We start from the raw sequence: 60,948 nt of genomic DNA, 5'->3' as shown, positions 1-60,948 counted from the left end.
GTCACCCCAGGGGTGAACACACGCGTGGTGATGGCAGAGAGTGTGTTTGAATTGAGAAGCAGACAGTGGGGAGGATGAAGGCCCAGACTGGGGGTACAAAAGAGGTACGTACCTGCCCCCCTCCCCACCGTTGTGCCCCAGCTAAATGCCTCTTCTACCTACCCCTAGTTCCAGCTCTGAATCAGATATTTACTTAAATTACTATTGCCTACGGTATTGTGCTCAGAACTAATTGGTGCCCCCCTGGTAATTCTGCCATTTAAATAGATGGAGGCCTGTCTCTTCCACAGGAAGTTAGATTCCAAGGGGTTATTGGATTTGGATGTCTGCAGTTAATATGGATCTTTTAGAGTTTTCATCCTACACTTTTAAACATTTACATCTACAAATCATTAGGAATAGTGATGAGCGAATCTGTCCCGTTTTGTTTCGCTTCGCCATAAAATTTGCGAAACGGCAAGAAAATTTGCGACACGGCGAAGAATTTGCGAAACGCATTTGTCGCACAATTTTTTTTGTCGCTCGCGTCTATTTTTTGTCGCCTGTGGTTTTTTTTCAGTGCAACCACACCCAATTTTGAAGCGACAGCGCCTTTTTTGACGCAACCGCATCTGAATTTGATGCACGACAAAAAAAGTTTCCACGCAACAAATTTTTCCGTGGCAAATTTCGAGCAACAATTCACCAATGGCGAAAAGCAGACGTTTGCTGCAAATCCATGCTTGGCGAAAAAATTCGCTCATCACTGATTAGGAATAGCCAGTACCCCATCTGGAGATCTAGAAACAAGAATATTATATTATTATATTATATGCCCATATCACTATAAACACAAATATTCAGTTTAATACATGTTCATCTAGCTCGCCCACACAGCTAACTAGAAATGTACTTTCCCTTGGATTTGTTGAAGTATATATATATATATTTAAAAAAAATTACAACACCATGGGGGGCAGTAAACACCACAAAATGTAAAAACAAAATATTGCACGTTACAAAAAAATTTGTACATCTTTAAAACATCTACTTTTTCAGGATTACTTACAAAAATACCTTTAAAATGAAATAATCTGTACAACTGCTTTGAAGCCACATGACATAATAGGAAATTATTTACAAAAGTTTTAGGCGTTGGCTAATTTCAAGCATTCTGTGGCCTCTCCACAGAACCACAAGGGATTGGGGCTCCTTTGATACAAGTTCCATAGAATCATTGCTTGAGTGGATCGGAGTTTGGTAACATTAAATGGTTAAACAAAACCAGAGAGTGCAGCTCATGTCCTGTAGGTTCTTCTCCCAAGATGAACTGTCCATTGTATCACCATTGACAACAGTGGGAAGCATCCGGATGATCTCGCTGCAAACATCATTACATAGCAGAATATAAACAATATATATATTTTGCTTGGTAATCTCAAACACCAGTAGGCTGGCGCTTCAACGAAATCACTTAATAAGTGAGGGATACGAAAATAAATAAATTCAGTTAGTTTTATCCAGTCTTCCACTCCTTTATTCTACTCCAAATCTCTGGAGTATATCCACTTAGTACTGAGCAAAGTCTTGGCTAAGAGCTGGGGGTGTCTTTCCATCAAGGATAACGTCTGTCCTTGCTTTAGATTTCTGTCAGGGTGATCTTGTAGCCTTGTTCCGCCAAGCTTTCCACATTTAGAATGAATGTGTCCTCATTGGAGTAGTGTTCAATGATGTTGTCATCCATATTGACCAAGATCCTAAACAGGGTAGAAAAAGAAACATGTCTGAATTAAGTAAACTTACGTTTTCATATAGATGGGTCAAAAACATTGCAAATATGAAATTCATTCATTTATTTCATTCAGAAGTTATTTTAGTCCTTGGAAAATGGAGTTTACAGATGTCTTATTGTCCAGTTTCCTGACTAAACTCCAGCTGCCTCTAATCCAGGGGCCCAACCTTTTTAACGGAGAGCCACACTCACATGTAAAAACTGTGGTGAGCCGCACAAGCATGAAAAAAAGTTCTTTGGGGGCACCAAATAAGAGCTGTGTTTGGCTATTTGGTAGCCCCATGGGGACTGCTAGCTGGCAGGAGGCTCTGCTTGGAGTAAAACGGTGTCTCTGTGCTCCCAAAACTTGTCTCCAAGCCAGATATGAAAAACTGGGCACCTACTTTGAGGCCACTGGGAGCAACATCAAAGGGGGTAGTGAGCAACTTGTTGGGTAACGCTGGGTTAGAAATGGCTTTCTTTGAAACTTTTGAAAATAATTACAAATTTATGTCACTGTTCTTTGCTTTAATTGAAGCCCTTCCTCTCCGCTGCCAGGAATTCGACATTCCTTCTTCCCTGGCTGTGGATATATTGTGGTGCTGATAGGTCTTACACACTGTTTACATCGGTGCTGCAGCCTATCAGGGCTCTTAACCAATTCCAAGCTGGCGTAACGGCTGCAAACAACTAGGTATTTTCCCTGGAGTTGAGGGGGGCAATGGCACCAGGGGACTGAAATACACTTATGAACAAAATGACACAACATAAAAATATATGAGCAAGATTTCTCTCATTATACATACTGTATACATACACACACACACATTAGATCTGAGCAGTACACTCTCCTTGTCCTTGTAAAACGAAGGGGAAAGTAAAATGCTGTTGGTGTATCTGAGTGGGTTTGGAGATGAGTCCAAGAGGGTACCATAGGCAATAAAACTAGTTGGGAAGCAGGAGAGCAAATTCCTGGTACTGGCAGGGGGATTTCCAGGCTGGAGGGGCAGTAGGGTGGGCAAGTGAGAAGGTGTCTGGGATTTATGCAGGTGGGTTAAGGCTCTGGAGTTGTTGGAGACTAGTTTGCATGTCTCAGAAGTGGGGCAGATAAAATGTAAAATGCTCTGGATACAATGTAGAAGTCATCTTGGACTACTGTGACCATAACATATAGTCAGAGGTTTGAGTGACCGTCCTGCTGTTGTTCACTTGCAGTTCCCAGAATTGCAATGCCATTGAAAGGCCCAGAGTAGAATCCAAGTGAAATGTTACATTTTCTTATAAAACAGTAGCTGTGCCCTCACAGGAACCCTGGCATTCTCTGAGAATCGTGAGCGCCACCTACTGTATTCCAAGCAGTACACACTCTGCCGAGCATTCACTAAATATTCGGGCACGCCAAACATGCTCACCAACATATCAGCCAACAGCCTGTATATTCCAGAATAAAATGAGATACCTTTATACTTGATGGGTGCACAAACCCCCTTTATTAAATGTGTTTAACAAGATTCAGTTATAATTTACCTGAATGCAGCAGCCCTCCCCCTAGGGGTCTGCAAAAGACCCTTTTATGTTATGATCATTTCAATTTGACCCACCATACAGGCAGACAAATCTGGCAAAGATCTGTTCTTCCCTTACAAGGCCAACTTATCACCAACACCTCAGTCACTATATTGCAACATCAGGACTGGGACAAATGTGAATAAATGTGATTCCCAGATCTTGGACAGGCTAAATCAGTGCAATAATATCTGATGCAATATCTCCTTACCCTTTTTTGCTCTTCTTATAAATCTTCACAATCTTTTCCACGGGGATCCCATATTTTTCAGATATCTAAAATAAAGAAGGACATGGTAAGAAACAAGCAGTGGAAGATTGTTTGAAAAATATTGCCCCATAATTTTCATGGGCATGGCTGTAACCAGGGTCAGACTAGGCCAGCAGGACACTGGGAAAAAAACCCAGTGGGCCCTGCCAACCCAGACCCAATACCTATAAGTACTGTTGCTCCACTGCTGTCTTCTCTCCCGATTGCAGCCAAGATGCTTGGGAGGGAGGGGCTGACGGCAGGGACTGAGTGGGCCCCTGCACCCCCTAAGGAGCCACAGCTGCAGCCTTCACACCCCGCAGGGGCCCCCAGAACCCATCCGACCCCCTCCCCTGGGCGCCTTCCACTAGGTTTTTTTCCCGGTGCCCTGGCAGCCCAGTCCAAACCTGGTAGGAAGAGTCCTTCTAAGCTTAGAATGTTACATTCAAAGAGTAATCTGAAGTTTCTATGGTCAGTTCTAAGCAGAGAAACACAACACCTTCCTTTTCACTGACTTTAAATTACACAGTTGGTCAAAATGACCAGCAGGTGGCACTGTTGTGTCAAATTCATTATATTGGCTATTTAAATACAGATTAACTACATTTAATTGCTAATATTTTAAAGACTGGGATAAAAATGAATGGAAATTGTAAATGCATTTAGAACAGTGCTCTGAGCTATTTAACATTAATTTATTTCAAGGGTTTATAGGATCATTGGATGTTCGTTTTTTTGTAGCTATGGACACATTAACATATAGATCTGTAACTGCTACTCATTCTCCAACAAGCAAGAGAACCCAGATTATAGCACAGGAAACAGTGTATTTGCTGCACTCTGCTGCCCCCTACCTGTGACATAGCACATTATGAATAAGGTAAGGGGGTCGCCGTACTGTGGCTTATAAAACACTGATATATTGGATTTATAGGATCAGTAAAACCATAAAGTGAAAATTTAGTTTGTTTTTTTTAAATTAAAATTTTGTCTGTTTATTTAGCACCTACAAACTATTTCTTGGCAACATATGTGCTAAGAGGCATTTTCAGAGATGCCAACTAACCCCATATCATTAGGGGGATAATGATCCAGTCCAGGCGGCTATTAAAACTAAATTCCTAAATGGTAATAAGAAATCGGGTCTCGGGAAACACCCACAGTGGAGTATTACCACCCTAATGGCTATTCCTACTTGTAGGGCTACACAGCGGCACTTTCCACCATTTTACTCACTGATAAATATGCCTTTAAAAACCCCATAGAAATGAATAGACGGTGATACAATGTTACTTTAATAAATCTATCCCTTAGTGGTCTTCTCGGTATGAGAAGCATGTAATGTTGGAAAATGTGAATGGAATTTCGGCTCTTCCAGAGCGATATTGCGAAAAAAGTTCTTTGGGGGGATGCCAAATAAGGGCTGTGATTGGCTATTTGGTAGCCCCATGTGGATTGCTGGCCCGCAGGAGGCTCTGCTTGGAGTAAAGGCGGCCATACACGGGCCGATTGTAGACCAGGGATCCCCAACCTTTTATACCCATGAGCCACATTCATTGGAAAAAGTGTTGGGGAGCAACACAAGCAATAAAAAGGTTCCTGGAGGTGCCAATAAGAGCTATAATTGGCTACTTAATAGCCCCTATTTGGACTGGCAGCCTACAGAAGGCTCTGTTTGGCATTATACTGGGTTTTATGCAACTAAAACTTAACAGAAATTAAGAAATAAGCCCCTGCTTTAAGGCCACTGGGGGCAACATCCAAGGGATTTGGGAGCAACATGTTACTCACGAGCTACTGGTTGGGGATCACTGCCTTAGACCCATTCAGCAGCTTATCGGCCCACCAAATGACCGAATTAGCCTGAATTAGCCCAATATTGCCCCGCCAGTATCGGGAGAAGATCTTAGCGTGTATGGCCACCTTATAACTGTGTCTCTGTGCTTTCAAAACTTGTCTCCAAGCCAGAAGTGTAAAATTGGAACCTATTTTAAGGCCACTGGGAGCAACATCAAAAGGGTGGTGAGAAGGATGTGGCTCCCGTGCCACTGGTTGGGGATCCCTGAGCTAAAGTCTTAAACAGAAAGCAAGAATTCAGTATATGAGAAACAGGGCAGGGGGGTGATATTTAGGTTTGGGAAAACTTTTAAAAGATGGATTTCCATCAGACAGCTTGCAATTTTACTATTATATACAGTAGCTGGTCTCCCTAAACTTTCATTATTTACTGCCTATGATGAGAAAACCTTTGCACGTACAATAGAAAGATAGAGTCTTCACTTGCTGGCTGATTGGGCCATTGGGCCATAGGCATCCACGTACAATAATAATACATTGCTTTCATATAAGAATCTAGAAAGTTCTGTAAGTAAAGTGTAAGTTGAACAAGTAATGAAACTGCTGCAGTGTTATCTACTGGCTTTCAGGCAGCCCCGTGGCATTCTGTCTATGAAGCGGAGGCATCATGCTGCTCACTTGTCTATCACAATGGCTGGCGCTGCTGGGTGTAGATTAGCAAATACTTACAGCCTCGAGGAGCCCTTTAACAGTTGGGTACTTCAGCATCAAGGCGTCGAATACTTCATCAGTTTCTTTCCTTACGTATAGAAGCACTGGGAAATGAGCAAACATTTTTAAAAAAAAAAATAATGCTTAAGGCTACAAAAAACCTACAGTTAAAACTACAGTTAAAGCTATAGTTAGAGCTATTGAAAGAGAAGAAAAAAGTTTCATTATCAGGGTGCCAGGAGGCGTTTAATCTTTATAATAAAGTTCATCCTTGGCAAAATCATTGTGGCTATTATCCCAAAAAAGCAAGTAAAACACCCTAGCTGGCCAACTGCCGATTGTGCAGCCAGAACCAGCTGAAAATAATGGCCCCTTACCTTTCCTGCTTCCTTCTTTCATTTGCTTGGGTGCAGGAGGGCCATAGTCTTCATCCACAGGGCGAAGCAACCGTTTCACCAAGACGCCACTTCAGTACAAAAAATAAACACTCTCAATACTCAGGGCACAATGGAACAGGCTCTGGAACAGGCTTATTATTATTATTATTATTAATTATTAACATTTATTTATAAAGCGCCAACATATTCCGCAGCGCTGTACAATAGGTGGGTTACATACATTGGTCATACAGAGTAACATATAAAGCAATCAATAACCGATACAAGAGGTGAAGAGAGCCCTGCCCAACTCTTAGTTTATATTGTGCCGCCACATTACCCTAAAACCTGCCCTGCTCCCAATATACCCCTTTCTATAGGAGATATATCTATTGTATACCCATATGTGGCAGTTCGTCTCTTATATACAGTACCTACAGTATATATGCCTATTGGCCCTTAAGTCTTTATTATTCTCTTTCTAAGGTCAAGTTGCCCAGATTAGCAAGCATGCACACTGATGCTCAATGTATATAAAGAAGTGCTGATAAAGAAAATGGAATTCCACTTCTCTCACCCTATACAGCTGCCTGTGTGCAAGTACAAATAGCAAATAGGAGGAAAATCTCCATGGGCCTTTAATGGCCAATATAATTCCATCTTTTGATTTCTTGTCCTTCTCTCCTTTATATTTTAACATTAATATTTCACATCAATTTTACTATTTTCTTCAACATACCCTTCAATGTCATCATCGGTGTTGTAGAAAACCTGTGGGAACAAGAACAGAGCATTCATATCATAATAGGAGAAAGCCTTAACTGAATAATTAGAATATGGAGAAAGCCTTAATTGGATATGATATAATGGGATATTATGATTGGGTTTATTACAGTAACTGGATAGATGCTGAGAAGGATCAATAATTCCCGTAACGGTGTAACAAGATTAGTATTGGTTCCAAGGTGTTTAATGGCTTTACTAATACTAATACTAATGTGATGAACAGAAAGTGCATATTTTATCCCATGGCAGGGATCCCCCACCTGTGGTTTTCTGGCTGCTGTAAAACTGCCCCCCCCCCCCCCCATACACAGCCTGAGAAGGTACAAGCTGGGGATCCCAATTCAGCAATAAGCATCTATAGCAAATGGCTTTACACAATTAGCAGATCATTAGCTCCGCCTCTGCTTTTTTTAAGAGGAAGAAAAAAATTGAATATGAAGAACATTAAAAACTTACTTAATGGGCTTTACACTTGGAAAGTTCAGAATTTGTATGTTTGTAACAATCTGGCTGCCATTTGCACTGTGTTGTGCATGGGAGAAAAGATCTCTCCCTTTGAGAAAGGCTTTGGGGAAGACTCCTAGCCAATGGCTGCACTGCAGTGTGTCATGGTGCACTTATTACCAGTGTCTGGGATGTCCTTTACTGACTATGGTCCACAGATCTTATCACATGGGGGTCAGTTTAACTGCATTCATGTCCCACATAAGCCATAGGCTTAATGAATTTTCTGCATTTGTCTGAATAAGATCTGAACAATCTCTTCTAAGAAATAGATCTTAAGGCCATAATATTAAATTTGTACATGGGCCATAGGTTGTCAAGAGTGGCCAAATGGGCATGTGTTTATGGGCACCTTAAGGATCTTTCAAATTACTTGAGGAGCAAACTCCATATTGCCATGGAGCCCCACAATGGGATTAATTGTATATCTTTGGCTAATGCTAATTGGGAATTATGAGAGCTCAATAACTGTTGCATTGCTGTGTTAGATTGCAAAAGGAAGCAAAATGGCCTAAGAGAAAAAGACCCTCTTTTCCCCTCAAACAGTCAAACTGCCCTGTGTGCCACTGAATGTTGCTTGGTTTGTGTGTAACACCTTACATTGTCTATAATGTACATGACAGTAAATCGCTTTCAGCTATACCTGGCCGGTCCTTTGAAGGTTCCCAAAGTGGACATCAGGAATAAAGAGAACAGGCTGCACATCCAAGTCGGTCATTGTTTTGAAGAAGGTAATGTCACTTTTCTTCTGCAAGGGCACTGCTGATAACTTGCCGTCGGCTGCTACACACACAACAATAACGTAATAAACATCATGGTAGTCTAACTACAGGTAAGGTAGCTACATGGTAAAAACCATTCATGTTTTCTAACAGAGAACACCATGATGCACAGATCAGTGGATACGGAATTATACTGAGTACAAGTCAAGAATGCACATTTGTAACCATATACCCTGCTTTAGTGTAGAGACAGCATTGCTCCTATAGCATCATGGCTGGACACTGTGGGCATTTTTGGGCACAGGTTGAAAAAAGTAAGGATTGGGTGCAGGTTTTATTTATTCTGACTTGCTCGACACTAGTGCCAAAGACTCATCTGTGATACTCAGGTCTGAATGGATTAAGTATTAAATGAAACAACCCCATAAATAGAGTCATCATGTAAAGTTTATACTGAAGAATAATGGCCAGTTTGGTACATTAGTTCTTTCCATACAGTGCTGGTGCATATTCTAAAGGCCAGCCATCATAAATCTGTGGTTAGCATGGGCAGGGTGTGGTAGATCATCGGTGTGATTTTAGTATAATGGCTTCCCATTCTACTTGATGGCAGTGCCCTCTGCCCAGGCAATCCGTGGGTTAATAATTGGAAGGCCTCATGATTTTTTAAGGCAGGCCTGAGGGCAGTGCATTTACAATTCAAGTGGCGTATATACATCTGATGCTGTCGCCCTAGGCACGTGCCCTTAGGTGGCCATATAGATACACCCCCTGAATACAGCGACGATTCCAAGTGTTTTTTTCCCCACTTAAAAAAAAAAAAAAGCTGAGAATTGCCCTGTCTGACATTGCTGTGAGAAAAATTCTTGTTCCCATCTAGGAATTAATGGCCTTGACAAACACTGGAGAGCAGTGACAATCTTTATCTGATAAAAGAATATAATTGGATTGTTATCAAACCAATCTTGTATGGTGTAGTGTGAGCAGAAAATTAGAAGCAGGAGCAATAAGGCTGACTATTACAGAAAAAACACCATTTATATATATATATATATATATATATACCATCTAGGAGAGGCAAACATTGGCCTTTCTTCCATTGAAAAGCCCAGGCCAAAAGCATAGACCTGGGCAGCCAACATTAAAACAAAAAGGATATTTGAAATGAAATTCACCCCAAATATTACTCACAATTGTTGCACTGAGCCTGTGCCGCCTGGCTCTTGCCTTTCTTTCTGTTCTGTTTACGTTCCTCGTCACGGATTTTTCTTTCCGCTCCCTTGAGGGTAAAAAAAGAAAGAAGAGAAGAATAAAAGTATCCGTGGATAACGAAGCTAACGAAGCTCATACATTTTTCAATGCCAAGGAGAAGCAGCAGGCACCGGAGAAGATATTCAATTAGATGCGGCCCTTGGTTCCCGTCTCATCTCCGTAATGACCCATTCTATATTTATTAGAGGTTTATTTAAATTCAAAAATGGCCCCTCTGCAATTTTTATTTAAATACATTTTTCTTTCATCTCAGAGCCAATGCAGTGTGACTGCTCTCGGATATTGCTCGGCTGTTTTATCTATGAGTGGGACACGGAATATGGCTTTGCTAATCAGTATTGTCGGCCTCACAATATAAAGCACATATACATATTATTTACAGTAACGCAAATGTATTAAGCACTGTGCTTTTGCTTATAATGGTTTGTTTACCTGTCCACACTAAGGAGCTAGAAACACCAAAGTAAAATGGATAATAATCCACTAAATGCCTTCACACTTTATTTACAGTATATTTACAGTGGCCTTACATGGGGCGACATTTTCTGCTAACTGGTCACTCTATACAGCTTATGGGGCAGGGATCGGCACATACCTATAGGCAGGCCCGGACTTGGATTCAAAATATGCCCTAGCATTACAAGTACACAGAGACCCAAACAGCCCCCAACAACCCAATAAACAGTGACTATGGCATCTTACAGCAACCCCTCTGGCATTTGCTAGAACCCACAGATTGCCAGTCCGGCCTGGCTATATAGGCAGGTTTAAAATCAGACTGGGCAATGATCACACAGGCCTATTGATTCGTCTGCATCAGGCTAAGAGCCTCTTGTTTGGCGCACTTAACAAATGAGAAATTTCTGCATAACTTTTACTTTAGGACTGAATGTCTGCTATACTTCCATTTGCTTTCTTCATGTAATGTTTTCCTTACCAGTTACCCAGTTCCATTGAAGTACTTCAGTGCCCCAGAACTTTAATCCTTGCAAATCTCAACTGATTTATAAGCAGCTAACTGCCCAGTGTAGCAATCGGACTGCTGGGCCTATGAGCAAATACTGAGGTTTCTGGATCTTTGCTCAGAAGTTGCTGGCAGTCAGGTTTGGGTAGGGAGTGTGTTTGCCACTGGGCATTGTGCCCTGCAGAATTTTGGGGTATCTTTAGATTTAAAGTAAGATAATAGCAAAGAGAATTAAAGCGGAGGCTACTAGACCTATAAGTGGAGTATTGTAGAACATTTAAAGTTACAATTTAATACAAAGGTACAGTTTCCAGTCACAGCCAAAACTTCCTCTCTATTTTGATGATAAAATCCCATTAATGTAAGAAAAAGAATCAAATATTGTCCATAGTGCCTTGAATCAACAGGACGTAATCTAATAAATGTATAAGCAAAACTAGTAAATGAGCAATGTTTTTAGATTCCTAGGTAGTGGGGAGCCATTAAAGAAAAAAATGACAAGGGGACCAGTTGTGATTTGTAAATGGGTCGAAGGATGAAGTTTAGGGTTCTCCAGTCCCACAGTGCTTGGTATTGGGGGACAGTTCCCGAGTCACAGAGGGGAAGAAACTTCTCGATTACAAATTAGACTATACAATATATGTAAGAATGGAATGGCTAACAGGCCTAAAAGCAAAAGATCCAGTTGGATAATTCAAAGTTTTGGCCTGTGAGTGGCCTAAAACCACAGAGTAAAACCACAGAGCTGCACATAATGCAAATTTTTATATGTTGCAGAGCTCCCCTTTTTATTAAGGGCTATTGTCAAGTCATTTCCTTTGAGATGCAAATCGTTTTTTTTTTTTTTTTTTTGTTTACATGTCTTTGTTCCCTAGAAATCCTGCATAAAATCATCCCCACTCCAAGATGCGCCCATTTCAACAGCGCACCAATATGCACGCTAATTACTGGATACAGTATCGTTGTTTATGAATGATGTCAATGCTTTCTTCAAGTTTTTATCCATTTTAGGTCATCACAATTGCAGCATTGTTCATAAATGGGTTCTACAGTTTCACCTTTGTTATCATATATCCGTAACGTTGTTATTAGTGTGAGTGCACAACCTATATGTTAAACAACAATAAGAGGTCTTGAACCTGTAAAAATACAAATCAAAACACTAAAACCCTTTGATTGAAGGTTGGTTTCACCTTCTGATTTCATTCTTCATTCTTTCCTAATCCTCTGATCATCTATTGCTATTTTATGCAAAGGCACTAGGGGGCATTCAAATATAGTTGGACGGATAAGAAATATATACAGAAATAGGCACCTTCGGCATATTTGGTGAGGTTGTACAGAAAGCAGTAGAATAAATGTAAACTCTTGTTAGAAATTTAGAAATAACTACTTAAGAAAGCCTTGGAGATTCCCACTAAACCACACACAGGCAGACAGACAGACAGACACACACACAGACAGACACACAGACACAGACAGACAGACACACACAGACAGACACCGACGGACAGACACACAATACAGCAAACTGTATCCTTCTTATCAGAGTGGGAAAGACTTGGAACACGAACATTCCAGTTTTTTTTTTGCAACTTTTTGCATCAGAGAATTGCGGGCCATAAACCAAACACTGTAAAATTTTACTGGGCCAGTTTTAAATAGCAATGAAATGGAAATAAAATAAAATTCCAGTCCACTTGCATATCTTGCCCCTCCAATAAAATGCATCATTTTTTATGGTATTATATTTTGATTACATTCCAGAAAGAAACTGTCCAGAAATGCAGTGTAGCAGAGAAGGGGTAGGCTGAAGTGTGAATGCAGATTATGCAGCTGTGTAGGCCATGGATGTCAGAAACGAAGATCCATATTTAATATGGTTATATCTGCCTACAAAAATGTGGCCCCATCCACGCACGGACTGGCCAATCTGTGGATCCAGCCAAATGCCAAAGGGGCTCCTGTAAGATGCTATAAACCAGTAACCCCCAACATGTTGCTCCCCAACCTCTTGGATGTTGCTCCCAGAGGCCTTAAAGCAGGTGCTTATTTTTAAATTTCTTACTTGGAGGCATAAAGACCATGGTTACTGCCAAAAAGAACCTCCTGCAGGCTGTCAGTCCACAGTGGGTAGTGTGTGCCCGATGTTACATACTTTAGGGGTGTGGGTTAGAGTTCTGTAACAGTGAGTTAGAGCCCCATGTTACATGGGAAGGGCTGGTGACTCCATTAGTGTACAAGATGAAAGGGGTGTTTAGAATGTCTAATTCCCCTCAGTAAGGAAGATGGAAGTATATTCAGAGCCTAGTGGTTTAGGGAATTAAGCAGACTAGGGCTGGATTCCTAGGCATAACTGCTCCATGAGCATAAGATAGCAGTTATGGGGAGGAGAACGTTTTCCTTGAGAGTAAAGTCATTATCTACCTGGTTGTGAGTAATGAATATTGATGTAAGGTGCAGCATATGCTTACCACTGAAGAGAAATTATATTGGATTTTACCCCAACACCCATTTGCCCATTTTATCTCAATAAATGGTTATTACTTAATTGGGTGCTAGTGATTGTGTCATTGGGTGCAACTCAATTCCCAACCGTAATGATGCTGGAATTGTGATAACAAATGCAATAATGTGGGCAAAAAAACATGCGAAATTGCACTCGTTTTTTTGCACAATGCACTTGCTTTAATAAATAAGCTTTCTAAACGCAACAGGAGTCCATTAAATATATGTTATAAAGAAATTATATGCCAGATTTGCCAGTGGGGGCCCAACATTCATACATTACTGGGGCTCCTTTTTATTGTATGCAATTCAGCAGCTATTCCTTCTGTAGATCCTATCTGGCGAGTTACATGTGTTCTACTCCATTACCATTGTTATATTCAAATAATAAATAAATAAAAACACATTTAGCCTTTTCCCAATGCCCTCTCTCAGGCCCTGTTTATTGGGCTCGTATTGAGCAGAGGCTTACTGACGAGGCATGAGGTCTAATGGCATTTTCTGATAGAAGACACACATAGCTAACTCACCTTGTCACAAAAGACCTTGATCTGGCAGTATGCCCGGTGGATTGGCTTGTTGCTGCGGTTATTGTAACTGTATGTGTCAATCTGAATCATAAGAGGCAGCCCTTTGACCCCTTTCTGCGAGGAAAAATCAGTACTCAGGCAATTGACGGTGATGAAAATCTACAGGAGAACAATAAGATGTGGTATAAGGTCAAACGATTGCAGCAATTTAGGCGATGCAGGTCAGATGTGAGACCAAATCATTGACTGTCTACCTCCTATTAATACATTAACAGCTATCTGGTTGCTGTGGTCAATGACCTCAGCAATTGGGCAGAGGTTTTAATGCCTGACTAGTAGATGGCTTGTACAAAAAGATAAGAAATCACTCGCCTCCCAGTTGGTCTCCATCTTATGTTTTTTTATTATTAATTATTTGCTCTTCTGTTCTGTTTCCAACCAGGATGCAGCTGAAAATGCTATCTGGTCACTGACCCCACAACCAAAAATAAAGCCGATAGTCTATGAAGCTATTGTTTTTTTTTTATATTGCTTATTCTCTCTTTTTTTTCCCTCTATCTATCTATCTATCTATCTATCTATCTATCTATCTATCTATCTATCTATCTATCTATATATATATATATATATATATATATATATATATATATATCTATATATATATTATATATAATCAATCAATCAGGAAGAAATGCTGCACTCACAGAACTTAGTTCTTCAGGACTTAGTTCTATATATACATATATATATATGTCCTCCAGTGTCAGACTGGGGAGTCAGGGGCCCACCAGAAAAGCCTAAGACCACTGGGCAAACTTTCAGATTGAATTTATTCCTATCATCACCTTTTTATTCTTCCAGTAGGGCCTTCCCTTTAGATACTCATCTATCTTTCTTTTCAGTTCTCCTCTTTGCTATCACATTCAAGAGAAGAATTGCCATGGGATAGGCACCCAAAGCCAAAAGGTTGGGTCAGAATCCACCGATGCCTGAGCCCACCAGAACTTATCCTTGTACCCTGGTTGGTCAGTCCTACCCTGAGGCCCCATCCATCTGCCATACTGACTGAGCATATACCATAATAACAAAACTCATTATAAGGTAAACTACTACTTTAACCAAATACCGGGTGTGACAAAAACAAGAGAAGCATTAAAGCCTGTGCAAACATTAAACAGGATGATTAAAATTCATTTGTAGGAACGGCACCAGCTTTTGTTAGAAATAAAGGACGGTTATTAGACAGATATAATAATAGCAGAACATAAATACAGGCTGCTCCTGATATGGAAGGGAAAGTCTCCCCATTCCCATAAATATATGCCCAAGGTATGAGTCGAGCCTGACAGTCGTGTCTGGGATTTCAATCATTTAAGAAAAATGTGGCATTGTTTATTAAACAAATGCGGGTTGCAGCCTGTTAACTATTCAACTTGTTCTTCCTTCGTAAACATTCCCAGACCAGAGCAGTTAAAGCATTTTTGGGTTCCCGGCCGTTGTTGGTATAAACTAGTAGCAGCCTGGCGTTGTCAAATCCACAAGTGAGTCTGATCTGACTTACACAGCCTGCTTAGCACCGCAATGGAGCAGGGGCCCCTGGGTACTAACAGTGCTGTGAATCCTCATACAGAAATGTCTATACTGATCTATATTTATAGACACAATCCAAAAATTACCTAAAAAAAAAAAATATATATATATATATATATATTTATGCACAGCCAGCATAAGTATTCCTCTTAAAGCTAGATAAGAGCAGGGTGCAGTGCATGCAAGGTCTCCCAGCTGGGATAATTCACACATGGGCAGTAACCTATAGCAACTAGTGATTAGTTTTTTTTTTTTTTTTTTTTTTTTTTTTTAGACAGTTGCAGATAGAACAATGAAAGCAAATATTTGCTTGGTTACCATGGGTTACTGCCCGTGATCAGAAATGACCCCTAGCATCTCCCGTTTTACAGTAGGTCTATGCTAGTGACGAGAAAACAATTTAATCGGGCATGGATTTGTGGCAAAATGACACCATCTTTAAATTATTTCAGAAGACCACAGTTTTGTGATCTTTTCAGCAAAGGTAAAATAGAAGATTCATTTATCGCTAGTCTGTACTAACTAGGGATGCTTCTAATTCTAGATTTTTGGATTCAGCCAAATACTGAACCATGTGCAAAAGATTTGGACAAACCCTAATTAGCACATGCAAATTTGCAAAACCATAGAGCAAAAAAATCAGTGAAGGAACCCCCCCCCCCCCGAAAAAAAAACACTTTCTGCGGTCTAAAGTCATGTGATTTTAAAGGTTTGGATTTGGTTCAGCCCGACATTTGGATTTGGACAAATCCTGCCAAGAAAGGCTCAGATTCTGAAAAATCTAGAACTTAAACAAGGATATGGTGTATCCCTAGAACCCACAAGAACATACAGAGAATAAGGCCAATTTTTATTGTTTTCAGTGCTGATTTCTGTTTTTAGTGGGTACATACCCATTAGCCAGCAGGAGAAACTGCCTACGTCCCCTTTAGTTGATAACAGAACTTCCGACCATAAAGTGACACATCAGTGGGGCTAATTTACTAACAGTGGGCACATTTTCTATATCCCATAGCTACCAATCAGTGAAGATTACTTCTACCGCAGATAAAAACATGAAGGCAAGTTCATGTTGGTCTGCATGGGGCAAAGTTGCTTAGTGTAAATAAATAATTTCAAATGGGAAACAGCTATCCCGAGGTTCCGAAATCAAGCAACTCTGGCAATGGATTCTCTCCTCCGGACATAGTTAGTATTCAGTTATGCCAAATTGAAAGGTTTTTAATCTAATAGTATTCAGTTATGCCAAATTGTAACGTTTTTAATATAATCTTAAAAAGCAAATATTGCTTGTAGTGTACAAAAGGAGTAATGCAACGTAGAAAGAAGGCTATAAATCAGCATAAACAATTCCTTTTTGGACAGTAATCAACGCTCCCCTCCCCAAAAGCCTTACAAGCAAGAATAAGGCAGGTGCCGACTGTCACTTTATTTGCACGTGAAGTCATTTTATAGGCACTTAAGCAGTTTCTAAAGCTGTAAAACTCAGGAATAAACTAGCCCCCTTTTTTTTTTTACAATACCAAAGTCTCCAGTAAATGTTAACATGCCTTCACACAAACCTGTAACCTGCGCCCCACCCCATTAACTAGACATGAACTAGGCAAGCACTAAGGGTTTGTATGCAAACACACACATTGCCTCAGAATGAATCGATGTCTCCAGCTTAATAACAGCAAACATAATGGCACTGAGATACTGGGAAGAGCACGCCCTGCTTGCTTAATGTCCATACATATTCCACTAATATCCCTACTATCCCTACAGGAAAAGATGAAGCCACAAGTGACCCAACATGTTCCAGAGCTATACTATTTACCATAATGGGAAAAGGTTGCATCAAGTTGCCCTTCCTTAATGTGATGGAACCATTAAATCCTGTGCTATTGGAATACGTGGAAACACAGATTGACCTTCTGGAAATTCCTCAGCTACCTTTTATATTAGTATTGCCCTACCAGTGGCCCTTCATTAAAGGCCCCATTGCCCCTCCACCACTACATATAATCCTGGAAATACAGTTTGACATTCTGGAAACTCTTATACTTTTAAATGTAGATTAACAATTGAAATTACATAAAGTCAAGTAACCTGCAGCAGCCAATCAGTAGGTAGCATTTACTAGTCACCTGTTTGAAAACAAACATCTGGCTGTATGGGTTATTACATTGGGTGTAAAGTTTTGACTTTTATTATAATAACCAGTACAGGTATCAGACCCCTTTTCCAGAAACTCATTATCCGGAAAGTTCCAAATAACAGAAAGGCCATCTCCCGTAGACTCAATTTTAAACAAATAATTCACATTTTTTAAAAATGATTCTTTTTTTCTCTGTAATAATAAAACAGTACCTGTACTTGATCCCAACTAAGATATAATTACCCCTTATTGGGGGCAGAACAGCCCTATTGGGTTTATTTCATGGTTAAATGATTCCCTTTTCTCTGTAATAATAAAACAGTACCTGTACTTGATCCCAACTAAGATATAATTACCCCTTATTGGGGGCAGAACAGCCCTATTGGGTTTATTTAATGGTTAAATGATTCCCTTTTCTCTGTAATAATAAAACAGTACCTGTACTTGATCCCAACTAAGATATAATTACCCCTTATTGGGGGCAGAACAGCCCTATTGGGTTTATTTAATGGTTAAATGATTCCCTTTTCTCTGTAATAATAAAACAGTACCTGTACTTGATCCCAACTAAGATATAATTACCCCTTATTGGGGGCAGAACAGCCCTATTGGGTTTATTTCATGGTTAAATGATTCCCTTTTCTCTGTAATAATAAAACAGTACCTGTATTTGATCCCAACTAAGATATAATTACCCCTTATTGGAGCCAAAACAATCCTATTGGGTTTAATTACTGTTTAAATAATTTTTTTTTTAGGAGACTTAAGGTAGGAGATCCGAATTATGGAAAAAACCCCAGGTCCCGAACATTCTGGATAACGGGTCCTTTACCTGTACCGTGTATTCTGCCCTTTGGGGCTTTGAGGGATCAGGGGATTACCAATGAAACGTAGGCTAACATCAGGCAGACAAATGCATTTATTCCCTTAAGGGAAAGCAGCCCCAAAAAACAAAGGGGGTGGCATATTTATTATCATGGTCTCCAAGACATTTTACAATTCTTTATCCAGTTTTCCCATAAAGCTCAAACCAAAATACATTTCAACACAATATCTAGATTGAATTTATAATCAGTCATAGATGAAGTTACATTAAAAGTACAAGGATCAGATTTCTAATCAGATTTCAGATCTCTGGGAGAGCCCAACACAAAGTTGACATAATGTTAGCCTACAAGGGGTTGTGCTTCTGTGATTAGTAAACATTAAATATGTTTAGACAATAAAAAAAAACGCTGCATAGCTTGGAAACAAGGTGGAATTCTGTGCAACCAATCACAGCTCAACCGGACTCTCTTGAAATGGAAAGATATAGTTAATGGGACTAAGCAAACATGTCTCATGGAAAGACATCCTACCCACTGAGAAATATAGAAAGGAGTGCTTGCAAACTGCCTCTAGAAAGCATCTTGGCAACAGAAGAGAGTGACGGAATCTTTAATAAATGACTGCATACTTATTATATCTTTATTATTGTATTTGCAGTTTTCTGCCTTCATGTATCCTTTTTACAGTTCAATATCTGGTCAGGTTACTTTTATCTCATAAAAAGGTTACTGATAAGGGACAAATTGATTTGGTTACAGTCACCCTGCTATAATTACAGAACATTGATTCCCTGCCCATACTCTGTGCTGCTGTCACTTACCTGAGCTTAGGGGCCCACACACAATATACTGTATATACAGAATAGAAATGTCACAATATACTGTATATACAGAATAGAAATGTCACAATATACTGTATATACAGAATAGAAATGTCACAATATACTGTATATACAGAATAGAAATGTCACAATATAAGGCTGATGAGTAAGTAATACAGATTATTAGTACAGGGCAGCTCTGAAACCAGCACAATTAGCATTAGAATGTAGTATCAGCTTATATGACAGGCAAACCCTAAGCTCAGCTTCTCAACCGCTGCCCAGAGCCCACTGAGCATGTGCAGTGTCATGGACACTTTCCAAGATGCGGAGCTTCTGTGACGAGCTTGAAGGCCTAAGCAATTACTAATATAGAGGTGCTGAATCTTTAGGTTGGTGCAATAAGCTTAGTGTATAAAATATGGCATTTTTACCCTTATTTATTTTTAAGGTTTAGTTCTCCATTAAGGCTAATGGGATATGGGTCATTTTCCAGCTGGAAATGGATGATTGGCGGAAAAGGAGCTTTGGGCACCACTGTTTTTCTTCTCATAGCAGCAGCAGTCAAGACTACGTCAGTGCTATTATTTTCAGCTGAAAAATTGGTCCTATGCGATTCCGGGAGCCCAATGACCCGAATAAAATGTTAGGGAAGCAGGGCATGACTATGTTAGGAGGAAAGCCACCCCCCCTTTTCACCCCCTCCCACCATGGGTTTTTTTTGCAGTTGGTACAGGCAGGGAAAAGAAAGGAAGACCCTCCCCGGATGTGAACTCAAATCATTCCGGCGGGAGAAGGAGCAGGATCAACAGCATCCCTCCCTCCCTCCCTCCCTATGAGATAGGAGTCCAGTAGTCGCAGTTGCGGGGGTGGGGTCGACTTTGAGCCCCAGAGGAAATTAAAAAGTTGCAGTTGGAAAATGAATGGGTAACTGGGTAGGCCTGGGGTCCTCAGGGAGATGGATAATCCTAGAAGGGGACTTGGATAATAGACAGGACACAGTCTCCGGGCCTGGGCTCAGGGTCAGACCTCCTTAGAGGTATAAGTTGACTGCTGTTTTAATGTTTGGACTTACAAACAGTTTAATACAAGTTATGGTTGTTTACATATATATTTACTGATTTATATTAAATTTTACATTAAACAACTGCGGCCTTCTCTCCCAAAATTAAGTCGTCCGTTGTCTTATTTCGGTACCAGGGGGAGGGAAAAGGGGGCACAACAGGCTCGACGCTGCATTAGTCATGACTCATTTGTTTATTTTATTTTTAGCGAGTATCCTCATTAAGATGCAACTTATTACCTTGGCTTCTTCATTGACATCCCATGTGAAAGACACCGCATTGTAAGCAATTTCTTCAATATTGCCTATAGTGTTAAAGCTTTCTTTGTAGTCAGCTGTAAAAGGACAAAATAGCAATATATAAATGCACTATAACATGCAAAATAACTTGAAGTCAATGCTTCTGAAAATACTATTTTCCTTTTCACAAACAGGAATTGGTCCAGAAGCCATTTTAGGAGCATCGGCACTCTTGGAAAACAATAATGTGTTTAGGTTTCACTTGAAACTGGGTACAACTGAAAACAATGATGGGATTAACTTCACCTTGAAGCTGGGTGAAACTGAAAACAATGAAGGGATTAAGTTCCCCTTGAAGTTGGATAAAATTGAAAACCATGATGGGATTAACTTCCCCTTGGAAAGTGTGAAACTGAAAACCATGATGGGATTAACTTCCCCTTGGAAAGTGTGAAACTGAAAACAATGATGGGATTAACTTCCCCTTGAAACTGGGTGAAATTGAAAACCATGATTGGATTAACTCCACCTTGGAAAGTTTGAAACTGAAAACAATGATGGGATTAACTTTACCTTGAAGCTGGGTGAAACTGAGAACGAGGGGGTTAACTTGTCCTTGAAAATGTGTCAAGGACAGGCTGTCACTGACTATTCTATTCCTCTACTATTCTAAGCCTCCATAGGACTCAAACCTGTCGAATTAATAAATCATGAATTATGGGAGTTATTTTTGAAAAACTCGAATTTTTCGGGGAACAATAACAGAAAAAATTGAGTTTTGGCGAAAACCCATTAATAAATCTGCTGTGAGAGAGATCTTATACAAAAAAATGATGTATTTAGAAAATATTAAAATGAATGTACAAGTGTAATTCCAAAGTATTATTATTTTAGAGCAGATTAATAACAACAGTAACAGGCTGGATACATTAGGTTGAATAGAGAGACATAGGGTGCAGTTAGTAGTAGTTCTGTATATGCAATGCTCATATCCAGCGTGCAGTGAATAGAAGGACTAGAGTATAACAAAGAGTTCAGCAAGTTGGAGCCAATAAAATCCATAGTAGTTTAGTAAATATAGCTCATTAAACCAGGTGTTCTCTAGTTTCAAGCAGGTTTATGTGTCCAATGATTAATGCATGTACAAATGATCCACATTTTATGGATAATCAGGGTTTAAACCAACCTGTGCCATATAATAAAATAAAATGTGTTTTTAAGAATATGAAGTTACATAGTTACATAGTTACATAGTTACATAGGGTTGAAAAAAGACCATTGTCCATCAAGTTCAACCCATCCGAGTAAACCCAGCACACAACCTATACTAACCAATCTATACACTCACATACATAAACTATATATATACAACCAGTAATACTAACTGTAGATATTAGTATCACAATAGCCTTGGATATTCTGCTTGTTCAAAAACTCATCCAGGCCCCTCTTAAAGGCATTAACAGAGTCTGCCATTACCCCATCACTAGGAAGGGCATTCCACAGCCTCACTGCCCTCACCGTGAAAAACCACCTACGCTGCTTCAAATGGAAGCTCTGTTCCTCTAATCTATAGGGGTGACCTCTGGTGCGCTGATTGTTTTTATGGGAAAAAAGAACATCCCCCAACTGCCTATAATCCCCTCTAATGTACTTGTACAGAGTAATCATGTCCCCTCGCAAGCGCCTCTTTTCCAGAGAAAACAACCCCAACCTCGACAGTCTAACCTCATAGCTTAAATCTTCCATCCCCTTTACCAGTTTAGTTGCACGTCTCTGCACTCTCTCCAGCTCATTAATATCCTTCTTAAGGACTGGAGCCCAAAACTGCACTGCATACTCAAGGTGAGGCCTTACCAGGGACCTATAAAGCGGCAAAAATATGTTCTCATCCCTTGAGTCAATGCCCTTTTTTATACAAGACAGCACTTTATTTGCTGTAGTAGCCACAGAATGACACTGCCTGGAATTAGACAACTTGTGATCTACAAAAACCCCTAGATCCTTCTCCATTAAGGATGCCCCCAACACACTACCATTCAGTAGATAGTTTGCGTTTATATTATTCCTACCAAAGTGCATAACTTTGCACTTGTCAACATTGAACCTCATTTTCCAGTTTGCTGCCCAGTTTTCCAATTTTGTCAAATCGCTCTGCAAAGCGGCAGCATCCTGCATGGAACTTATAGTTTTGCACAATTTAGTGTCATCAGCAAAAATAGAAACAATACTGTCTATGCCCACCTCCAGGTCATTAATAAACAAGTTAAAAAGCAAAGGACCAAGGACTGACCCCTGCGGTACTCCACTAACCACACTGGCCCAATTAGAAAATGTTCCATTTACCACCACTCTTTGTACTCTATCCTTCAGCCAGTTTTCTATCCAATTACAAATATTATGTTCTAGGCCAATATTCCTCAATTTGATCATTAACCTTCTGTGCGGTACTGTATCAAACGCTTTAGCAAAATCTAAGTAGATGACATCAACTGCCATTCCAGCATCGAGGTTCCTGCTCACCTCCTCATAAAAGGCAACTAAATTAGTCTGGCAAGATCTGTTACGCATAAAACCATGCTGGCACAAACTAATAGTATTGTGAACTGCAATGTATTCAACTATCCTATCCCTTATTACCCCTTCCAGAAGCTTTCCTACTACTGATGTCAGACTAACAGGCCTATAGTTTTCAGGCTGAGAACGAGATCCCTTTTTAAATAACGGCACCACATTAGCAATCCGCCAGTCTCTCGGCACCATGCCAAACCTCAACGAATCCTGAAAAATTATGTGAAGAGGCTTGGCAATCACAGCGCTCAGCTCATTTAATACCCTGGGATGAATCCCATCCGGTCCTGGACCTTTGTTTACCTTTACATGTTCAAGTCTCTTTTGAATTTCCTCCTGAGTGACCCATGCGCCAGTAGCTAAATTACTAGCACTGGGCATATTAAAAGGGAAGCCTTCATTATCTGGCTCCTCAGATGTATAGACAGATGAAAAATAAGAGTTCAAAATTTCAGCTTTTTCCCCGTTCTCATCAACCAACGTACCTCCCCGTGATAATAAAGTTCCCACCCCTTCTTGCTTCATTTTTTTACTATTCACATAATTAAAAAATAATTTTGGATTCTTTTTACTCCTAGCTGCAATATCCCTTTCCATCTCTATTTTAGCTTGCCTGATAGCTTTTTTGCATGCTTTATTTGCTTCCTTGTACCTGATGAAAGTTTCCGCTGTCCCAGCTAACTTGAATGCTTTAAAAGTTGAAGTATATTTAATCAAACTATGAACCGTTCAGTAAATGTAAAGCTCAGGCTTATAACATTGGGAACTGGCTGCTTATAAAATACTTTACACACAGAATCCCACATGGTGTTTTATAGCTGCTCCACTTTAAACGTAAAGCTTAAATGGTGAAAGGAAAATGTATACAGGTATGGGATCCCTTTTACGGAAACCTGTTATCCAGAAAGTTCCAAATTACAGAAAGGCCATCTCCCATAGACTCCATTATAATGAAAACATTTTAATTTTTCAAAACAATTTCCGTTTTTTGTATTAATAAAGCAGTACCTGTACTTGATCCCAACTAAGATATAATTACCCCTTATTGGGGGCAGAACAGCCCTATTGGGTTTATTTAATGGTTAAATGATTCCCTTTTCTCTGTAATAATAAAACAGTATCTGTACTTGATTCCAACTAAGATATAATTACCCCTTATTGGGGGCAGAACAGCCCTATTGGGTTTATTTAATGGTTAAATGATTCCCTTTTCTCTGTAATAATAAAACAGTACCTGTACTTGATCCCAACTAAGATATAATTACCCCTTATTGGGGGCAGAACAGTCCTATTGGGTTTATTTCATGGTTAAATGATTCCCTTTTCTCTGTAATAATAAAACAGTATCTGTACTTGATCCCAACTAAGATATAATTACCCCTTATTGGGGGCAGAACAGCCCTATTGGGTTTATTTAATGGTTAAATGATTCCCTTTTCTCTGTAATAATAAAACAGTACCTGTACTTGATCCCAACTAAGATATAATTACCCCTTATTGGGGGCAGAACAGCCCTATTGGGTTTATTTAATGGTTAAATGATTCCCTTTTCTCTGTAATAATAAAACAGTACCTTTACTTGATCCCAACTAAGATATAATTACCCCTTATTGGGGGCAGAACAGCCCTATTGGGTTTATTTCATGGTTAAATGATTCCCTTTTCTCTGTAATAATAAAACAGTACCTGTACTTGATCCCAACTAAGATATAATTAATCCTTATTGGGGCAGAACAGCCCTATTGGGTTTATTTAATGGTTAAATGATTCCCTTTTCTCTGTAATAACAAAACAGTACCTTTACTTGATCCCAACTAAGATATAATTACCCCTTATTGGGGACAGAACAGTCCTATTGGGTTTATTTAATGGTTAAATGATTCCTTTTTCTCTGTAATAATAAAACAGTACCTTGTACTTGATCCCAACTAAGATATAATTAATCCTAATTGGAGGCAAAACAAGCCTATTGGGTTTATTCAATATTGAAATGATTTTTAGCAGACTTAAGGTTTGGAGATCCAAATTACAGTAAGATCCCTTATCCGGAAAACCCCTGGTCCCAAGCAATCTGGATAACAGGTCCCACACCTGTACAATATTCTCAATTTTAAAATGTAATATTATAAAGGGAATGCCATATAATTATTGCCATATCATATTTCTGGAATTTCTGGAATTCTTTCTTTCTTTTATAATTCCATTTAGGGCACGTGTCATAACTATGTGTATAGGCTGTTTGCATGTCTAGAGGCTTGTCTATCCTTACCCTCTGGCTAGATATCAACTAGAGCATTCTCATTGTTGCCCCTTGCCAAGATATACAGTATATGACTGATATGATACTATATACTATTATATTGTTTTGATAACTTTCCTTTGGCACATACAATAATACCTAGTGATTGAAATATCAGATGCAATGGAACTGTGGGGACTTTTGGAGTTAGATTACTGGGGATTTAGATAAAGTTCCATACAACACAAGGGGGTAAATCATGCTGTTATTGTCTGGATTCTTACACTCAATTGCTTCATTTGTTTGGAACAAGTAACCCTCTTAACCAGCCTTTCTGCAGTTGCGTTTACTAACCAAGGAGGAGGGGGTTATTCTTCCCCTTTACAGAGCGCTGGTAAGGCCCCATCTAGAATATGCTGTTCAGTTTTGGTCTCCAGTGCTCAAACGGGACATTATTGAGTTAGAGAGGGTCCAGAGAAGGGCAACTAAGCTGGTAAAGGGTATGGAAAGTCTCAGTTATGAAGAAAGACTGGCCAAGTTGGGTCTGTTTACACTGGAGAAGAGGCGCTTAAGAGGTGACATGATAACTATGTATAAATATATAAAGGGATCATATAATAACCTTTCTAATGCTTTATTTACCAGTAGGTCCTTCCAACGGACACGAGGGCACCCACTCCGTTTAGAAGAAGGGAGGTTCCGTTTAAACATTCGGAAAGGATTTGTTACAGTGAGAGCTGTGAGGTTCTGGAATTCCCTCCCTGAATCAGTCGTGCTGGCTGATACATTATATAACTTTAAGAAGGGGCTGGATGGATTCTTAGCAAGTGAGGGAATACAGGGTTATGGGAGATAGCTCTTAGTACTAGTTGATCCAGGGACTGGTCCGATTGCCATCTTGGAGTCAGGAAGGAATTTTTTCCCCTCTGTGGCAAATTAGAGAGGCTTCAGATGGGGTTTTTTGCCTTCCTCTGGATCAACTAGTAGTTAGGCAGGTTATATATAGGCATTATGGTTGAACTTGATGGACGTATGTCTTTTTTCAACCCAACTTACTATGTTACTATGTTACTATGTTACTATGTAGGGTAGTTTCCAAGTTATGCAAAGAATGTTAGACAGTTATTAATGTGGAGATTTCTACAGCTGGTTAGAGCCACAAATGGAATAAGCCCCAGGGTATGGGTTTTCCTGCAGCCTCAGCATGAACAGAGTCCCATACTCAAAATAACCTGATGGAAAAATTGTGTTTATGTCATTGTACTTCTAGACTGTAAGTTATATTTGATTCCCAGTATCAGCCAGCAGTTTGAAACTTACCAATGTCCAGAACCCGCTGCTTTGCTGTATGCTGTCGCGAGTGCCAGTATTTCCAATATTTTAACTGTTCGTCTCGGTTTTTATCTTCACTGAATACGACCATAATTACACTCTGGAGTTTAAAGAAGTCATAAAATAAATTATATATATATATAATACAAAAATTAAAAATGTATTTTTATATTATAATCTATATGCAGGCATAGTGAGGGTTAAAGTTTCTGCACAAAATCTTAGCATGGCCAATAGGGGAGGGCCAGGGGGTGAATAGAAAGCCAAAGGAAAGTAGATATTAAATGTGTGGACCAGCTGGTCACCTCAGATTTAATAATTTTTTATCCTTAGGTGAGGTCCCAGCCACCCTGCACAGTCAGTGGTCCCCTCCCCTCTAACCGAGTCATTCATGTCTTTACAGTAGTTCCACTATGTTCTCACCCTACATCTCTGTGCCAGCCAGTGGATCCTTCAGCTATTGCCTTCTTACTTACTCTGAAATCTCCTACTTATCTGTTTTTTTCTTTGTCCAATCTGCACCCAACTTGTGGGTCAACTTGTGCTGCACCCAATGTCTTTTTTTTTTCCAGTCTGCACCCAACAATTTAATATGGTGACCACCTTATTCCACTGCCCCCAGCCTTTGCCATAGTTCCCTAAAAATAAATCAGAGAAGTCTGCCAAAGAACCCATGTTGGCTCTTATTCTACCTATTCTAGTCTGCCATCTGCCCTTTTCAAAGGCCTCTGTGTCCCTGCCATTCAGCTGCGATACTTCTGCCACAACTCAGGCTTCCTCTTCTGCTTTGGCTCTTCCTGTTTTATATACAAAGAGGAAAAAAAACAAACAAAGTGCACTCAAGAAGTGATGTGGAAGGGATTAATTTAGGTCATTAAATGCCGTCCAAAGTTCCAGCCTATAAAATATTGGTTGAAGAAGAAGTCCCTTATTTTAAAGTACAATGAACTTCTGTTGTGGCAAAACATATTTCATTCTCTGTTGATACCGGATTATGATTTGACCTTATGTTTTAGCTTGACCCTTTCTGCCCCACCTTCTTCCTGAAATGATTAAGACCCACTGGAGATATGACTGGAGAAGACTGTCCTCAAGAAATCACAGGATTTCATAGGCTCAAGGCAACTTATGCAGCTCAGTTCTACCGTCTCTGTCTAGAAGTGATAGTTGTTCTATTAAATTTGATCAACATTTTACATGCATACTAAATATTGCTTAATCCCAATGCTGCCAAAGAAGGTCACCATTTTTTCTATACTTTAGGCATGAAGAATGAAGACACAAACAGGCTAATGAACTGACAAGCAGGCTAATGAATCAAGACACAAGCGGGCTAATGAATTGAGGCACAAGCGGGCTAATGAATTGAGACACAAGCGGGCTAATGGACTGGCCTGGGGCTACATTTGGAATCTTGTGAGGCCCCATAAATTTGCACTAATGTGATGTTTAACATATATTTTTCTTTACAGTAAGTTAACTACTAAGAAGATGTCTCTGTGCTTGCTCCCACTCATCACCCCTGTCAGTTTTCTCACCAGCAGCACCCCACCCGTCGCTCCCAAATTCCGAGCCTCCAACCATTCCTGTGTATGCCTGTACTAACCTGCCACAACACTGGCACCAAACAGTTTTATGAGAAGAATCTACAGCCACTCCTATCTAAAAAGCACATTTCCTTGAATTCCTTCCTGCTAAGATCTGACATTCCTCTATAGGCCATTACTTTGAGAAAAAAAGCCAAGGCGTCGTATTACACAGGTATATATGTTCTGCTCATATTACAAAAGAATGCATATCTTGTGCAGATGCTGATAACAGGTACAGGATATGTTGCGAATGTTCACACTTTGGGATTATCCAACCATTAACCATTCAATATTCAACAGTCAACAGCCAAAAATTTGTGGCACTCCAGGGATTTTTGGTACAGTTTCGGTACAGTTTTGGACCCTTATAAAGATTTTGATCTCCCCCAAATCTGTTTAAATTTCATGAAAATACAATAGTGACAATGTCGGACTGGCCCACCAGGATACCAGGAAAACTCCCGGTGGGCCCAGGTGTCAGTGGGCCCCCCTGCTCACCCATTGCCTTGTATGCCTATACCATGGTCATTACTCATTTCTATATGAGAAGAAACAGAAGGAATGGAGGAAAGGATAGATGATAGAATAAGAAGAAGTAATTAGGAAATTAAAGAAAGTGAGTGAACAGTGAAGGAAAGGTGGTATGGAGAGTGGGCCTAAGGTTTTCTGGTGGGTCTTTGGCACCCCAGTCCGACACTGAATAGTGATGTGAACTCTGGGCAGACCTCTACTAATTAAAGGGATGGTTCACCTTTAAGTTAACTTTAAGTATATTATAAAATGTTTTATTCTTAACATTTTTGCTATTGGTCTTCATTATTTATTTTTTTTATAGTCTTTTAATTATTTACCTTACTTTTCTGCCTGTTAACAGCTTTCAAATGGGGGTCACTGACCCTGGCAGCCAAAAAGCTAATGCTCTGTGAGGCTAACAATTTTATTGTTACTTTGTATTACTTATCTTTATATTTAATCCTCATCTATGCCCTAGGCATCCCGGTCGGCCACCTCGCCCCATTCCCCCCCTGCCCGCATGTGCTTTGGCGTGCATGCGCAGTTGTGCACGTGGGGGGTTCACAATGGGATGCGATGGATCATTGCCCCCAACGCATAATGACAAGCGGCGGAGGCAATGACTAAAGAGAGCAGACTAGGGGTAGGCAGGAGAAGCTCCTGCCTGGCGCCCCCCAATCGTTGCGCCCTAGGCAGCTGCCACTTCAGTTAGTTCCGGCCCTGCTATTCATATTCTAGTCTCTCATTCAAATCACTGCCTGGTTGCTAGCGTTATTAAAGGAACAGTAACACCAAAAAAAATGAAAGTGTATAAAAGTAACTAAAATATAATGTGCTGCTGCCCTGCACTGGTAAAAGTTGTGTGTTTACTTCAGAAAGTCTACTATAATTTATATAAATAAGCTGCTGTGTAGCCATGGGGGCAGCCATTCAAAGGAGAAAAGGCACAGGCACATAGCAGATAACAGATAAAACACTATTGTATTCTACAGAGCTTATCTATTATCTGCTATGTAACCTGTGCCTTTTCTCCTTTTTTCCAGCTTGAATGGCTGCCCCCGTGGCTACACAGCAGCTTATTATATAAATTATAGTCGTGTTACTGTAGCAAACACACCAGTTTTACCAGTGCAGGGCAACTGTGCATTATATTTTTATTACTTTAAAGCTCTTTCATTTTTTTGGTGTTACTGTTCCTTTAAGACCACAGCAACTGCTGATGAAACAGAACAGCTGTTGACCAAAAAATCAAGACCAACTGCAAATCATCTAATGATATTACTATAAAATAATACTATAAATAAATTTGAAGGCAAACTACTCTTTAATTAGAATTGGATATGAACCAACACTGATTCCATCATGCATGAAATGTTCATTGACTTCTCTACCCAGGACAAACCTTATCTGCCAGTACATTTCCAATTCAAAGGAATGGGCTGCAGCTGCACGTAGGGAAGGGTATTTTAAACATTACAATTCCCCTAGTGGAGCCAAACTGTGCTGTGAAGCCAAACCCTGAGGATGCCCAACTTATTGCACTTAAGCGGAAATTGAACTGGTGGAATGGAATTTGTAGGTCCACAGTAAATACATTGCAGCACAGGGGAATGATGAGTACCATTAAGTAATGTTAACAAGGTTTGTGCAACTATATTTCATACCCTGACTTTGCTGATGGGATGTCGGAAACACTTGTTGGCTCCAGTTTCGCTCAGAGTGATGGCATAAAATTGTCCTTTGTTTAAATAGGTCATTGGCCCCTCTCCTTGCTTCTGGCGCAGAGATTTTGTGGCTTCTAATGTATACTGAAAGGTGCTGCTGTAGGCAATTCAATAGACAATAAACACAATTTAATCATTTACTTAATGTAACTCAGGCATATCTTGTAAACTTTAATGAGGAACCAAGACAATAATATGCATTGATAATATGTGAGCTATGGCCCATGAATCGAAATGATCCAAGAACCAGATACTAATTGGGGAGATCATAGGTTTTGGACATACATTGGCCAAACATTTATGGGAAATTTATGGGAAAACTAAATTATGAGAATTGTTTTCTTGTGGAATTGAAACTAGCCCATAGTCTTGACATGATCTCCTTTAGAGGGTTATATTTCCCTAAGATCCACAATACTTTCATTTTGTGGCATTGGACTTGTGCAGTCTAGTTGGGCAGACCCATGTCAAACCTGGACCCCCTTACGCACAACCCAACCTGGACCTACTGACCCGCTACCTGCTTTAAACCTGTAACCCGAGGGACCTCGACAAATCGGAAGTGACATCACTGGTGGCCGGAAATGACACCATTTTGGAGGTTGATCAACCATGTCAGGGGGAAAAATTACTTTTGTAGGTGGGGGGAAAGCGAGCCTGCAATCAGCCAGGTATCTAGCCAGGGTACCCATGGGCCACCTACATGTTCAAGGAATCAGGGGCTTTCTGCCCAAAACCTGACGACTTGTTGGGAATTCTGTGGCTACCTGACCCGATGCCGGACTCCGGGGGCTACCCAGCAGTTTACTATAACACCCATGAAACACTAATAACTATAAATATAATGATAACATTTCTAATAAAGACAAAATGTCTCACACAGCTTTCTACACCCAATTCCAGAGCAAAGATCTAAGCCTACCTTGCAGTTTGTTCATAAAGAAATTCCTCTGTTCCTACTGAAGGGGTCCGGTATTTCTGAGAAGGCACAAAAATATTACATAAAGTCGTTATACATATCTAACGTATGCGAAAGACACAACACAGCATAGAGAAATACAGCGGGTGCAAAAAAACATCCACTGGTGGCGGCGCGCATTGAGCCCAGTACACACAACAAAACATTATTGAACATTTTTAGCAACATAGTCCACATTTGCTTTACTGCACCACTTCATATCAACCAAATGGCTAACTGCTAAGATTAGTCTACTGTAGTTAGACGATTGGTTGTTGGCCTTTTTTGTAATTATTGCTTCCCTTTGATATGTCACAGTAGTTCAGCTGACCCCTACACTAAAAACAAGGTGTCATCCACTCATCCATAGTTTAGAGAATATTTGGGGCAACAAACATGTTTTTATCATATGACCTTCTAACATTCATTCTACTGTAGCCATGTTGTTTGGTGGTAGGCAAAGACCTGATGGGCTGGCTGTTCAACAGAAACACTGGGGGCAATTTATCAACACTGGCCAAATTTGCCCATGGGCAGTAACCCATGGCAACCAATCAAATTGTTGCATTCATTTTTCTACTTAGAGCTGGCTGATAAAAACCAATCACTGCCCACGGGCAAATGCCCAGTGTTGATAAATGAGCACCACTTGTCTCCAGACTTTGCCCCTTCCTCTATTCCAGGGCTGTCCAACGAGGTCCATGGGCCAGATGTTTCCATACAAAGGGTTTTTATGGCCCCCAGTTTGCCATAGGGCTCCACAGACTTCATTGCTTGACATCGTCATTTTAATATAATCTGGCCCTGGAACACGCTGTATGGGAAGTAACCAGCCCACTAATGAAATAAGCTAACAAGCACTGCTCTATTCCATGAAATCTTATGGAAAAAGGTCAGAGCTTACAACTTTATGGATAATTAAATGTTTTTATACATTTTAATGGCATTAGAATTTGCACTGACCTCAGTGGTTTCTTTAAAACTTTCATTGTAAGTGCTGTCCGGAGTGCTGCGCTGGTCATCCTTGAGGTAGTCCGAATGAGTAGTAATACTATGTACTCCAAAGTGAGTCTGCTCAAAGATTACCCCTCGGGGTTCTTCTCCGTCGCTTCTATAAGGCACTGAAGGGGCCATAAACACTGGTGTGAACTCCTCTGCTTTCACCACGGTGACCGCCGACGCAGGAGCCGGCTGGGGGCTTTCAGACAGGCTGGTGGTGTATTTCTCTCTGTTGGAACTCTCAACAGTATCATTGTTGAGCGACAGGTTGACAGGAACCGTTTTCAGAACTTGCACACGATTTTCTCCTGTGCTCAAGTTGCTTGGTGTTTCATTGGCTGGAAGGCAATTTCTGTTCAATAGCAACGACTTGGAATTAGTCTCAAGCAAATATATACATAAATAACGTATAATATAGTGTAGAATACATACACTTTTTATTATATTATTAGTAGTAGTAGTAGTTGTACTTCATCAACATTAGATTGTAAGCTCTTCTGCACAGGGATTTCTTTACTCATGTCTGCTTTATGAAAATAAGTTAATTTAAAATCAAGAAATGATGGTGATTTATTTTCCTTTACACAAAAGCTAGAAGAACAGAACAATGCAAAGGTGGCCATGCATGTGTATATCGCTTTCTTCTGCCCTGTGAACAATCGTTCTCCTTTAATGACGTTGGTTACTATCCCTTTAAATGCCTTCTTTAGCGTATACTTTAACTGTAGACATGTCCTATTATTGGCCCTTTATCTATGAATATGTGAATGGAGCAGCTTCAAGGTGTTTTATGAGTCTCCTTATCATAAGTACAGGATGATATGAAGGCATAAATGGTAATTGCCATATCTGCAGAAAGCAAAATCTCCAAACCCTACACAGGAAATAGAAAGTGCCATGGGCTGTAAATATAGCGTCAGATAAGGAAATTCATTGGGTTTTGCGTTTATTATTTCTTATTATTATATATTAACAGCTCTGCGTCCCTGCCCTTCCTGAAGACTATAATGCTGAAATATCAGATGATACTTATGAAATACCACTTATTCCTGCTATGCCCATCCCTTTAACAAGCATGCAATGAAGTGACCAATTAGAATCGGTTATAGAGAGATTGGGCTGCGGAGGATTCCTTGTAACAGGGTCTTTACCTTTTATCCTGATCTTCATGGCCTTCGTTTATTTTATTTAACGATAACAACCTTTTCTCTCTTGGAACCTGAGAAGTGCAACAAGAATGAACATTGATAGGTAGTCACTATACATTTTACAAACACACACATTTATATATAATATATTATATTATATTATAACAAAGTTATTGTAAAAGAATCCTGTGAAATCACCAGTAAAACATTAAGGAATTCCGTTGTATTCTTTCCAATTACAGTCAAGGTGAATCTCAATGCTTATGAATTCTATAAATGCTTCTGTATAATGATCCTGCCCTTGTCCTGTCCCAGTGGAGCTTACAATGTAAAGTCACAATCCCATTCACGAAGCACTTGGGTCATTTCTAACAGGGGTCAGTTAACATGCTGGTATGTTTTCGGAGTGTGGAGGAAACCAACATGAGGAGACCACACACATTTCTTGCAGATAATGGCCTGGTCCAAACTGTTCTGTAGCATTCCTAGGGATAATCGTACCATTGAGCTTATAAAGAAGAAATGGAGCAACAAAATGAAACTAATTGTAATTTGCTGTTTTGGGCAGACTACTATAGACTATAATTGGGGAAGAACTGTAACTTCCTGGATACCAAGGCGGCCATAAGCTTTTATAGACCAGACACTAGCAGGAGAGCTCTGTGTAGCCCCTTCCCAATGGCCGGATGATTGATGTGATATAAATGAACACGCTACCGAGCAAACAACAAATTTCCTGTGGAACCTTATTAAAAACTATAACTGGATTGCTCTGGGTACTTAACATTGAGTTTCCATAAAACTATTACTTTTTAAATACAGATAATTAAAATTACAATTTTATTAAACATAAAGTACAAATAAATAAGGTTATAAAAGTGTTTGTGATCTCGAAGTGCAAGGATACAGGACACAGCACAATACTTTCATCTATAATCTGTACAACTGTGGTGCCCAGACTGGGCAGCTGTAACTGAGAGGCTCAAAATGTAGGGTAATTAGGGTGAGATATGGGGAATATGCCTATTTGCTCTCCTAGAGACCCCCACTAGCTCCGACTGCGGGTCAATTAGGGCGAGATTTGGGGAACATGCCTATTTGCTCTCCTAGAGACCCACACTAGCTCTGACTGAGGGTAATTAGGGTGAGATATGGGGAACATGCCTATTTGCTCTCCTAGAGACCCACACTAGCTCCGACTGAGGGTCAGTTAGGGTGAGATTTGGGGAATATGCCTATTTGCTCTCCTAGAGACCCCCACTAGCTCTGACTGAGGGTCAGTTAGGGTGAGATTTGGGGAATATGCCTATTTGCTCTCCTAGAGACCCACACTAGCTCCGACTGAGGGTCAGTTAGGGTGAGATTTGGGGAATATGCCTATTTGCTCTCCTAGAGACCCCCACTAGCTCTGACTGAGGGTCAGTTAGGGTGAGATTTGGGGAATATGCCTATTTGCTCTCCTAGAGACCCACACTAGCTCTGACTGAGGGTAATCAGGGTGAGATATGGGGAACCTGCCTATTTGCTCTCCTAGAGACCCACACTAGCTCCGACTGAGGGTCAGTTAGGGTGAGATTTGGGGAATATTCCTATTTGCTCTCCTAGAGACCCCCACTAGCTCCGACTGAGGGTCAGTTAAGTTGAGATTTGGCAGTGAACACTTATTTGTTGGAAATATAACTAAATGGCTAAATATAACACAGTGCTTAGATGTTGGCACTCTTCTTAGAGAGAACAATGGTAACCAGAGACCAGCGAATTGTTTCCATTTTAAATGCAGCATGGAAGCACCAAGTATCACAAGGGAAAGTAGACTTCCAAATCTCAGCCAGCAAAGAATGCCTTGCCACATGTCACTATGCAGGAAAGGTTGAATAAAATAAGAAATGTGAATGTGAAGAAAAAAATTCAAGAGGCCCCTAACCTTGTAATAATCATACAATAGTCCAATGGCCGCTGCACTTTCCTCATCCCCATTTATACTCATCATTGCCTTTGTTGCGGCCGTTAAGGGATTCTCCAGGTATGATTTCCAGGCCTCATCTTCACTGGTGTAGGCACGGCGAGGGTTAAACACAGCGTCATTTGGAACCAAGACCACAAGTCGTTTACTAAAATAAAGGGGATAAATAAAACCAAAACAATGTTTTTTATTTACAAAATGCCAAAAAACTACACTTCACACACAACTATAACAAACATATAAACAGTGACCATGGATTAAACCAGCATTGTAAATGAAAGTTACCCAGCTATGGGGGCTTGGGAAGGGGTAAAAGACAGGGTTGATAGGAGGAAAAGATTCACTAGTAGTGGCCATATGGCGCCTGAGGCTAGTGCCACACGTGGTGGATTATCAGACTGCGCTGGCCTCAGGCTGAGAATTAGTCCAGGGCTGCTTTAAGGTACCAGTGGGGAAAATGTAATTGGTTGGCCCCCACTGCCCCAAGAAATTTGTGATAGAATAACCCTCAAGCACATGAAGTTTTTTTTATAGCAAGGAAACAGACATGATCCCCAAATGCACAGCCCTGGACCAGCACCCCTGGGAACAAAAAACAACAAAATGGTGAAGCCACAAGAAAAAAGGCAGATAATGAGGTTTCTACCATTTCTGCAGAATGCTTTTGCCAAAGGTTATCTCAGGTAAAATGCGTGGGCCCCCTATCCTGGTAGGCACTGAGCAAATGCCCCTTTTCCCTATTTATTTAAATGGCCTAAATCCAACCCTGCACTGCTATTATCTTTCTTCCTTGCTTGTACCAGAAGCCATTGCATTGAACTGGGTGCGGGCACACAGAGTTGATTTCGGCACTGAAACGCGCAAGTAAGTATTCTGGTGCCAAAATTTGCTCCCTGTGCCTGCACCTAAGCTGACGCAATGGCTCCAGGTCCCGGCACAGGGAAAGGCCAATGCCAGAGTGTGGCATTAACCTTAGCCTTAAAGGGGAACCCAAATGTATCAACTTTTATTATAAGACAAGCTTTAATGGTGTTCTTTTATTCTCTGCTGCATTAACATTTGAGAGGTTATATTATAAGTTCAAACACTATTAACAACATGTACCCATCTTAAGTAGGTGTACTCTAGTACTTCCAGGGTCCCTTAGTGTGCTGTACCTGCACATACAACTGACTTATCTCTAGTGAATAAAACACTTGTTCTGTTATTAATTGCAGCATATGCTAGTTGGGAAGGATGCACTAATATTCTGTGAAAAACACTGAATTGTGGTTAAAAGGTATGCCAAGTTCATAGGCCTCATTAACACCACCACACAAATTACAAAACAAAGCTGCAATTGCCCATTTTTATGAACACTGTGTGGTGCATTGTGTAAGGAACCAGTGTGTAAAGGTGGCCACACACATGGCGATTTGCACGAAAGATCGTACAATCAGCCACAAACTGTTCAGGGCTGAAACGGCAGATAAGGAGGTAGAAACAATAGGGTTTCTACCTCCTTCTGCCGATTCAGCGATGAAGGCAGATTTTGGTCAGGCACCTTCTATGGCACCCGATCAAAATCTTTTAACTGGCCCAATCGGCGAGTCAACCGATATCAGCAGCTTCCTGCGATATCAGTCGACTCGCCGACTTGCCATACACGCACCGAATATCGTACGAAACGAGATTAAGGTGTTCTTATGCCCATTGGTGCTCTTGTGCCAACAGATATAGTAAATGACCCCTTGAGTATTTGTACATTGCATATTGCACATGGGTCTGTAAATGAGCCTTTCATTCAGTCTCAGGCATTCCAAGCATCAGTATAATAATGTTAATTAGCCATTAAGATAAAGGACATTTACCCTATGGATAAGTTGCTCCGATCCTGAATGTATGTCTAGAATCTCCATTTTTATGTCAGCAGATGAATCACTAAGTGCTCCTGATTTATAACATTTCTATTATATAACTGCTGATTTATAAAAGTAAAGCTTGCAGTGCATACAATTTTCATAAGCAACTTTTATTATGCTCCTTTAACAGTAACAGATCTAGAGGGATCTCTAAACATCTTTTGTAGCTTTATTATTGCTGCTACATTATTGCCGACATTGTTGATAGTGTTCCTGAAATGGACATGCTTCAATGACAAGTAAATAGGAGCACTAGACCATCAGAATGGATTACTAATTATAGCCCCTGCTGACTTTAAATGCAAAAACCTAAATATCAAATGAACTGCGTTCACAATATTAACAAGAGAGACAGCATGTATAGCAGTAAGTTGATAGTAACATTCCATATCAGAGATTTTTTAGTTTTGGTAAATTAGAACATCAGCTGCCAGTTAGCTATAGGCCAGTGTTGCTATAACTGGTAATAATGCACAATTTGACAACCCAAGTGACCCCTAGTCAAACAACAGATCAAATTGGGCACGTGCAGATCTGTTGAAGACCAAACCCAGAGATTGATGTGATCCTCATCCTTCCTGATTAATATCTGACCATACCCCAATGAGAGGCGGCTTTGTTTTGGCTCCACACTCAGGTCAATATGCAACTGGCTTGGTCAGGAGTAGAGGAGTCAGCAACTCTCCCACCTCCATTGTTGACCTTTCTGTAGATGTATTATGAGGCTCTGTTCTGGGGCATCTACTTTTTGTCTCTAACCACACTCCCTTGGTAAACTCATTAGCTCATTTGGGTCACAATACAATCTTTATGTTGATGCCACTCAAGTCTATTTACTCAGACCTAACCCTTTATCTCAGCTCAGTCTCAGCTTTCAAATGTGCCTCAAAACTTGCTGGTAGAGTGGTACAAAAACTGAAAACTAATCATAACTCCAAAACATACTCCATTAACATTATTCTTCATGTCAACAGAATCACATTCTTTCAGATCAAGTATATGACTTATCTTTAGTTCTTCCAACGCATGCAGTCACTACCTAACAAATCCTTCTCTGTAGCAACTCACTTTTCTTCTCTATAAAAGAGAGTTGAGAAGTCAAAAGTAGGGACTAGAGCAGTGATCCCCAACCAGTGGCTCGTGAGTAACATGTTGCTCCCCAACCCCTTGGATGTTGCTCCCAGAGGCCTCAAAGCAGGTGCTTATTTTTGAATTCCTGGCTTGGAGGCAAGTTTTGGAGGCATAAAACCCAGTGTAATTGCCAAACAGATCCTTCTATAGGCTTCCAGTCCACATAGGGGCTACCAAATAGCCAATTATAGCTCTAATTTGCACCCCCAGGACAACATTCTTGTGTTGCTCTCCAAATCCTTTTCCATTTGAATGTGGCTCACAGGTATAAAAGGTTGGGGACCCCTGGACTAGAGTTTGGGCTACAAAAAAATATGACAGGTTAGGAATGACAGCTAACTTGGAAACTTGCTTGAATCGATTAATAAGGGGTTGTTCAACTTTGAATTAACTTTTAATATGATGTAGACATTGATATTCTGAGGCAACTTGCAATTGATTTTCATGTTTTATTTTTTGTGGTTTTTCATTTAACTTTTTATTTAGTAGCTCTCCAGTTCGGGGGTTTCAGTAGCTATCTAGCTACTTTGGTCTTGTTTAGCAACCAGACAGTGGGTGAAATGAAATACTGGAATATAAATAGGTACGGGGGTCTAGTAAGATAAGTAATACAAAGAAAAAAGCATTAATACGTTTGTAAGCGCACAGAGCAATAGATTTTGGCTTTAGGGGTCAGTGATCCCAATTTAAAAGCTGGAAAAATAGTGGAAGGCAGCTTGGAGGCAAATTTTGGAAAAACAGAGACACACATGGGGCTATCAAATAGCCAATCACAGCCCTTATTTAACATCCTTTTTTCATGCTTGTGTGGCTAACCAACACTTTATACATCCGTTTGTGGATCATGAGTAAAAAAATGCTGGGGATCCATGCTCTACACTACTGCCATCCTATTTAAACATTCAGCTAAAATTAGACACATGCCCTTTACACACCAGAAGCTATAATACAAAGGAGATATCTTTGATTCCAGTGCATTCACCTTATATACAAACACAGATTTACATGAAGCAACCCTTAACCGCTGCCAATAGAATGCTGGTATTTGTTGTTCAACATCAGGTCATAGGCTGCCTATCCATTATCTAGGGGCTTGGTAAGCGAGATTGAGGGATTTTTGGCAAATCATTATGAAGGATTTAGATCTGTGCAGCATCAACCAGCACCAAAGCCACACATAGTGCCAAGGTAAGGTTAGCTAATATGATTAAGCAAACTCATTTTAATGTCTCCATTTAATGTTTTGATAAGGCAGGGGAAGCAGATAAAAATTAAGCCACTGTGTTCATTATAAATTATCCTGAGTGTGGTTTCCAGAGGACTGAAGATCAGAAGCTTTTGGGCTGGAGGAGGGATGCACATTCAGAGCTTGCCAGCTGGCTTTAAATCAGAACTCGTCCGATTCCCGTTACAATAACGGGCTGCAGAGAGCGCACACGACTTATGCCAAGAGGGAAGAGGCCAGGCAATGCATACAACTACAAATGGAGCAGTATTGAGATATTAATGTGTTTTCCTAAATATCTTCATTTAATCAGGCTGGGTTAAAATTTCACTTAAGGCCTGTATCACAAGGCAAAATGACTGCCACAATCCCATGAACCACAGACCAATCTGGATGTCAAAACACAGAGTAAAACTCTAAAGGTGGCCATACACTGTAAGATCCACCCATTTGGCAAGATCGCCAAGCGAGCAGATCTTTTCCCATTATGTCCACCTACAGGAAGGCGATATCGGGCTAAATCATTTGACCCTATTGCTTGGCCCTAATTCGATCGTCTGGCCAATTTCAGGCCAGATGTCGGGGAGGCCCTTCAGTGGTGCCCATACATGGGCAGATAAGCTGCCACATTGGTCTAAAGGACAAATAGCAGCAGCTGAAATCTGCCCCTGTATGGCCACCTTAAGAGTAACTCAGCAGTTTATGTGGTCCCCCACATTGTACTGCCTTTGTCTGCAGCTGGGTGCCTACTTCATGTGTGGCTGGCCATAAGGACACAAACATGCACATACTGACCACATACCTCACAGCCAGGATACCCAGTCAGTATGAGCATGCACATAGCCCGAGGTTCAATTTACGTGTTTGCTAATATCGAATGACTGTCCTGACTTTGGTACCAGGAGTGCAAATCGTGCCTAGCCCTTCCAGCACCACCATATGGGCTTTGCACCAGATTCAGAATAGGGTGCAAAGCTGGCAGGTACGTGATGCTATAAGCAGGCAGTAAGTACAGGGCTCCCTAGCAGCTTGTGTCCCATGGAAATGCTGCTTTGTGCTCTTTGAATGATGTAGAAGCTATGGACATGCCAGGGGATGCCTATGCGCTGCATTTTGCATGATAAACAGTTACCACTACATTATACCTACAGCCTGTCCCTCTATTTGTACCACACAGTCATAGTGTGCCCCTGACAGAACACCTGGTACCATTATGCTGCACACCTAGTCTGGCCTTTTATCATGTTTTCACTACAAACAAGAATATGAACAGCAACGGGAAGGCTTAAAAAATAAAAACAGCTTTTAAAGCAGTAGAGCTTCATTTTCTTTTCACAGTTTTACACAATGCCATTACACTAAAATCAACTGGGCACCACAGCAAAATCATTTTAAGGCCCCTCAGTATATTTGGAAGAATACAGATATATTTATTCGGGTTGCTCATCTGAATGGGCGCCATTGGACCGTCTACAATCCCTGGGCTCCACAGCAGTTGAAGAGTCTCCTTCCCATATTGTTACCCACTTGGTGTAAGCGCACTAAGGGCAATGTTTTTTTTTTTTACATTTACTTTTTCAATCTATTAGATGAACACAAAGGTGTAACTGAAAAATGCCGGACGGGTCAGGCACACTACACAATGAAGATAACAGCTTTGGCATGGATAATGGGCTGCTAGCCGTTGGAAGTCACGTGCCACACAGCTGCTTTGTTGTCACTAGGAGTTTGGCAAAAGGGATGATTAATGAGGGTGGAGGAGAGGTGTAGGGTTCCTTATCAGAAGTGCTTAGTAGTTAAATGCTACACAGAAAACCATTTGCTTTATCTTCCAGATATTTATCTGCACAGTGTTTTGTTTTCCAAAGTTACTACAGAACCCAATTATCTTTAGGACAGTGGGTCTCTTAACTCGTGGGACCCCCCAGCAGAGGCCTTACTACAGAGAAAGCCAACCCTGCCCAGTAATGTAGAGGGCCCAGTAAGGCCTTAATTAGCCACTTGTCAATGTTTTGTGGCCCTTAATTTAATTTGCTGTGGGGCCCAGTATCATCCAGTTACACCACTGGCCCCTGGAAATGTGTCAATGGCTGACAGAAGGTTAGTTAGGGTTATATATGGTGTTTAAATACTCCTAGATGTTTAGCATGAAGATCACATGAAGTAGACACTTATGTATGTATGTATGTATGTATGTATGTATAACTTTATTTATAAAGCGCCACAGTGATATAATAAATAAATACAATAAATATACAGTATATATAAGTGCCATGTGGTATGAGACACAGTAGGAAGGAGGTCCCTGCCCCGTAGAGCTTACAATCTAAGTGGTTGGGTAACATACAGGCACAAACTGGAAGGTAAGAGGCACCATGTATGGGCATTTGCCCTTAAGCACAGAATTAGGCAAAATAATGTTTTAGTGCTCCAGAAGGTAACAGCTATATACATGGGTATAAACTTGGTTGAATGGTTGATACAGCAATGTATCCATATATCTGTAACCTCATTATCAGCTAAGGGAAGCCCTCAACAAAGGTTTGATCCTCCGATGAGGGCTTCATCCAAAAAAAGTCTGACAACCAATGATTTAGGATAAGCTGGGAGTAAGGCCATTGACAAGGGCAATGCTGGAAAAGAGAATTTCAGTTTTTGTTGCAAGGCTTTAAAGCTAGTCCCTATAATATATACATATATAAAGGTTTGGCCTCCCATCTTACTAAGAGTGATTACATGTTATTGAATGGATGCATGTACACACACAGTAGGTATAGCGGCATTCTACTACTGTAAGGTACAAGATTTATTATTGCTTATCATCAGTCTGTGGTTGCTACGGTTGAATGACAGATTCCGGCATTCTACAGGTTAATCAGGGAGGAGTGAATGAGACACATGTCTGTTATCTCAGAATCTCGATTACACTGACAGCTCGATTTAACTGACTGATTTTATTGCTTTAGAAATCTCAGAATGACATTAAATATCCTGCATGAGTAGGTGCTGCCATACTGCAGGTAGCAGCAGAGCTATGTTACAGATAGCAATTGCAGCAAAATGATCTGTTTCTGTCCATTTGGGATGCTTTTGCATATATGTCTGTGAAAACTGCCTCTGTCAAAGAAAGCAATATGGCAGCTTGCAAATTGATGTGTACATTTTCTGTACATAAATATAGCTAGGCATATATAATAAACAGATCAGACTCCATCATATTCTTAGGATGGTTTTTCTACAAATGACATCAACTTATAAAGTTTCCATAAGTGCACTGGGAACTAACCTTACAGGAGTGCAGTGTTACAAGGGCAGGGAGAGCCCGGCTTTGTAGAAAGGCAAGTCTGGGGTGCCATAATGACTAGGGTGACTGCTTATGGTGGCTGCTGGCATCCACACCTATAGCAGTCCTTATAAATTAGTGCATATTGATTCTGCCACGGGCTGGGGCATATTGGGACACACCTAGGGCAGTCCTTATACATTAGTGCATATTGATTCTTCCACGGGCTGGGGCATATTGGGACACACCTAGGGCAGTCCTTATACATTAGTGCATATTGATTCTTCCATGGGCTGGGGCATATTGGGACACACGTAGGGTGGTTTTTGGCAAGGTAGCCTGCCGGGCCCAATGCATTAGATGCATAAAACACAATCTCTTTGCACACGACATGCCACATCCACAGTCCCCCACTTTCAGCTTTTTTCACACTATTTCCGATGGTGAAGCACATTTGGCCCTCTAGAACCGAGGACAAGAAGCACTCTTAAGAACTCAAATTACTTCATAGTATGATATTGCAGTTTTGGGCCTTTGCAAACTTGGGGCCAGTATGGCTGTGGCCTATTATATTTTGTATTCTGGCTCTATATTAAAGGAAAACTATAACCCTAGAAAGAATATTTAACCAACAGATAGTCTATATCACATTACGTGGCCTACTAAAGAATCTTACCAAAATGGCATTAATATATATCAGTAAATATTGCCCTTTTACATCTTTTACCTTGAGCCCCCATTTAGTGTTGGTCTGTGTGCTCCCTCAGAGATCAGCTGATGTGTGCCCTTGGTTCACAGTGTGCACCGTGAATCTTACGGCCCTTGGTACTTAAAATGGCAATTTTCTATTTAAGATTACCCAATGGCACCCAATGGCTAAAGTATTTTTTTATGAAAATGGTTTATTTGTATGAAGCAGGGTTTCACATAGGAACTGTTTTCTGCAACATATTTTTATAGAGAATCTGTCAGCCAGGAGTTAAATGTAGGAACATCAGAAATCACTGAGGAACTCTGAGGATACTGAAATGCCTTATTTCGTAAAGCAGGGGGTACATTATTCCATATAACAATGTAAGTGCATCTGACAGCCAATGAAGTTAGCAGGTCTGACAGCAAAATCATTTGCGTGACCCCCACAAAACTAAAGTAGCCCAATGACCCGTAGGGAAACGTAGGGAAGCAGGGGCATGATGTAGCAGTAGGGCAGACATAGCCACTCCCAGTTTTTATCTGATTGGTTGTTTCGTATTAGGGGTATAAATAGCAGAAAACATTCCCGCTCCTCATCCATTTTAGGCAGCATAGGAAAACGCCCACCCTCCCTCCCTATAGAGGTGGAGGCAACGGTGTTGGCGGGGTGATTGAGTTGGGGGAAAACAATGGTTGGGTTAGGATGGGAGTTTGATAATTGTTTGGGGGTGGCATGCCTGGAACCTCAGGGGTAATTAAGTGGATTAGGAGGTGAGTTTTGCTGGGTAGGGGGTTCCGGGCTGGAAGGGCAGCTGGCAGCGCCAGTTGCGCTGCGCAGTTATTGGCTTGTTATGGTTTATGTTTATTCAAAGTTGGTTGTTTGTTATACAAACATTTGTATTGTGTTCATGAGTTGTTTTGTATCTTATTTGTTCTTATGATATGTTTTAAATTAAACCACTAATTGTTATTAATAAATGTTCTGCGGCCATTTTTATCCCAAGAATTGGTGTCCGTGTGTTTATTGGGGTTGGTAAGTAAAACAGGCAAAGGGGTTAAGGTTGGGAGAAAGGCGGGTCAAGATCCGGCGTTGCTCACGTCAAGTAGCATGACCTGTTTTGCAAAGGCATGTATGTATGTGTAGCGCTGTCTTCCCAATCGTACCCCCTTAAGGATATATTAATATCCTTATTAGCACTGTGAATTTTAACCCTGCTTAGTGGTTATATCCGTTGACTTGCTATGTTTCCTTATCTCAGCTACTGCTAATTATTTCTGCTAAGGGCTCAAATCCTACAGCGATATAAATAATGGTTTTCGGAAAAAGATCTCTAAATGCTCAGTTATAAAGGCTCCAGCGGAACAGAACTGCTGCTTTTTGAGACAAACGAAAGAGGCATTAAATCGGATTTCACTTCGATTATTCGCTTCATATTATTACTAGAACATATCAAATTATTCGTAAATCATTTTGGCCCGAACTTCTTTATTTTAGTAAGCATTGCTGGGCATGGCATTTTCACGCACAAACGTAAACGGTGTTTGGGAAATAACAGTGGTACCAAAAGCATGCAGTAGTGTAACCGTCCAATTCCCTTGGATCGGATTCCTTAGCTGCCAGAATCATTTTCTATGAATAGGAAACGGGGGCTTTGCAGAAATCTAAACAAAACTGAAACATAGTTCAGGGTGAAAACCCAATTGACATCTATGGGAAAATATGTAATCAAATTAAGGGATGTTTTTCTCCACAAATCCATTCTAGTCCATCTGGGTAATGAAGCCAAAATCAGTGCCAAGTGGTCCTGTAGAAAAGCCACTGTACTACTGTATATATCATAGAATATGTTCCAATACTTTGCCATTATGGCTCTTTTACCACTGGATATTCCACAACTAGATCTGTTTTGAATCAAAAGGTCTTTATAATTAACCAAGTTATCAAAATAAATGTTGGAGGCGGTAAAGCAAGCATTATAACCTGATGATGTGGCTACTGAAGGGCAATATTAAGTAGAATCTGAAGAGCAAACATGGCCTCTCACATAGACATACATAAAAACACAAATAGCAGATTAATAACACTACCTGGTTAGAATGCATTTTACTAAATAATGATATGAAAATATAGTGAAGCTACACTAATTATAAATAAGATTCATCATGCCTTTAACATAAATAAGGAGGGTAATGAATGCTTGGGATCAATTTTCAAAGCCGCAGGGTTAGTATGGCATACATATATCTATATTATTAACAATCATTCACTCTCCTTTACCTGTATGCAGTGGACGTGCCCAACATTTACACTAAGAGAGGCCCATTCCATGTGACATGATCATAAAAGTCCCTCTCCCCCAGTATAATAATATTCCGGCTACTGCTGTACTATTGTCATGCCAGAAATGTTGACTTTGTTGTGAGCTTGTCCCAACCTGCCACAATCTCAAAAGTAGAAGTCTCAGTGCTAAGGCTCGGGGCATGGTGCAGCAACAACAGAAAGACCATACAGATTGCAGATTAAAGGGAAAACCCTGGAATGGCTCCACGACTTAATCAGAACATTACTGCCGCATTACGACTTCAAAGGATGAGTTAATTTTCGTTTGCAGTTAGCCTACCAAACATGAGGAGATGTTTTCCACACAATTAAATGCATCTTCCAGGAGTTAATGATCATTGTGCATTTACTTGGTGGAGAACAATGGGTTTTCATGGACTAAAGTGAGGACAATACTTAAGGGATGAAAGACGGAGGGGCCCGGGACAGGATATTGAATGTCTCCGAGCAGCTCAAATCTTCATACTCTCAATAGAGAATAGCATTGACTGGACCAGCTCTGGCAAAGGAGTCTACCACCAGCTGGGGCACTTGAAAAAAAATCACAGGATAGCTTTCAGATTGCCTAGCGAACAACTATAAAAAAAAAAGAGCATAGATATCAAGGGGAAAAGGTATAAAAAGTTAATATTTTAATCTTTAACATTTTACACACTGTTGTAAAAGGTCTTCGGCCAATTTAAAACTGGGCACATAGAAGTTCCTCATCTCTGAATGAAGCAATTAGCTTTGAGGTGTTCTGCATGGCTGCACAGAAAGCAGTGCAGACTGCAGTATCCACCTAAATTAACTGCTAATTAGCCTTGTAACCTATGGGTTTAAATATATATTCAGTTTGGGGTGGCTACCCCAAACTGTTACTGCTATGCATAAGAGGTTAAAAAAGTACCTAAGGGTGGATCCGTAACATTACAGACCTTTGTAATCCATAAAGTATTTAACAGCATAAGATTTTATTATGTTGTAATTGTATACATTGTTATGAAATAGTTCTCACTTTTCTCCTATGCCAATACATATATATATATATATATGTGTAATATTAGAACCATATTGCCAAAACTATGATATCAAAATACCCACTCTGTTCTAACAGAACTATTGTTGTTGGTTTAAACAACGCATCTTTATTAAAACATAAACATTACAATATGAATTAATAGACATTTATACTTGGCCAAGGTTTAAACTGCAAGTAAGAATACAGAATTTTTTGTATATACTTATTGTACAGCGCTGCGGAATATGTTGGCGCTTTATAAATAAATGTTAATAATAATAATATAGATGGCATTAGGCATCACTAGGAGCATGTTCACCTTTGTGCCTGCAACAGAGATGCGGTGACAGCTAAAGTGCAAGCAGCAGCTTCTACCTCTATACTTTCCGTGGCGGCACCCTGTTTGACGTTTTTCAATTTTGTAGCCCTCCAGCTCTTGTTGAACTACAACTCCCACCATCCCCTGCTGGAATTGCTGTTCCAAAACAGCAGGAGGGTCACACATAGGACATTGCTTTACGTGAAGCAGCTACAAAGTTGTTAGTGTGAACCAGGACCATGCATTACAGCAACCCCTAGTCTTGCTGCACAGCAGTTCAGTTACGGTATATTCAACCAACGATAAAAAGAGCAAAAGGAGACCCCTATTTAGCACACACCTTAGCCCACCTGCTACCCCTAGGAACCTGACACAAATCCCTAGAAGATGGCCGTTTCAAAAGAAAAAGCCCTTTGTTCCTTGCGCACAAAAGCCAATCTCAGGCCTGACCCAACAGATTAGACTGAGCAGCCCGGCTTCCCTGCAGGCACAATAGTCCAGGGAGGGAGAAAAAGTCATGAAATGAAGAGAAAAAAAGTTGATTGCAGCAAAGTTTGAATCAGCAGGATCCCAGGGCTGCCTCTGATCTCTTCCAGTCCAACAACAAGGAGAGAGAGGGAGGCAAGCAGGAAAAAAAAAAAGTTTCCCAGCTCCTGCCACCAGATCCCAAAACCAGTATGATCACTTACTTGTCCGTCTCTTGTGACATGTTTGATCCAATGAACTCTCTCTTTATCTTCTCCAGGCTCCCCTGGTGGAACTGGACTTTCAAGTCTGTGCAGGTAAAGGTGTGTGGAGTGTGCAAGGGGAAAGAGATGGCAGAACTAGAGCTACTGGTAATTCTTCTTTTTTTTTTTCCTCCTTCCAACCCTTCCCCCCTCCCTTAAAGTTTTCTTTTTCCTGCTGAGCCAGAAAGGTAAGAAGCAGGTAGGCGGCCACACCTTCCGCCCCTCCCCTATACACTCCCCTTTGCACACCTCCTGGGCTGCAGAAATGAGCAGAGCCCTGTGCCTGGCTGCTGTGTGAGGCAAGGGACAAGTACAGTATCCCTTTCCCTGGCTTAAATAGTAAGTCGGGCATAACTAGAGAAGAATCCTGTGAGGCACGCACGGACTGGGATCCAAAATTGGTCCTGGAATTTCAAATACACAGAGGGTTAGCGGCCAAACAGCCCCCCACCAGCCCAATAAATAGTGACTGTCTATGGCATCTTACAGCAGCCCCTCTGGCATTTGCCTGAACCCACAGATTGCCAGTCCGGGCCTGGTGTCAGGCCTCTTGCTAACAAAGCCTGTAGTTAGAGATGAGTTTGGCTCTGCCAAGGCTGGGCTCCCCATCTAAGTGAGGGGGTAAAATATATAAATCAACTTGCAGTCCCCATGTGGTTGAACTGAAAGTGCTAGAATCCCACTGACAGCTTATACAGTTACTGTTTGTCAATATAATATGTAATTTGTATATATGTTTCCGCCCAAGGAACCCCTCGGAAAAGGAGAGTCCAGATGACATGACTTTTTCTCCTACCCTTAATCAAATTTGGGCATCTCAGCAACACAGATTTTGCATTTTGTCCTTTCATTGCCACCACTTTGATTGCTACCTCAAATAATAAAACACCCCAGGCCTCATTTAATATTAGAGACTGCAATAAAGGCACAAAAATGTGCCCAATGTTTGTCCAGGCACAAGCAGAGCTTTCACTCCTCTTCCTTCTGTTTTAATCTGCTGGTTCCAACATTGGCTGAATAAGAAGACTAATTCTATTGGCAAATAATACAATATCCAAACACTTGGCTGGCAGATGACATGAATACTGGTACGAGTACAGCCATCTTTACCATGCCATAAAGTACTAGTAAAAAGCCCGCGGGTGCATTGATTTCACTGCTGTGTTTTTGTAATAATAGCTTGTTATGGTATCCTTATTCTGTGGAGGCAAATGGTTAAAAGGATGTAGAGAAATCTACCTGCAATGTCATCCCTTCAGCGCTTTCCCTTCCCCCCCTACAAATAATCCGCTCACACACCCTTCATTCCTTCAGGCTGTGCCTGTGTGCCGGGGAATATCACACATACACTTGTGGTGTTACCTGACAGGGAGAGGGAACTGAGTCAGCCTGCATTCTCCTGAATAATAATCCCTAGCCCAGCTTACGTGAGAACAATAAATACTTGGAACAACATACACGTAACCAGGTACAATGTTGGCTGCCAACCATGAGCTGCCTCCCACTGCCAGAGTATCCAGCACCTAATCTTGCTCTGTGTGCTCTACCAACAGCCCTCACACTTATAGATCCTACCATAGGGAATCCATTATTATTGAATAATACAACATCAGCTGAACTGGAGAAGGAGAGCCTTCAGGACTGATAATTGGCACACTATATGGGGCAGATGAATGGCACATCATACAAAATGACATAGTGATTTGGAAGAGCTCACACTCATCAGCATACTCATTTACAAGGAAATAGGAGGACATTTTCCTAAAGTCAAATGAAGTGTTTCATTACAACTCACTGGTTTGGTACTGACCTTCTGTATTAGGAATTAAAACTGGGCATCCATGGTGAGATACACTTGGTGAAGTCTCCAAATGATCATGATGGGGGTCTATGGAGATCTGTCATGGGAGGACCAAATGAAGGTACCAAAGCAGTCCTTATCTAACAGGATTTTATAACCTAGCAGCACTTAGCCAGCAAATAATATCAGGATTTAATACACAGCTGATGGTGGTCATGTCCACCTGGTCCTTTAGAAATGTTTGCAATAGACAGCACTACAGTTAAATCTTCTTCAAAAGCCGTTATTTGGAAATTGGCTATGACCCATAGCCTAATAAAAGACCAGGTGGTCTGTTCCTTTAGAATATTTAACTGGAGTGGTGTCTATTGCAAACATTTTGTAAAGATTTTCTAACCTGGCCAATTGATATCAGACTAATTCTTGCCCAGGTATCAGCCAGGCAAGATGTTGGGAAGACCCTACACATGAGACAATAAGCTACCCACTGGGTCTAAAGGGGCTAAACTGGCAGTTTTTAGCAACCCTTGTATGATCACCGTTACAGACAACATGCTCTGAACTAACATTGGCAGCTAACTAGTTATAGTGAGGAAGTCATTTACTGAGGGAGAACCAATTACTGTACTTCTGCAATCTTCAGCCACCTGCTTCACATATTGTACAAAAAACAATTGTTTGCCTACAATATGCTAGGGGCACACTAAATCCATCATTACTGAATTTGGCCCAATACAGAATCCTCTATAAATATCCAACCAAATATTGAACTGAAGTCAAACCCTACTTTGCATTGTCACAATGAGTCGCCAAGAGCTTTAAAGTCATGATTCTAAGGGTTTGGTTTAGGTGAATACTAAATCCTGCACAAGGTGCTATAATTCAGCCAGATCTTGAAATTGGTGTATCTTTGAAATAAACTTTCTTTCTAGTTCCACCTACTGTTCCTCCTATGATGTTCATTGGGCCCACGCTCCTACAATGCAGTATCAATAACCCAGAGAGTGCTTCAGAAGATATCTAAGAAAAAAAATATATATATAATATAATAGTACAGGTATGGAATCCCTTATCCAGAAACCCGTTATCCAGAAAGCTCCGAATTACAGAAAGCCCATCTCCCATAGACTCCATTTTAATCAAATAATTTAGAATTTTAAAACTGATTTCCTTTTTCTCTGTAGTAATAAAACAGTACCTGTACTTGATCCCAACTAAGATATAATTACCCCTTATTGGGGGCAGAACAGCCCTATTGGGTTTATTTCATGGTTAAATGATTCCCTTTTCTCTGTAATAATAAAACAGTACCTGTACTTGATCCCAACTAAGATATAATTACCCCTTATTGGGGGCAGAACAGCCCTATTGGGTTTATTTCATGGTTAAATGATTCCCTTTTCTCTGTAATAATAAAACAGTACCTTGTAATTGATCCCAACTAAGACATAAATAATCCTTATTGGGGCAGAACAATCCTATTGGGTTTAATTAATGTTTTATTATTTTTTAGTATCCAAATTACAGAAAGACTCCTTATCCGAAATACCCTTGATCCCGAGCATTCTGGATCACGGGTCCTACTGGTTTTTTTATGATGTATTATGGAAGCGAGGGTCTAACAAGCTTGAGAGGAGGAACTCTGGGTGAGCATCACAAGCAAGTAATGCAGGGGACCTTCTCATAACTTATGTCTGTCTTGTTTAAACAGTGGTTCCAAGGTCATGGATGGGCAGTGAATACCAAGCTCCAAACTATGACTGTAGTTGAACTTGAGACAGCAGCCCATCGGCTGCACAGGACCTAGAAGTGTAGCAGGCATGATGGTGGTACTGAAAAATAATTTTAGGACCTGTAGGAGCTGTGGGACCTGGTAGATTTAAGTTTCACCACTGCTTTGGAAACCCCTCAACAACGTCCTCACAATCTCCCTCCTTGTTCTGAGTGTAAAGCTGAGAGCAAACATACACTGGGCAGGTCTTATATTAATATCGGCTGCCTTGATATTTCAAGCGGGAAAGTTCAATCTGGGACCCTCCAGGTGATGATGAAATTCAGCTCTGCACATGACATATAAAGTGTACACAGGTACATAGCAACAAGTATCCAGTGCATATCCACTGAAGCCTGTTTGTTCTGAGATTTGTTTTTACATTTGCTTAGAAAATGTGTTCCTTAACACTTTTACTGCTGGTTGTCAGCTCTTTGATCTATGCTGCGTGTTATCATGTAAACACTGGAGCGGCCTAGGCCAAAGAGCCAGCCACAAAGTACAATCTATGGCCCTAGAACTATGATTTTTTTATGCAGAAGCCATTCTGTAACACTATTAGTATTCTTATTATTAATATTACTAATAATAGTAACACATATTTATAGAGTGACAACATATTTTGCAGCGACGTGCAATAAATGGGTCTTTGCAATAAACATACAGATTACAAACACAACTAATATAAGATGTAAAAAGTGCCCTGCCAAAATACTAACACAGCCTGAAGGCCAGTTAGGGTGATATTTGGAGAGTTTGTCTGCACTAGATACAACTGAAAGCACATATTGAAGTTAAATTAGGGTGAGATTTGGGTTGAAATGTTATTTGCTTTCTAAGATACTCTTGGAATTACTGCTAAACAACTGATACCACATACAGTATGTTCCTATATCTATAATGTTGTTATGACATAAGAGGGGCCAAAGGCTGGGCTTCCAAAGGGGGCTTGAAATAGTTTGACAAAAGACATACAGTACATGGAGAATTTAAGATGCAAGGTAACTTGCCAGTGGCTTTTTTTCATTCTATCAGGCTTGTACTAATTGGCTGTATACAAACTTTGCCCATAGGCTGAATGCCACACACAGTACATTTTTCTGGATATCGGGTTTCCGGATAAGGGATCCCATACCTGTAACAGTATACAGTATATATACAGTATATACTGTACTCCAGAAAAAAAATGATCTAAAAACTGCTAATTAAAATGAATGTTATTTTAAATGTCTCCCTGCTTTATGAGCAACCATAGGTAGCAATCAAACAGAACAGTATGTTTGTGACCTCTGGGGGTGATGTTCCCATTCTTTCTATTGAGAATGTAAGTGCAGTAGAGAAAACACATTATGGGTGAAATAAGTAAGTTCTATTCATGTACTGCACTATTAGATGCAAAATAAACCTAAACTAAACATTATTTAGAAAGAGAGTATACAAAATCTGTAATATTTGCATTCTACACCTGGATCCGCATTTGCATTGCTGTTGGTGGTCAGTGGTTTACAAACACACAAAGGAGGGGAACATACATGTAATGTGAACCTTTCCATTGTGTGGCATAATGGCTAAAGGCAAAACAAAAACGGTATGCATGCCCCTATGAGACGCTTTTGTACTCCAAGCTGGGCATTGTATGCTCTTTTAAAAGGAATTTAACAAAAAAATTGGTTTTGTTCAAAGGTATATAATGTAAAAAATATATGAATCGTATGCCTAGCTATCAGCCTAGCTATAGGAATCTACCGGGGGGGGGGGGGGTGGTTCCTGGTGTAGGAGTCGGTCCTTCACACGGGAAAGTGTGTATTTAATGTACAATAGATAAGCTCTTGCAAGTCAAGCTAACAGCTTTGTTCCTTTATACCAAATAGTGTGATTTAGAACCTTTTCCAGGGCATAGAAGACTATTGCACCTATTTTGGGTACTTTTTAAAATGTTTCACTTAAAATGTAAAAACAAATAAAATCTACATCTTGAATTCATTAAGAAAAAGTACAGTTCTTTGCTAGTGTTGAGCTGAAAGATAAATAGGCTTTGTCCTTTAGCTTTTGTTCTTTCACCAGTCATCACATGCAGTCTTCAGCCTAAATACTGTATATACTCGAGTATAAGCCTAGTTTTTCAGCACCAAAAATGTGCTGAAAAAGTCACCCTCGGCCTATAGTTTAGTCGGGTGCAATGGGTCCCTCCAGATGAAAATTCATCTTCATCTACCATCCTCACATTTCCCATTCTGCACTACACACTGCACTTTATATTCTATATTCTTTGTGTTTTAGCTTGGTTGCTGATTGAGCTAAGGGGGTAGTACTCTCAAGGTATCATTGTTGATACCATATTGTTTTTGTTGACCCTCTTCTCCACTTACAGAGCTAGTTTACTGTTTTTCTTTGAAATAAATATTCAAAAACATATACCCCACTGATACCTCATGTAATGTAATTTTATTGGTTATTATTTTGATTATTGAAACTTAGCAGTAGCCGCTGCATTTCCCACCCTATAGGCTTATACTCAAGTCAATAAGTTTTTCCAGTTTTCCTAGGTAAAATTAGGTACCTCGGCTTATATTGGGATTGGCTTATACTCGAGTATATACGGTATGTATTTTTGGAAGATAAAACTGCCTATCACCATCATGGGAATATCAGTCGGCACCAAAGGTGTCTCAAGAGCTGCTCCTTCAGCTAAAATACATGGTGAGAACTACAAGCATCATTACCCCTTAAGAGATCTAGACATATGGCCCATCTGGGGTCTTGCCCACCATAGTAATGTTATGGAGGACTGCTTTAGCCCCTACCTGCCTGTCCCTGCTTGGGAAACACTGTGTCTATGGAACATGCTGGCTGTGACCAGAGGCTCTGCTGTCGGCTTCCAACAAAAATCTGCTCCTGGTAACTTTAAGAGCCAGCATTCCATTTTTTTCAATCAGAATTTCTGCCCTTCTAGTGTAGAGCGTGCAATTGCACTCCAAACGACAGGCACGGGGTTGCGGGGGTAGTGGCATTGGAAAGATTCAGAGTGGCCAGGGATGCAGAATCGCCGGGGGTGCAGGGTCGTGCTGTCTGGGAACACCTGATTCACTATTTTTGCATAGATCATTTTGAAGAAAAACAGTTGTAGGATTTAAGAGCACATTTACTTACCTTGACATAGTTTGCAAAGTGCAATTTCTAGTGCAATCACCATGTTTTTTTCTCACAATTCGGGGTTTTTTTTTCTGTGCCATTGCAAATGCAAATGGGCAATTCTCTTAATTAATGTGCTGCACCTACTGCAGTTGGGTCCAGTTCAGCAAAATGGATGCAATTGCATGCAAAGGACTGAGCATCACAGAGCCCAGAACTATATGACTGCAAAGATTGCATTTTGACACAAGTACCTTTGACAGCAGTTTAGGGGATGTAAGTGAGCCCTTTAATGTTTGATCTACTAAACGAGCGACCATACATATCCACTATATTAGTCTGTCTTCATTGCATGACTGAAAGTACACGGACAGATACTGTCGATATTATTGCTTGTCAAAATCAGGCCACCAAACATGTCCCCACAGACTGACAAAGTGACCATTCACAGGGTCAGACATTTGTTGCTTGAATATAAGTGTCCCAACAATCATACAGGAGCTTGCACTCCACAATCAAATCTGTATATGGTCTTGTTTACTCCCAGCAAGCTCCAACAGCAGATACTTCCCTGCAAGAACAATGTAAATACGTTACAAACGGTTATTGTAATTTTGTAAGAGTAGTATAAAAACTGGTCCTACTCGTTAGACTCATTTATTAGCCAGGTTTTGTACTCTAACTCCCATCACTGGATGCTCTACCCAGGCTAATGCTCTTCTACCAGCCACATGCTAATATGGCAGTCTGCTTTTCTTATGGCAAAACTGGGTTACTAAAATAATGGAAAAAAAACAAGTAAATCAAAGAAATGTGAGACTTATCTCCCACATTGTTGGCTACAGATCACTTCATATACAAAAATTCATGCTATAAGGACAAAGTTCAGGTTTAATGAGTATAATAGGACATACACAATCAATGCAATGTATTGATAGGGGTAAGAAAGGGAACGACACAGGGCAGCTAGAAAGGAGCGTACTCTTATTTCCAGAGAGCAAGTAATATTTAACAAATATTTGGGCTTAGCAAACAGAGAGAATACAGCATAGAAAAGAGACAATAGAGCAGCCAATAACTCGCGTCACGTGCTGTTTAAAGCTTTCGTAAACGCTCTGTGCTCATATTATAGCAAACATGTTATGCAATCAAACTGGGAAGTTGGAAGCTCTGGAGTTTATAGCCTGGGTAGGTTTGTAATAAAACCGCCTGGGAGAAAGCAGCACAGTTCTGCCATATTCTCAGCGCTCTTACTCTTTCTGGATATGCTATGTGTTCATTAAAGTTCAAATAAAGGGAATCATGTATTTCAAGAAATGACTGCTTGACCTCACCATCCATGTTACTTGTTTTTACTTTGTTTTTATACTTGTTTTTTTCCATCATAAATGTACCCATACAAGCTGCTATTTGATGATTTTCAGTAGCCATGGGACTTATAATAGGGTAAAGGAACAAGTTCAACTGCAGTGGGGCTCAGGAATAGTATGGCCCAGAATAATGTATACTTTTTATTATGCAAAATAGGTTCTAGAACAGGGGTCCCCAACTTTTTTAGCCGTGACCCACATTCAAATGCCAAAAAACTTTGGAGAGCAACGCATGCATGCAAAAACTTCCTGATGGTGCCAAATATAGATTATGGTAGCCCCTGTGTAGGCTGCCAGCCTAAGGGAGACTCTGTTTGGCATTGAAGCCACTGAGAGCAACATCCAAGGGGTTGGGGAGCAACATGTTGCTCTTGAGACACTGGTTGGGGATCACTGGTATAGAAATTTGAGGGTAACAGATGCAAATGGCACTCAGAGCTGAAAAAAAGGGAGCAAGCCCTAAAAAAATTTTATTGCGGAGGTGCCAAAGTTTTTTAATTGCTTTCTCCCTTTTTTCAGCTCTGAGTGCCATTTGCATCTGTTACTAGTTTGGTTTTGGGAGGGTGCCGATCCGTCCAGCAGTGTGCACTGGGCGTTTCATTATTTTGGAGAGCTAAAGGGTGTGCGGAAAAGGTCTCTGTTTTGCTAGAAATTTGAGGGACCACTCTTGTGATGTTAATTTCTATTCTAAAATTTACCCTAGGAGGGGGGAAATTCCTTTCTAAAGTTGGCAAAACACTTGTTGGCAATAATCATGTTTGGCAAGATTTTGATTTGATCACCAACTCACTGAACCAAATTTTATGGTGGTATTTTCTAGTCTAAATGAGTGGATCTGTGCACAACTTACACCTGGCTGGCACTCCTCTTCATTAAAAAATGCATGGCCCAGGGCAGGTGTCTGCAAGGAGGGCTACTTGGCCCAGACTGGCAATCTGTGCGTTCTGGCAAATACCAGAGGGGCTGCTGTAAGATGCCATAGACAGTCACTATTTATTGGGCTGGTGGGGGGGCTGTTTGGGCCTCGAAAAGCCAGGGCCTAATTAGAATCACATTCCAGCCTTAGGGCCACTGCAATCTTTCCCCGGTTTCCCAGCAGCCGGCCCTGCAGAAAACTGCCCTGGACCAGTGTGCTTGTTAAAGAAGAGAAAGTAAAAGGAAAGCGATTAAAGACACCCCAGTGACTAAGGGGTTCCTTGTTTAATTTCCCAGTGTTTATTTTACTTAACCCTGTAATGGCCATAGATTGTAAAAAAAAAAAAGTAAATCTACAATGTCTTACGTAGTTAGGCATTGCGTGATACACATAGACATATTTGAAAGTTAATATGTCATTTTAAATAACAATAATATAAAAAACATAAAAGTCTATTTAATTTTCTAAAATAACTTTTTAACATTCATTGTCAAACATGTGACACCATTTAAAAGCTTTGGATGAGGATATAACAATGAAGAATCATTTATACTGTACCTTCAATTATTTTATGCCAATGAATATGCATTGTACGTGTCTATCCTTGGCAGCGCTATTTCTATAAATGCAAAAATGATTTTTAGTTAATTTTTTTTTTTGTGCCAGTGTATTCGTTTGCACACATTTCCTTTAATTATCCGCAGTGTAAATGAATCCTTGTTTGCTACCTACACCCGAGTTGAACAAAAAGCTTTCTCTAAAAGGTTTAGTCACTAAACTCACTTTGGTATAGAGTAGATAAAGTAAACAAGTCTTTGTTGAATGCAGTCCTTTATGTTTTCTCTGTTAATAGGTTGCAGCGTGTACCTTTATAGAGGGGTTGGGGGGGGGATTGTGTGCAAACGAATGGGAAATAAAGACAGCAGGCACTAACATTGTAAAAAAATTGTAATTTGGCCCATTGTCTATAGCTTTAAGGTATTGTCAGCTTTTGTCTCTAACTAATTATATGTCTCTTAGGGCTCTGGCACACGGGGAGATTAGTCGCCCGCGGCAAAACTCCCTGTTCGCGGGCGACTAATCTCCCCGAGTTGCCTTCACCTGCCATCCCACCGGCGAAAATGTAAGTTGCCTCGCGAGGCTTTTTCGGCGATTTGCGTGAAATCGCGCCGCCGCTTGTGCCATCCCACCGGCGACTTACATTTTCGCCGGTGGGATGGAAGGTGAAGGCAACTCGGGGAGATTAGTCGCCCGCGAACAGGGAGTTTTGTCGCGGGCAACTAATCTCCCCGTGTGCCAGAGCCCTTAAATAGCTATATATACAGGGAAAATAACTTTGTTTTTAGAGTTTAAAGCAATGGTTGTCAGACTTTTTTTGGTTCAAGCCCCCTATGGAGTCCAACCATCAAGGTCAGGGTCCCCATTATAGCCCGGGAGGTTACAAATATCTGAAAAACATTGTTTTTTTGCTATTTTTTAGCTAAAAAGGGCAAACAGGGAAAGTGAAGCAGTCCATGTTTGGTGAGGTAGATATTAGATTGCAAGTGCACACTTTAACAAGTCAAAACAGTCACAACAAAGGTTGAAAGAGGGGGATATTGTGTAGCTACAAAATACACATGCATACTTGGCCTTGGGGAGAGGGAACTCCCTTAGGTGGATGCCCAAGGAAAAACAAGGTACCGGCACTCAAGGCAGATGCAATAGGGAACTAGTCCCGTTTCTGGGACACGCCCCTTCATCAGGTACACAATGAACCAGTGTAAGCTGATAGAAATCATAGAAAGTCCATCATACACCTTCCACTATTTTTTCATCAGAAGATGGATGTGGAACACTGCAAGTATTCCCTAGTTAAACTAACTCCGCTAATTAATGGGAAGATAATAAAGGAGTCAATTATAATTTTTGAATTTTAAGTTCATAACACAATGTGAGTTTTTTTGCAGCAAAAATCGCAAATTTGAATTTTTGAGATTTATGAAACTCAAATATTAAAATTCTAAAAACCTGGAGAGTTCATGTACATGTCAGTGGGGGCTCTGTTACAAAAATTCAAACTCTTTTTCAATTTGAGTTCTCAGGACCCATTCGAAATTTGGCAAACTCATTGAAAATGATGCGTAGAACATGATTTTATTGTGTTTTAGTTGTTTTTCACACTTTACATGATCAAGTTTTTGAAATTTGAGGTTTTCAATAAATAAGCACACATTTGCAATTTTCAAGTTTTTTAAATCTGCCTCCCCGTGTCAAAGCCTGTTACTGCTTTATCATAAGAAGATATATGCCTTATTTCATTAAAAGGATACACAGTGTATTTTCAGCATACACTTTATCTATTTTATTCATGTTGAGAATGCATATACTGGTATGGGATCCCTTATCCGGAAACCCATTATCCAGAGAGCTCCGAATTACAGAAAGGCCATCTCCCATAGACTCCATTATAAGCAAATAATTCTAATTTTTAAATATGTTTTCCTTTTTCTCTGTAATAATAAAACAGTACCTGTACTTGATCCCAACTAAGATATAATTACCCCTTATTGGGGGCAGAACAGCCCTATTGGGTTTATTTAATGGTTAAATGATTCCCTTTTCTCTGTAATAATAAAACAGTACCTGTACTTGATCCCAACTAAGATATAATTACCCCTTATTGGGGGCAGAACAGCCCTATTGGGTTTATTTAATGGTTAAATGATTCCCTTTTCTCTGTAATAATAAAACAGTACCTGTACTTGATCCCAACTAAGATATAATTACCCCTTATTGGGGGCAGAACAGCCCTATTGGGTTTATTTAATGGTTAAATGATTCCCTTTTCTCTGTAATAATAAAACAGTACCTGTACTTGATTCCAACTAAGATATAATTACCCCTTATTGGGGGCAGAACAGCCCTATTGGGTTTATTTAATGGTTAAATGATTCCCTTTTCTCTGTAATAATAAAACAGTACCTGTACTTGATCCCAACTAAGATATAATTACCCCTTATTGGGGGCAGAACAGCCCTATTGGGTTTATTTCATGGTTAAATGATTCCCTTTTCTCTGTAATAATAAAACAGTACCTGTACTTGATCCCAACTAAGATATAATTACCCCTTATTGGGGGCAGAACAGCCCTATTGGGTTTATTTAATGGTTAAATGATTCCCTTTTCTCTGTAATAATAAAACAGTACCTGTACTTGATTCCAACTAAGATATAATTACCCCTTATTGGGGGCAGAACAGCCCTATTGGGTTTATTTCATGGTTAAATGATTCCCTTTTCTCTGTAATAATAAAACAGTACCTGTACTTGATCCCAACTAAGATATAATTACCCCTTATTGGGGGCAGAACAGCCCTATTGGGTTTATTTAATGGTTAAATGATTCCCTTTTCTCTGTAATAATAAAACAGTACCTGTACTTGATCCCAACTAAGATATAACTACCCCTTATTGGGGGCAGAACAGCCCTATTGGGTTTATTTAATGGTTAAATGATTCCCTTTTCTCTGTAATAATAAAACAGTACCTGTACTTGATCCCAACTAAGATATAATTACCCCTTATTGGGGGCAGAACAGCCCTATTGGGTTTATTTAATGGTTAAATGATTCCCTTTTCTCTGTAATAATAAAACAGTACCTGTACTTGATCCCAACTAAGATATAATTACCCCTTATTGGGGGCAGAACAGCCCTATTGGGTTTATTTCATGGTTAAATGATTCCCTTTTCTCTGTAATAATAAAACAGTACCTGTACTTGATCCCAACTAAGATATAATTACCCCTTATTGGGGGCAGAACAGCCCTATTGGGTTTATTTCATGGTTAAATGATTCCCTTTTCTCTGTAATAATAAAACAGTACCTGTACTTGATCCCA

At 40.3% G+C, this 60,948-nt stretch overlaps 1 protein-coding gene across 3 annotated transcripts; it reads right to left on the bottom strand.

Annotated features, from left to right (window-relative positions):
• Positions 1-820: 820 nt before the first annotated feature.
• grhl2 (grainyhead like transcription factor 2) lies at positions 821-48,233 on the bottom strand. Of its 3 annotated transcripts, none has more exons than XM_031903347.1 (16): positions 48,037-48,233; positions 35,416-35,602; positions 33,495-33,562; positions 32,308-32,695; positions 31,309-31,364; positions 30,327-30,483; positions 26,549-26,660; positions 20,419-20,513; positions 13,738-13,896; positions 9,655-9,742; positions 8,385-8,521; positions 7,191-7,222; positions 6,452-6,540; positions 6,093-6,178; positions 3,528-3,592; positions 821-1,736 (listed from the first exon to the last, which is right to left on the bottom strand). In XM_031903347.1, the coding sequence occupies exons 1-16, from the start codon at positions 48,054-48,056 to the stop codon at positions 1,619-1,621; spliced, it is 1,857 nt and encodes a 618-aa protein (XP_031759207.1). In that variant the 5' UTR covers positions 48,057-48,233; the 3' UTR covers positions 821-1,618.
• Between the last annotated feature and the right edge of the window lie 12,715 nt (positions 48,234-60,948).

Source organism: Xenopus tropicalis, chromosome 6, assembly GCF_000004195.4.
Source record: "Xenopus tropicalis strain Nigerian chromosome 6, UCB_Xtro_10.0, whole genome shotgun sequence".
In the NCBI taxonomy this organism is placed as follows: Eukaryota; Metazoa; Chordata; class Amphibia; order Anura; family Pipidae; genus Xenopus; species Xenopus tropicalis.
This window is presented reverse-complemented; position numbering and strand designations above follow the sequence as displayed.

Bases quoted from the DNA above. Each gene is read 5' to 3' on its own strand.
- grhl2 (XM_031903347.1), bottom strand. From the start codon at position 48,056: ATGTCACAAGAGACGGACAA. The intron at 31,365-32,307 runs GTCAGTGCAAAT...GTGCCTTCTCAG, and splicing joins GTTTTAAAGAAACCACTGAG to AAATACCGGACCCCTTCAGT. The intron at 8,522-9,654 runs GTGAGTAATATT...TGTGTGTAGCAG, and splicing joins ACAGGCTCAGTGCAACAATT to CCGACGGCAAGTTATCAGCA.